The sequence below is a fragment of the Centruroides vittatus genome, unplaced genomic scaffold (assembly GCF_030686945.1).
Source record: "Centruroides vittatus isolate TY-2023 unplaced genomic scaffold, ASM3068694v2 contig_449, whole genome shotgun sequence".
In the NCBI taxonomy this organism is placed as follows: Eukaryota; Metazoa; Arthropoda; class Arachnida; order Scorpiones; family Buthidae; genus Centruroides; species Centruroides vittatus.
In genome coordinates this window covers 122848-194936 of record NW_027122246.1, presented here as the reverse complement: position 1 = coordinate 194936, position 72089 = coordinate 122848, and the positions used below count along the sequence as shown (strand labels likewise).

The following is a 72089-nucleotide window of genomic DNA, read 5'->3' as shown; positions in this document are numbered from 1 at the left end:
AAAGGGGATAGGAAAGTGGGTGAAAAGGGAAGGTTACATGGGCGCCTTGCCGATTTTATAAAAAAAAACATAAATTATGTACATGCGGCACTGGGCCGTTTGAACAAATCCTAAAAATACACAAAATATAACCCTACAAACTTATGCCTGCAGTAAATATGATACAGATATTTACAGTCATTTGCAGTCATAGATCACACAGCAATTACATACAAAGCAAGGATAAACGACTGCTTGCCGTTACACATTGCAGATACACTCTAAGAGAAACAATAATAAATTGTACATACAGTGTTGTATACAAAAGAAAACAAAGCACCGCTTAACTCTGACTAGGAGTTATTGAAAATGAACAGTACACGATACAATTATAATGTGTGCACGAAGGTTGAAGCACAAAACAGTACTTAAAACACAACGAAAGTTGAAGCAGTTCTTTCATGTGAAGCTTGGCTCCAATGCTCTTGTTTCTGTAATGAATGTAGTAAGTTCCTTAAATAGTTCACCATTAGATACTAGGCACCTTAAAGGGCATGGCCAATTATGACCATGTTTCAGAGTCTTGTAGATGAGCCTTGTTCTGTTCCTGTCGTACATATTGCACTGAAAAATGAAATGTTCCACGTTTTGAACAGAAGATCCATCGCACTCACAAATGTCATCCTCGCTGTGCCCGAACCTATGTAAATAGTATTTAAAGTTTCCGTGGCCGGTGAGTGTTTGCGTTATGGCACTATTTAACTCTAAGTGTTTCGTGCGAAGTCTCTCCAGAACATTAGGAAGAAATTCAAACGTGACTCTTCCTGTTTCACCCTTGCACCATTCGGCCTGCCAAAGAAGCGTAGCAGTGTTCTCAATCAAAGTCCTGATATTGTTGTAAGTAAGCTGAGGATAGATGATCTCCCCTGTTTTCTTGGCATGTTGTTTTGCTATTCTATCGGCCTGTTCGTTCCCTTGCACTCCGCTATGTCCCCTAATCCAAGAGAAGCTTACCTTGAAGTTCCTCACATCTTGTAAGACTTCATGTATAAGATTGGTCGTATGGCACTGTTTCTTATACCCAATAATCTTTTGTAATGCAGTTTGACTATCGGTGCAAATTCGTACGTGTCCCTTATGATTTTTAAGGTCTCGAATATATACCAGCGCCCGATATATGGCAAACAACTCTGCTTCCGGCACGGTACAATAGTTGGCCAATTTAAAACCAGCTGTGTACTTAAAGTCGGCATTGCCATGAATTGAGTGGACAAAGGAAGCTCCAACATTCTCCCCACTCTTCGACCCGTCTGTGAAAATAAAGTGCATAGGGAATGGATTATCATACATATCTGTGATAAACACATTCTTGTTCCTTGCAGGGTGAGCATAATTGGTCTTTTCTTTGAAATTTCCTTCTTGCTCGAAGGTATTGAGGAGATCCCAATCAAGGTTGGGCAGGCAACCAATGTCGGCATATTTAGTCAGTTTGTTAAGATTTTCTGTTGTGATCAAAATGTTGTCTAAAGTCCAGGTCCATGTCAGTATTTTGACTTTGAGATGTAAGGGCATGATACCCGCTAAAACCTGCAGTGCTGCATTTGAAGTGGTCCTATACGCTCTGCAGAGCCGAAGCAATAATGGTCTATGCATTGCCTGTAACTTACGTTTAATATTTATTATGTCTACTCTCTCCCCCCAGAACGGGGCACCATATAAAATGACAGGCTCAATACAGGCCTTGTTAAGCATCCTTATTGCCCTCTCGTTAAAGCCCCAATCTCTGTGGGCCAAACTAAGCAAAGCGTTAGTGGTTTTTCTAACTTTGCCTGCAACATAGTCAATATGTTTCGTCCAAGTGAGGCTTTGATCGATCATTAGTCCTAGGTACTTTATAACTTTTACATTTTTAATTCTGTTACCATTCATAGTAATATTAAAGGCTTTTTGCAGCTGTTTCCCTTTTGTGAGGACCATGTTCTCGCATTTATCGTAGTTTATTTCGAGTTTGTTTTCTTTACTCCATGCATATATCTTGTTTAGTATTGCATTGGCCTTTTCTTGGAGTCTTTTGCCGTTCTTATTTGAGATCATAAGCACCGTATCATCGGCATAACCCTGTAACTTCCATTGATTGCAGTTATTCTCATTCAACTTAAGTAAGTCATTATAAACTATGTTCCACAGGCCCGGGCCTGACTTCGAGCCCTGTGGACATCCTCTATTAATTGAACGGATAATATCTGCCCTTTTGTGATACACACCCGCAGTTCTTTCCGACAAATAGCTCTGAAGAGTTACATAAAGATTTCTAGGGCATTTAGCTTCTTTTAACTGATTGAAAATCGATGGCCACCATATGGTGTTAAATGCATTGCGGTAGTCTATTGAAATGATGAGAGCATGTTCGTTGCGACTCCAGGCCTGTTTGATGAAATGTATAAGAGAGTGGATTGCATGATAGGTAGAGCGGCCCTTGACAAATCCAAATTGACCATTATGCATCCATTTATTTTGGTATAGGTAATAATTAATTCTATCCATAAGTAACCCATCCAGAACCTTTCCGGGTACAGACAAAAGACTTATGGGCCTATAATGGTTCGGTTTAAAATGCGAGTCAGAACCCGGTTTGGGTATGAATTTAATAGACGCTTGTTTCCATATTTTCGGGAAGTGTCCCTTTTCCAGACACTTGTTGAATGTGTACACAAATGCCATTGGCACAGAGTTGAATGCATGCTTAAGCATCTCTGGGGTCACCCCATCAATCCCAGGTGCCTTCTTCTTTTTAATAGTCTTGATCGCCCTCTGAACTTCGTTAAAGGTGAATCGTCGATCCTCGTCCGTGGTAGGAGGGTTAGAGGTTTCATTCCTAATCCTTTCTTGGTTACTATTGTCCTCTTCCTCACAATCAATAGGGAAGTGTGTGTCTAACATATAGTTCATAGTTTCATTGTAGTCTTGTGTGTAAGTACCATCCGTTTTCACTATGTTGGCCGGTATTTCGTTGCCAGATTTCTGTTTGCGTACAACATAATAGGGCTCGCTCCACACATTTTGTTTACTGACTCTGGTGCAGAAATCTTGCCATGCTTTGGTGCGTGCTTTATTTATATCCGTTTTATACTTGTTAAAGCTACTTAGGTATTCTTGTCTTTTTTGCGCTTTCCTGTCTGGGTCTGTCTCTATCCGGAACCTCTTTTGTAATTTACGTGTTTTCCGTCTCTGTTCGGCGAGGTCCTCATTCCACCAATGAGCCCCTTTCCTGTTAATCTGCTTAAATTTCGTAGATAAGTGGTACGCTTCGATAATGGAAGTATTAAGGTGCTCGGCCAAAGAATCAATGTCCGTAATGTCATAAATCTCTTGAGATGCCCACAGATCGCTAAACCAATTTTTGAATACATCCCAGTCAGTGTGACCTTTAATATACTTTTCAGATCTTAATAGTGGGGTGTTGACCAGTTTCCACACAATGTAGCGATGATCGCTAGCACTAACTTCCTCGAGAGTTTCGCAACTGTTCATGTGGCTGAGAGCAAGTCTATTAGCCGCACAAATGTCCACCCAACTCTCTCCTCTGTCTGTGAAGAAAGTTGGCAGGTCGCTCGAGTTACATGAAACCATGTCATGGCTTGATAGGAAATCTATTAGAATTCTGCCTCTTATATCTTCAATCGGACTGAACCACGTAGGCGACTTAGCATTGAAGTCTCCCGCAAGAATCCAAGGAGAGTTATTAATTTTGTGACTAATGTTGTCTAGTTTTTGCAGAATGTCTTGAATATCTTCATAAGGAGAGCTGTAAGCTGAAGTAATGAATAAGTGTCTATTCATATAAGTTATCTGAACAGTCGTAATACAGTCAGTGCTGAATAATGGGCAGAAGTCCATATTTATATCTTTGTTCGGGGATAAAATCCCAGTTTTAGGCCTATCATACAAATTGTTAGGAGGGAAGACTTTCCAGCCTCCAAAGCGAACAATGCAGCCAGATATTGTGTACGGTTCTTGTAGAACTATTATATCTGCCCTTTTTTCCTCCACAGTCTTAATCAGCAAGGAAGAGGCTGCCTTGCATTTTTCTGCATTCAATTGAACAACGGTGATATTATTGTTTTGATTGAAGGGAGCATTAGTAACAGATGGATATGAATTCTGAGTATGATTTCCTGTTGTATTAGACCCCATAGTTTGTCTGTCTAATTCTTTGATTCCTTAATTTCTGTAGTGTGGGGCATTTTCTATCATAGGCGTTATGATTCGTTGGAATTCTCTTTGCCATTGGCTGACCTCTATTGAAACGCATGCAATTTATGCAGCAAGGAGTATTTTGTTTCTCGCTGCATTCTGCGAATTTATGGTCCTTAGTACAATGACTGCAATGGGTATGTTCAGTGCAGTCCTTAGCCATGTGGTTATATCCTGCGCATCGGAAACACCTAATAATAGGTACGTAATCATCTACTTTAACATTAGCCCATTCCAAGGCGATATGTTTATGCTGAATCAGTAAGTTTCTGATGGAGGGTTTTACCGACAACACTATATGGCGACAGTTATCTCTGACCTTGCCTTTCTCTATTGATGTACTAATTCGACAAGAATTTAGAAGTTCGTCTTTACTGATACCTTCCCATATGTCGTTTTGGTTGAACATTGTGTTCATAAGTTGTTCTGACTCTACAGAATATGGTACATTTAAGAGAATCATACGTGGTCGTCTACCCTCTGAGACATGGCATCTAATCTTGTCTTTGATTGTTGTTATATTTTCGATTGCCGCACGTAATTTTTCACCATCCTTGTCATCTCCCACCTGGAAGCAGGCCCCTTCATTTCGAATTCTTCTCACACCCTTTACTTTAATGCCTATATCTGACGGCCGGATTTCCGACAGAATGGTAGTAACTATGGGATGGATGTCTGTTTGTTCGTCTTGTTCACCTGATGCCGGATAAACTAAGACAGCATGACTGCCACCAACCCCTTCATTAAGAAGCTTAGTGGAAAGCGATTGTGTAATTGTCTTAGTCGTATTGCTTGCATTGTTATTAGATTTAACCACTTGAGCATAGGATTTATAAAGTCTACCAGATAGCCCATTGTTTTCCGCAACTTGCTGTATTCTGCATTTCCTCCAATTTTTTCTCTATTTCTTCTCAGTTCTCCAAGAATTCCGTGCATTTGGTACAGGTGACCATGCATTTTCGCAACATACTCTCTTATTTCTGCCCGGTGTTGTACCTTGATAGTACTACTGGTATGCGCTGGGCAAAGATCTAACACCTTCCTCAGAAAATCATCTGCCTGTTTAAGAAGATCATATTCTATGGGAATATAAGATGTGGTCTCCGAATGTGCTGTCTCCAGAGCGAAATCCTTCCTCAACTCCTCTTCAGGAATGGGTCCTAAAACAACTGACACCTTATTACACTGCTTTTCCACCATTGAAAACCCCAGAAGTGTGTTTGTGTATACCTAATGCCTCCCAAACTGAAGGGAAGTACTGGACAGTTGAACTTATGTTCCACAATTTCTGTACTGTCAGGTAAAACACCCAGCAGCACAGAAGGAAAAGATAGTACTAAAATTATCTAAAATTAACTTAACACTAATACAGAAGATTACACAGTAGTTGACAGAAGAAGCAATTACAAAGTTAGAATCGATGACGTCACTTCAGTAACGGCTTTAAATCCGTTGGAATAACCGTTAGATCCGCTGAGTTCAACGACCGTGTTATTACACTAAAACTGGTGGGCCTAGAACACCCAAATTTTCACACAGTACTCACGTGGTGCAGAAGTAACTGAATCCGGTTTCCTTTCCGGTTTAGCGTGTCACGTCTTCCGGATAACCGATCTCGGAAGAGTTACTTTTCTTCCGGTCGTAACCTTCGGACTTAAGGAGCTAGGGCCCGAAATTTGGGTCCAATTCGACTCTTCTTGTCGAGACGCATCCGATGATATAAAAAGTTTCACTGTACTCACAACATTTACTGAATAAACACTATTCAAGCAGGAGCAGAAAAAAGACACTTGTTCAAATCGCGACACGATGCCCTCTCTCCCACTTCCCCGTATGCCTTATGGACCATGCGCGACATGTTAAGGCTCTGTCGTATACACATGTGGTGTACTACATTTATATAGACTAAGAAAACGAGGAGCTTCCCAAAGCTTGATACTCTGCACATGCTGTAGGAATTTGCACGTGGGTTCTCCTTGCTTGTATCCTTGTGAAATGCCGATCTCCGCAGCGCTTCGATATAATCACACTGCATTAAGTCAAGTACACTTCTAGTTCGGCGTTAAGAGTGATTTTTATACAGTATTATTTTTAGCATTTGTATTTATTTAAGCGCAGTGGACAAAAGAAAGAAATAGATTTTATTTAATATTAACAGTAGAAACTCATGTTTTAGCAACGGAAAATCGTATAGAACCCAATACTTTCTGAAGTAAGTTGCTAAGCAAACTTCTTTCCAACCGCCTGCTATTCTTTAGCTTAAACGATGACATTTACTCATTTTTGACTACCGTAGAAAAACCGAAAAAATAATTGTTGAGCAATAATAAATTTGATTTCTACTGTTATTATTAAATAAAACATTGTAGGACACTCGTTTCAAAGCTTGTATCTTTCTAGCACTCTGTAAAATTAAAGATCGAGCGAATCTCGTGCCAGGAAATACAAGATTTTAAACTAATATCCTAAATATTAATAACTTCTGTAGAGACAATCTTTAGACAAAGACAAAAGTTTGGTTTTAAGTGGGTGCTTATATATTTGGCATGCACCATGGTTTTCTGCATTCTAACGGTGTCCTTCATTTTCCATTTCGACAAACTATAAAACTCTTCATGCATGTGTGCATTCGAACAGCTGCGATCAATCCAGCACTAAATTAAAAAATTAATTTGTAAATATTTAGCATTGAAAAACTCGCTATTTTCACTTTAATCTAGCTTTTCGATATGCTTCTAGTCGAACTCAGTCAAAAAATTAATTTAATTATAATTTATTGAAGATTTTAATATTTTAATATTAGAAAATAATTAGCATAAATTACATGGTGTCATGTTTCATCTTTGCTCCCATTCAAGTTTATTGTCCTATACACGCGCCAATGTTTGTTTTTACTTCTGCTGGGGTTTTATTTCAACCTCGACCAGTGGTACGCAACTGGGTTACGCAAAGTGAGGAGACGGGCATCATGTGATCGCGTACCTGACTTTTTACAAGTTTCCTTACCTCGAAAGAAACTTATATTTTTTCTTGATTTTAATTATTATTAATTAACTTTTTTGATGGATTCTTATATCTTTGTATTATCTAAAGTTGCAGATATAAATGCGTAAAACTTTATTTAAAAAATTGTTTTTCTTATATTTTAAAATTCAAAAATAAATTAAATATCGGAAATGCTAAACATAAGTACAGTGTGTTTTACATTATCATTGCAAACAGATACAGCTAATTATTTTATAAACGTATTTATTATTTCAATTTTTATAAATTATTTAATTTGATGCAACGTAATCAATTAATTACTGTGGCGCGTTAACATGGGCGTAGCCAGGAAAGGGCATGGGTGGGCACCCCCTCCCCAGTTAACCTAGTGCCTCTCCCCAGAAAATTACAGCTTCTACTAGGCCCCCCATAACAACACGTTAATTAATATGGAGGCGAGATTCAATTCAATTACTTTTTCATTTCAGACGTTAATTACAGTGTTATTTTAATGTAATTTTATACATAATGTATGTTTATTATAATTAATAAATCTATATAGGAATAATATCTGTGTCTAATAAAACAAAGCGATTATAAAAATAAAAAGCGTGCGTTCCATCTCGATCTTTTGTAAGCGAAATTTTATGATTTTAATTTTTAAAAAATGAGATTTTTATTTATAATTTCTGTAATTTGATCTATAAGAGCAAAAAACTAAACTTATCAAATATCAACTCTCTGTAAATAATTTCATCATTTACTTATTAAAGTCAGATTTGTTAAATTTCATGGGATTGTATTATTTTTCAACTTGAGGGTAGTAGAAAGCTTTGTATATTTTCTCCCGTGAAAGTAATAGACTCTGCCAGTTTCCCCACTGTGAAGGACAACAAACTGCTAAATGTTTAATTACATTGTTTTCATAAACTCTCTTCTCTGTCAGTTGTGGGTCGAATGACTAACAAATTGTTTTATTGTATTCAGGGGAATAGATTTGGAGACTAGTATTACCAGTAATGAATTCTGTAATTTTATTTTTAATCATTTAAAAAATATTGATAAAATTACCAAATAAATGATTGGGTCACAATTACTAGTGGTATTGCTATATAACAGACATGGGCAAATGAGACTCCGAGAGCCGCATGCGGCTCTTTTTGAATTTTATGTGGCTCTTGCTGAAAGTGTTAATTTCTGCTTTTTATTATTATTTTTACAGTTTTATTTCCACAATTTTGTGAAAATATGTTTATTAAAAAAATTCAATACTTGTTTTATATTATATAATAAAATCCAGGTACAGAACTGCAGTACAGAATAAAAAAGTACAGAACTGCTGCTCCCATGCATTTTGCAAAACCTACATTTCGGCTCCCACTTTTGCTTGCCCACCCCTGCTATATAATGAACAGGCAACCCACTGATTCTGCCAGAAGTTGTTTTTTTCTTCTTTAATTACATTTTTTTTATGAAGAAATCAAAAAATGAACCTTGAAATAAATGGCATTTGAAATTTGGCATGTTATATGGAAACACATTCTGGTAGTTATGTTACTATTCCATTTGCTTTGCTGTGTAATGGTGGGAATTCTGTATGGGGCACATGAAAACTTAATGCGGGCCTGTTCTGGCTTAATGCAGTCTTACTGGTCACTTTTCTGGAGTATAAACTCAACCTAACTATTTTCATATTTAATCTTATCAGTTCACTTAATAATCAATCTAATATCATATGCAATGTTATTGATACAAAATATGTGTTGTTTGTGTGTTTTTTTTAATAATGCCTGTTTTCGTTCATTTTAACACTATTAGCTTTTTTAGCTTTTTTTCAGTGTGAACTCTCTTTTCTCACTTTTTTTTATTGCCACGACTGCTTTAAGCCCTGAATGTTTGATGACATGAGGCAAATCTCTGTGCCACTACTGAATCAATAGTTCTGTTGTTGATTGATCAGACTGTTGACTTTCTTAACATAGGAAGTATAAGAGGTTGATCATTGGTGGCTGGCTCTGCTGAGTTGCTTGTTCGGAAATCAAGTTATTGTAAGGTAATCAGAGCAAATATGGCATTCAAAATTTTGTTTATAAACGGTGTTCATTACTTGAAGTTTGACTGTATTTGAAATGGAATCCTTTGATATTTTTAAGGAGAATCTACTGAATTGTTTGGTGGATATCAGTATCTCTTGTCATCATGGATGGTAAGTGTTTGTTAAGAGACAGTTCAAAAGGGGTTAAATCATTTTTTGATTGTTGTTATTCAAAGTTTCACTTGTTACTTAGGCATACTGAAAGCAAATTGATTCAGATCACTGTTGAAGTGGAAATACAGAAACTAATCTCCCAGATGTCTTTGCTATTTTCTTTTATTTTATTTTTCAGTTAGAGGAGCTATACTTCTCTATATCGAAAGTTTCGTGTTCTAAAGAGTTTAAAAATGTATCTGACAAATCTAAAATTACTTTGGATCTGAATGAAACAGTAAGTAAAATATCAATGTAATCAGTGATTATATCTGAAAACATCTACATCTGTCTGGAAGCTGGAAAGGCCAACTTCAGGTAGTTGATTTTAGGTAGTTGATTCAGGTAGTTGATTAGCTTCTTCCAGCAGAGTCTTAAAATGTTTATACTGTGCTCACACTGAGCATTTTGATCTTGATTGTGATAGAGCATATGGTGACCTCTCTTGACTGAAACGAGGTTTAGTTGCAATCAACACAAGAGAGTTTTTGAAACTAGATTAGTCATAAGAGAGTTATCACAATCTCATGCATGTGAGAAGAAACAAGATGACTGTGGAACAAGTGTCGGGCTTTCAATAGAGAAATAAAAAAGATATTTGGAGAGATGATGAGATCTGGCTATTATTAGATATATGGCAAGAAAAAGTATTTATTTTTAACTAAAAGTTTAGTTATTGAGATAATATTTACTATACTAATATCTAGTTATTAGTATAGTAAATATTAGTAAATATTATATATAATAAATATTATTCCAATATTGGCTGTGAACACAAAGTCAACTTAAAGACAAACTCACCAGTGGTAAAAGCAACAAGTGTTCAGTACGGTGTCCAAAACAGCGGTAAAAGCAAGAATTGTTCAGTACGGTGTCCAAAACTGAATGATGATAGTAGTGACCTAATTGTTTTATCATTGAAAGATGGTTGCCTAATCATTGTATTATTGTAAAGATGGTTGTTATAATTAAATTTTTGTTCAGTAGTTTATACCATTGCCTTTATCTTATTCAAAGCCGTAGTACACTTCATAAGTATGAGTCATACATAATTGACACAGTTGACAACATTAGCTGATGTGCCATTACCAACCATATCTACAAAAATGAGTAAGGTGCACGGACAAAGGTAGGAAATCTTCAAATTTAAGATTGGAGTTTAAAGCCCCTTGATGTGGGTGTCGCAGAGATGGTTCAGTAACTCTTCTTTACCATCCCTGGGATCTGAACGCCTTTCCACGTGCTTGCCATGCATGGTGGCCCGTATGCCGGAAAGGGGGGATCCTGGTAGTTGAGGAGCAACATAATGTCTCCAACACACTGCTTTGGCTCCTGCTTCGGATAAACGGTAGGCTCAAATCAGGCTAGTTGTTGAGTCATTCTTGACCTCAGCCTGGAGTCAACTGATCGATGCAGACCAGGTGGACACGTCAGACAAGATGTGCTCTTCTTGACTGCATTGTGAGGATATAACTACTGGGAAACCCTGGTGTGACGGTCCATGGCAGTCTCCCAGGTGACAGCATTTCCTTGTTGGGTGCCATGGTGGGTGGGTGTGCGGTCACTAAGAGCTGAATAATTTATTTTTAAATATGGATCCATTAAAATCAAAAAGACATGTACTGGTGAATCACCACCAAAGAAGGTCGGTTCCTCCAACCACCCATCTTACCTCATTGTTCGTGCTATGGGAGAAACACCTCTGTCTAAACTTTCTCCTTTTCTGATTCAAAAATTATTTGCATCTTAAAAAAATTTAGGTCAATAGATTTACTCGTAGAAACAGTCTCCCCTCAGCAATCAGGAAAGCTTTCGGAAACGAAGTCTCTAGGAGACATAAGTCACCATCACACCGCACAAAAGTTTGAACTCATCATGTAGTGTGATATCTGAGATTGATCTGATGTTTGAAGATGAATGAGATAATTAGATCAGCCTTTCAAACCAAGATGTCACTGCTGTTCGACGAATTTCAGTCATTTGAAATGTCAAACCTTATTCTCATTTTTGGAAAGTCGACATTGCCACATTTTGTTACAGCAGGATATCTGTGCTGTCCAGTTCACCTGTACATTCCAAATCTGCTGCATCGCTTTAAATGCCAGTAGTTTGGACATTCACAAACATTTTTTCGAGGGAAAAGTGTATGCTCACAGTGTGGAACTGAAAGTTACGAGTACTGAATGTACAAGTACTCCATGCTGTGTAAACTGCAAAGTTACTGTGTCACTTCCAGAAATGCTTTTCATGGCAAAGATAAAAAGAGAGTCAGTGTGTTAAAACCATTAACAAGTTACCATACCCAGAAGCTTGTTGCCTGGTCACTTTAAGTGCACCATTGAAACAAAAGACATTTGTAGCAGTATTGAAGTCCATAAAGACATGTGGGGTTCAAACAGATAGTTCTGTCTCCCCAAGTGAATCTCTTATTTGCCATGCAAAATGTTTATTGATCCAATTTACATGAACAGAAGAAAAGGAGACTACGAAGACCAAAACCCCTGTAACTAAAACAGGGGTAGTAATTAGAAATGTGGGTTAAAAAAAAGCCAGTAAGAACCCACTAAACAAACAAAGAGTGAAATCAGCTCTCTCTAAATTAAAAAAATCGGAGACTGAGTCTATGAGTGAGTTCTCTGACATCACTGGTGAAGAGAATAATAGAGGTGAAAGAGCCAACCTCATCTCCAAAAGGAAAATCATTTGTGAAATTAAAGAGGGATACCCTTGCAAAAAATGCTGCCTCAAATACATAATAGATTATAAAATAATTCAATGGAACTGTCGTGGTTTCAACAACAACAACTCTGACATTAAACACTTTACATCATTTAACCCATCTCTCTGCCATGTCACTCCAGAAAACCCATCTAAAACCTGGAGAAAGAATTTCCTTTAATGGATTCAATCTCTACCTTAAGGATGATGATAGTCACAACCAGTGGCGGTGTGGATATACTGGTTTCAAACTGCATATCGTCTTTACTGGTACAAATAACTGCTGATTTGCAAGCTGTTGCAATCAGAATTTCTATTGGAGTAACTGTCACAGTTTGTTCTATATCCTTGCCACCAGATGTCAGAGTCAATGAGGATGAATTAGATATTCTGGTTGAACAGCTGCCGACTCCATTTTTTCTCAGTGATTTTAATGGTAACAGTCCAATGTGGGGCAGTCCCGACATCAATCGCTGAGGCAGAGCCATTGAGAGACTCATAGGCAATCACCAACTTTATTTATTTAATACTGGAGAAGTGACATACTTCCACGTCCCAGCAAAAACATTCATTGCCATTGATTTATTATTAGCAACCTCAAACCTGTTTTCAGCATTTACATGGGAGGTTGGATGTAATCCACTCTCTAGTGACCACTTCCCAATATTTTTAAAATACCGAGACAGAGAAAGCTTTGAAACAAGCCCGTTCACCATGCTGGAAACTGGAGACAGCTGATTCGCTTGCATTTTCCTGTATGGTCAACATTCCTGATAGCAATGGTGCAATTGAAGCTGTCGCTTCCAGTATTATTCAAGCAGCTGAAAAAACAATGGGGAAAACACTAACCAGATACCGAAGCATTTGAAACCATGGTGGAACCAGAATTGTGAGGCAGCATTTAAAAAACAAAAAAAAAAGCGTGGGGGATTTTCAGAAGATACCCCACTGCTAACAATTTGATTGCTTTTCAAAAAGCAAATGTGAGAAGAATAAGAAGGCAAAACCATAGGGATTCTTGGAGGAAGTATGTTTCTAGCATAACAGCTCTTTTACCAGCTCAAAAGCAGTTCGGGATAAAATCCATAAAATTAATGGGAAATATGCTTTTCACTCTCTGACCATGCTGAAAAATAATGGCACAATAATCAGTGATATACAAGGTATTGCTGATTTGTTGAATGAAACATTTTCCTATTCATCCAGCAATATTATATATATACAAGGAATTTTCATCCTTATAAAGCCCAAAGAGAAAAACTGAATTTAAACTTTTATTCTTCGTCTAACAAAGAATATGATGTGCCATTCACCAGAACCAAATTACATACAGTGATTTCTCTCTAAAGAATACTGCTGTAGGCCCAGATAAAATTTGCTATAGCTTGATTGAAAATCTGTCAGCCAGTTCTTTCAGTAATCTTCTGAATCTGTTTAACAGAATATGGGAAGAGAATAGCTTTCCTGATTCTTGCAGGCTATCAATTATTATTTTCATTCCCAAACTAGGTAAAAAACGCAAACATCCCTTTAATTACAGACCAATCTCTTTGACGAGTTGTCTCTATAAACTTTTGTAAGGATGGTAAATGGAAAACTGATGTTTCTTTTAGAGGAAAATGATTATTTAACTATTTATTTACATATCATTTCTGTGTGTGGTGTTTTTTGTTTGTATTGTTTTTGTTATTGTGAGTTGTTGTTGTTATTTCATATTATATGCATTGAGTTCAACAAGTGAACCATTTGACATGGCGCAGCATGGCCAGTCTGGCCCTTGCGCCAAAAAACATCAACCAACCAACCAACCAATGATTAGTTTTCACCACATCAGAGTTGATTTTGTAGGAACACAAGCACCATGGACAATTTACTAAACTTTGAAACATCTATACGCAAAGCGTTTGTTAGAAGACAGCACTTAGTGTCTGTGTTTTTCAATATAGAGAAGGCCTATGATCACTGCTGGCGATATGGGATACTTTGTGATCTGCATGAATTCGGATTGCGAGGTAATCTGACAATTTTTATAAAGAACTTCCTACAGAATTGAAGGTTTCAAGTTAGGATGGGCAACACTTTATCTTGGCCTTTCACAAAAGAAGGTGTTCCTCAAGATTGTATTTTGAGTGTGACCCTGTCCCTAATTAAAATAATGCTAAGTGTCTTCCTCCCAGTGTGAAACACTCTCTGTATGTGGATGACTTTCAGATCTCCTGCCAGTCTAGTAATATGAGTTTTATCAAGAGACAACTACAAACCTCCTTAAATCGTATAGACCATTGGTTCAAAATCCATGGTTTTAGTTTCAACGTAGAGAAGACCTTGTGCATTCACTTTTGCCAAAGGCATGGTTTGCACCTGGATCCTGAAATTCACCTAAATGGGGTTAAAATCCCAATGGTGAATGAGGCTAAATTTTTGGGTGTTTTGTTGAACCAAAAACTCACATTCTTGCCACACTTGTTCAATTTGAAGAGTAGATGTTTAAAATCTCTGAACCTTTTAAAGGTACTATGTTGCTCATCCTGGGGAGCAGACAAATGTTCTGTGCTCAGGATTTATAGGGCCCTAGTCAGCTCCAAGCTGGATTATGGATGTATTGTGTATGGCTCTGCGCGAGAATTTACTCTTTGGATGCTGGATCCAATTCACCATCAAGCATTGTGTTTGTGCAATGGTGTCTTCCACACTTCCCCTGTACAAAGTCTGTACGTGGATGCCTATGAGTTTCCATTATCTCTCAGGAGAGAACAGTTGTCTCGTTTTTATTATATCAAACAAATCTCTGGCTAAACCTTCCGTTGATTGTACAGTATCATACTCAGCTGAAAAGATTATTTGCAGCACGGCCAAGTAGTGTCCCTACATTCAACATAACAATGGAGAATGTAAGCAGCCCCGATTGACATGGACACTGGCAATGTTTCACAGGTTGAGGTCGATAACATATCACCTTGGTCAACCTTGGTGCTGTGATAAATGTTGACCTTAGCTTAAAGTAGTTTCCTAAGGAATCCACTCCAGATTACGTCTATAGACAGCACTTTGCTGAAATTCAACATCGTGACAAGAATTTAATTCCTATATACACTGATGGATTGAAAATTGGCTCAGCCTTTATCTGCTAGGATGAAATTATGGCGGTACAAATCGCACCAAATTCTTCCATTTTTACTGCAGAGCTGCAGGCTATTTATTTATCCATAAAGTATGTAATCAGAAAAGATCATTGTTGCTGCGTGGTTTACACTGACTCAGTTAGTGCACTTTAGGCTTTGATCTCACATGAACCTAGTTCTCACTCCATAGTGGTTAAAATTTGTAAGCTGATTTGCCATCTTTTTGCGAGGAATTTCTCTATGAAATTTTGTTGGGTCCCAGGCCATGTAGGTATAAGAGGAAATGAAGAAGCTGATGCAACTGCAAAGTCAGCAAGTCCTGCTCAGCATACAATGTTTATTGAAGGAGGTGACTTGAAGCTGGTTGTTAAAAAACGACTAGAGGAGAGATGGCAAAATGTGTGGAACGCACAAGTCCACAATAAACTACACAAGATCAAACCTATGATAGAAAATTGAACACAGAAGAAACCCTATGACAGGAGATCTGAGGTCATTTTTACTTGTTTGAGAATTGGACATACTTGACTGACTTATCAATACCTTTTGAAGGGTGATGACCAGCCTGTATGTCGGTATTGTAAGTACCCTCTTAGTGTAAAACACATACTGTGCAATTGCTCTGTCTTTGAGAGGTTGTGTAAACAGTATTTTCGAAATGCAAGTCTGTCAGAGATTTTGGGCCAGAGGTCAAGTCTGGACAATCTACTGGACTTTATGAAAGTCATTAATATGTATAAGAGATTTGATCATTTATTCATTATATTATATAGTTTTTATTTACTTTTGTTTTTTCACCTAAATTGTTGTATACATTTGTTGTTGTTGTTTGTTTATTTATCTATTTATTATATTTCATTTTTTATTTATGTATAGTATGTAATTTTTATTATATGTTTTTGATTTGTCTTGTTTAAATTTATTTACCACTTGACCTGGCGCAGATTGGCCTACATGGTTCTTGCGCCAAAAAACAAGAATCAACCAACCAATCTCTACTGCAAGGATGATGACAGCCACAACTGTGCCAGTGGAGGTGTGGCTGTACTGGTGTCAAACCGCATTCCGTCCTTACCGGTACAAATAACAACAGAGCCTGCAAGCTGTGGCAGTCAGAATTTCTATTGGTGTTACTGTCACAGTTTGTTCCATATACTTGGCACCAGATGTCAGAGTTAATGACGATGAACTGGATTCCTTGGTTGAACAGCTGCCAACTTCGTTTCTTTTACTGGGTGATTTCAATGGCCACAATTCAATGTGCGGCAGTCTCGACATCAATCATCGTGGCAGGGCAATTGAGAGATTTATAGGCAATCACCAACTGTATGTATTTAATACCGGAGAAGTGACATACTTTCACGTCCCAGCAAAAACATTCATTGCCATTGATTTATCATTAGCTAGTCGAAACTTGTTTTCAGCATTTACATGGGAGGTTGGATCTAATCCACTCTCTAGTGACCACTTCCCAATATCTCTAAAATACCGAGGCAGAGAAAGCTGTGAAACAGCCTGTCCACCACGCTGGAAACTTGAAACGGCAGATTGGCTTGAATTCTCCTCTTTGGCTAAAATCACTGAGGAAATGGTCAATACTGCTGATATCAATGAGGCAGTTGAAGCCATCACATTGAGTATTATTCAGGCAGCTGAAAATACAATGGGGAAAACATGAACCAGATATGCAAAAGCATCTGAAAACATGGTGGGATGAGAATTGCGAGGCAGCATTTAAAAAACAAAAGAAAGCATGGGGGATTTTCAGAAGATACCCTACTGCTAACAATTTGGTTGCTTTTAAAAAAGCAAAGGCAAATGCCAGAAGAATCAGAAGGCAAAGCCAAAGGGATTCTTGGAGGAAGTATGTATCTAGCATAACATCTTCCACCAGCTCAAAAGCAGTCTGGGATAAAATCTATAAAATTAATGGGAAATATGCTTCTCACTCTATGTCCATGCTGGAAAATAATGGCACAATAATCAGTGACATAAAAGGTATTGCTGATTTGTTGGGTGAGACATTTTCGTCTTCATCCAGCAATATTATGTATACAACAAATTTCCAGGCTTATAAAGTCCAAAGTGAAAAACAATATCTAAACTTCCACTCTCCATCTAATGAGGAATATAATATGCCATTCAGCAGAATAGAACTATGTACAGCAATCTCTCGCTCGGGGAATACTGCTGTAGGGCCGGATAAAATCCATTACAGCATGATTAAAAATCTGTCAGACAATTCCCTTAGTAACCTTCTGAATCTGTTCAACAGAATATGGACAGAACATACTTTTCCTGACTCTTGGAGGCTATCTATTATAATTCCCATTCCCAAGCCAGGTAAAGACTGCAAGAATCCCTCTAATTATAGACCAATTTCTCTGACTAGTTGTCTCTGCAAACTTTTCGAGAGAATGGTAAACAGACGCCTGATGTTCTTCCTAGAGGAAAAGAACTACTTTTCACCACATCAGAGTGGATTTCGTAGGAACAGAAGTACCACAAACAATTTAGTAAACCTTGAAACATCTATACGCGAAGCGTTTGTAAGACGACAGTACTTAGTGTCTGTGTTTTTCGATATAGAGAAGGCCTATGATTGCTGCTGGCGATATGGAATACTCCGTGATCTGCATGAATTTGGACTGTGGGGTAATCTGCCAATTTTTATAAAAAACTTCTTGCAGAATCGAAGATTCCAAGTCAGGATGGGCAACACTTTGTTTAGGCCTTTCACACAAGAAGAGGGTGTTCCTCAAGGTTCTATTCTGAGTGTGACTCTGTTCCTAATCAAAATTAATAGCATAGCTAAGTGTCTTCCTTCCAGTGTGAAACACTCTTTGTATGTGGATGACTTTCAGATCTCCTGTCAGTCTACTAATATGAGTTTTATTGAAAGACAACTGCAAACCTACCTAAATCGGATAGACAATTGGTCCAAGACCAATGGTTTCAGTTTTAACGTAGAGAAGACTTCGTGCATTCACTTTTGCCGAAGGTGTGGTTTGCACCTGGACCCTGAAATTCACCTAAATGGGGTTAAAATTCCAATGGTCAACGAAGCAAAATTTTTGGGTGTTGTGTTTGACCATAAATTGATGTTCTTACCACACTTGCGCAATTTGAAGAGTAGATGTTTAAAATCTCTGAACCTTTTAAAGGTATTATGCTGCTCATCCTGGGGAGCAGACAAATGTTCAATGCTCAGGAATATATAGAGCCCTCGTTCGCTCTAAGCTGGATTATGGATGCATTGTATATGGCTTTGCGCAAGAATCTACTCTTCAGATGCTGGATTCAATTCACCATCAAGCATTGCATTTGTGTACTGGTGCTTTTCGAACTTCCCCTGTACAAAGTTTGTATGTGGATGCTCATGAGCCTCCACTATCTCTTAGGAGAGAACAGTTGTCTCTTTTCTATTACATTAAACAGAGATTTCAGAATAAAATTTCAGTTGATTATTCAGATACACAGCTGAAAAGACTATTTGCAGCTCGCCCAAGTTGTGTCCCTACATTCGACATTAGAATGGAGAATGTAAGCAGCACGATTGACCTGGATACAAGCAATGTTTCGCAGGCCGAGGTCGATAATATATTACCTTGGTCAATTTTTGTGATAAACGTTGATTTAAGCTTTAAGCAGTTTCCAAAAGAAACCACCTCAGACTATGTCTATAGACAGCACTTCGCAGAAATTCAACATTGTTACAGGAATTTAATTCCTATATACACTGATGGATCTAAATTGGATGACTATGTTGGCTTAGCCTTTGTTTGCCAGGATCAAATTGTGGCAGAACAAATAGCACCGAATTCTTTTATTTTTACTGCGGAGTTGCAGGCTATTTATGTAGCCTTAAAGTATATAAATAGGAAAGGTCATTGTTGCTGCTTGATTTACACTGACTCAGTTAGTGCACTTCAGGCTTTGATCTCATGTGAACCTTGTTCTCACTCTGTAGTGATTAAAACCTATAAACTACTGTGCCATCTTCTTTTGAGGAATTTCTCTATAAAATTATGTTGGGTTTCAGGCAGTGTAGGTATAAGAGGAAATGAAGAAGCTGACACAGCTGCTAAGTCAGCAAGTCCTTCTCAGCATACAATGCATATTGAAGGAGATGACTTGAAGCTAGTCGTTAAAAAACGATTAGAGGAGAGATGGCAAAATGTGTGGAACGGACAAGTCCACAATAAACTACATGAGATCAAACCTATGATAGAAAATGGGACACAGAAGAAACCCTATGACAGGAGATTCGAGGTCATTCTTACTCTTTTGAGAATTGGACTTACTCGACTGACTCATCAATACCTTTTGAAGGGATGATCAGCCTGTGTGTCAGTATTGCAATTGTACTGTAAGCGTTAAGCACATACTGAGCAATTGCACTGCCTCTGAAAGGATTGGTAGGCAGCATTTTGGAAATGCAAGTTTTAAAGAGATTTTGGGCCAGAGGACAAATGTTGATAAATTATTGAACTTTTTAGAAAGTCACAAATATTTATAAACAGATTTAGTTGTTTATTTATTTATATTTACACCTTGTTGCTATATACATTTTAATTGTTATATATTTTTGTTATCGGTTTTGTTTTTTTTTTTTGTTGCTTTATTTTATTCTATTTATTATTGTTATTTATTTATGTATTTATTTATACTATGTGTTGTGGCGCAGCTTGGCCTGTGTGGCCCTTGTGCCAAAAAACTATTACTTACCAACCAACCAACCACCTGAACGCCCATATACGTGTTTGCTGTGCGTGGTGTCCCGTATGCTGGAAAGGGGGATTCTGGTAGTTGAGGGACAACATAACGTCTCCAACACACTGCTTTGGCTCTGCTTCAGACAAACGGGCGGCTCAAATCAGGCTTTATTTGAGTGAATCGGCTGGTTGTTGAGTCTTTCTTGACTTCAGACTGGAGTCAACTGATTGATACAGACAGGGCGGACACATCAACATTGCAGGCTCTCCTAAAAGGGTTTTGACAGATAGACTGAAACCACATTTTTTCTAAGCGAAGACACTGCCACTAGAACTTATCCTACAAGCACAGCGACATCATCAGACTGCCAACTAGGGATTGCAATATCGGATGAAAAGTTCAATACCGGTATTCGGTATTTTCTTAGATCTTAATACCGGAATATTGGTTTTAATACCGGTAGTAGGAATTTTAAAAAAAAGAGAAAAACACAGGTGTTTTTTGTTCTATTTGTTAGTTTTATTAGACAGAGTAAATATCACAAAAAATCATTTGTAACTTATAAATTATAACAGTATATAAAGAATCACAAAAAGTAAAAGAACAATGAACATCTTATTTATTTAAATATCACTATTCAGTCTGTAGTATTATTACAAATTTTTGAAATGTGATCTTTAAAAACATACTGCATCAATTGTACTGTCATTTAGCCTGGAACATAATTTTGTGCAAAAATTACCAGCTGTCGAAAACACTCTTTCAGCATCTACTCTAGTTGGTGGTACTGTTAGTAATGGGCGATATACTTTTTTCAAGTATTTACCTCTAAATCAGGGGTGTCCAAACCGCGGCCCGCGGGCCGCATGCGGCCCAACGCAAGTTGCAATGCGGCCCAATGAACGTGTAAACAAAACTGACAAGTTTATTTTATTTATTTATTTATTTCAACGGCATCAACCACAAAAAAGAAGTTTCACAAAGCCGTAAAACTTTATATATATACTGTTGAGATGGCTATTTTTGGGCTACTTTTTAGAAAATTTTGCTACTTTTTTTTTGCTTTTTAGCTAACTCCGGCCCATAAATCCATGATTTCGTCCAATGTGGCCCAGAGAATCTGAAAGGTTGGACACCCCTGCTCTAAATCCCTCATCTTCAAATAAATCGATTTCTCATCGGATGGTTTTGGATATAACTGATTTCTGTATTGTATTTTGGTTTGTTGAAATTTTTTTAGTTATCGCTAATTTTAATTTTTGTTCAAGAGACAGTTTTTTTTCACTATCGACATTAGTGTCATCATTATCTTCGATAACTCTACCAAATTCTTCTGAATGTGGATAGGTTTGTGGGTAAAAATTTTAAGAAAATTTACTATAAACTTGATCAAATTTGAATTGGTTTGTCACTTTTTTTTTAATTTTCATTTTTGAAATAATTATAATTATGTAAATACCGTAAGACATTTTTTATTTCGGTATGCCTTTCTTCTGTGCGATTTTTCAATGTAATATATAATTTTTCAGATAGCGATGTGTGCTGTTCTCTCAGTGACTGCAACATTAGCTGTTAATAAATTAGAATCTCTCTGACATAATGCCTCCACAGCCAGTTTTATTGGAAGTAGAGCTGATACAGTTCTGGATATTAAGTCGAATTCACTATTGGAAAAATTAATTCGCAGGTTTTAGTTGATTATTGCTTTTTGGATTGGGTTTTTCAGTTTCAAAAATCGTTCCATTTTTAGGAGTAAACTGTTCCAACATGTTTCAGAATCTAATATTAACATATTCATCATCTATCATCATCAATCATCATCATCATCATCATCAACCATTATCAATCCACTGCAGGATGAAGGTCTCCCCAAGCCTCTTCCACAGTATTTTGTTTTGGGCATTTCGCTTCCATGTTGTGCCAAGATGCCTCTTGATCTCATCAACCCACCGAATGTGAGGACGTTTTCTTGGTCGTTTTCGATCTCTTGGTATCCAATCAAGAACTTCAGATGTCCAGCGATGGTCAGTTCTTCTTGCAATATGTCCAGCCCACTGCCACTTGAGGGATTTTACTCTTGCGATGATATCGGTAACTCCTGTCATTTTCCTGATCCATGTTATACGTTTCCGATCTCTCCTTGATATGCCAAGCATACACCTTTCCATGCTTCTTTGGGTAGTCTGTAGTCTTTGGATTTCTGATTTCTTAAGAGTCCAAGTTTCTGCTCCATAAGTGAGAACTGGCAAGACACACTGATCAAAAACCTTGCGTTTCAGGCACAGGGGCATCTGTTGATTTTTCAAGACTATGCTATTCCTACCAAAAGCACTCCAGCCAAGTTTTACACGTCTGTTTATTTCCTCCTTGATGTTGCCATCCATTGATATTCTTTGTCCCAGGTAAATGTAAGCATCTACCTTTTCCAATTCCATGTTATTTATTTTTAGTAGTGTTTCTTCACGTACAAAACTGTTGTACATAATTTTCGTCTTGTTCAAGTTCATCTTTAAACCAACTTCTTTACCTTTGTTTGCAAGTTCTTGCATCATGTCCTGGAGCTCTGAAGGGCTATCTGTAATGATGGCTATGTCGTCGGCAAATCGAAGATGTGTCAGGTGGTCTCCATTTATCAGTACACCCTTGTTCTCCCAGTTCATTGATTGGAAAACACTTTCTAACACATTTGTAAAAAGTTTTGGGGAGATAGTATCACCCTGTCTCACTCCCTTTTCAATTTTAATATCGTTAGTATCTTGGAACAAGCGAACTTTTGCGGTTGCCCCTTCGTAAATGTTCTCAAGAATTTTGATATACATAGTTTCGATACCATATGCCTTTAGAGAGTTGGTGATTGCTGAAGTAGTTATAGAATCAAAAGCCTTTTCATAGTCAACAAATGCAATGCATAGTGGGATTTCGTATTCGTTTGACCTTTCAATGAGCTCCCTCACAACCTGAATGTGATCAAGTGTGCTGTATCCACTCCTGAATCCAGCTTGTTCTCTTGGTTGGGCAAGGTCCAGTTGTTTTTGTAGGCGATTAGTCAGTACCTTAGTGAAAATTTTATAAGTCACCGGGAGAAGGCTGATAGGCCTGTAGTTCCTCAGGTCTTCTATGTCACCCTTTTTATGAAGTAAGATTATTATTGATCTTTTCCAGTCTTCGGGGATTTTGCCACATTTAAGACAATCTGTAAAGTGTTTCGCAAGTATGGTTTCAGTAGCTTCGCCAGCTTCCCTCAGGATGTCTATAGTAATTCCATCCTCTCCTGGTGCCTTTCCTTTCTTCATATTTCTGATTGCATAAGCAACTTCTTCTTTAAGAATTTCAGGTACCTCATTTGTTACCTCATATGTTGTCTTTACTGTTGGTGCAGTATCTCTGGCATACAATTTTTTGTAGAATTCTTCAACTCTTGCTAATATTTCTTCTCGATCCCTGGTGACGGTGCCATCTTCCTTCTTCAGTGCAAAGATGTGTTTCCTTCCATTTGTTAATTGCTGTTTTGCATTTTTCAGACTTTTGTTGTTTTCAAGGGCTGTTTTCACAAGGCCACAATTGTATTTTCTGATGTCTTCAGTAAAACATTTTCGGATTGTTTTGCAGAGTTCCGCGTATTCGATGTTTGACGTTATATTTTCTTTACTTCTCTTCATCATCCGCCTTTTGCCCATCAATTGTCTTGTTTTTTCTGTTATTTTCTTCTCAGTCTTTCTAATTACATAACCTCCAATTCTAGCAACTGTTTCCATAATTATCTTGGTAATCTGTCTGTTGGTTTCTGATATGTCCGTTTCCTCTTTAGTTAAATTTTCCAGGACTGAGAATTGGTTTTTCAGTTCCATCTCGAATGTTTCATGTTGCTCTTTAAGATTCTTCAAGTCAACAGACTTGGTTGTTCTCATAAGCTTTCTTTGTTCCAATCTAGTGTTAAGATGAAGCCTACCTCTTACCAGCCGGTGGTCACTGCCTGTATTAAATCTATTCAGAACATTGCAGTTCTCAACGTTGTGTTGTTTGTTCGATAGGATGTAGTCACTCTCATATTTTCCTCCGTTTGGGTGGCGCCAGGTCCACTTTCTGCTTGACTTCTTTTTAAAAAATGAATTCATTATGTAGAACTTTTCCGCTTCAGCAAAATCCACAAGCATATCTCCACGTTCATTTCTTTTCCCATGTCCAAATTTACCAACGGAGGTTTCGTTCTTTTCCTTTGCTCCAATTCTTGCATTGAAGTCACCCATGATGATCTTTACATAATGTTTCCCTTTTCCATTCATCTGTTTTATTTCATCATAAAAATCCTCTATTTCTTCATCAGGGTGACTTGCTGTGGGAGCATAGACTTGGATGATCTGTAGTTTATACCTTTTTGAAAGTCTAAGAACTAATCTTGCCACTCTATCTGAAGAACTATCTACTTCTAAGATGTTATCTTTCCACCTTTTGTTTATTATAAAGCCAACTCCACTATTCTTTCCATTTTCTGTGCCTCTGTAGTAGAAGATATGTCCACTTTGCAGTTGAATTTGACCTTCACCTTTCCTTCTTACTTCACTCAGTCCTATCACATCCCACTTGATCTTGAGGAGTTCTTCTTCCAGTTCTTGTAGCCTTGGTTCGGAAGAGAGCGATCTGCAATTATAGCAAGCCAGGTTCATCATCAAATGGCAGCCAGGTCCAACCCGGTGATTCTTAGCACCCTCTGCTTTCATACAGCACTGGTCGCTGCCTTGACCAGGTGTAATCCTGCCTCCGGGGAATGAGGGCCATGGTTTCGGTTGAGTTTTCATCTTGGGGGTTAATGGCCATAACTCACCACGCTGGCCAGGCGGGTTGGTGAGTGAGTGCAGGTAGGCCTCCCTGTTGGTCTTTCCATCTGTGGCAACAACTACAAGATTTGGTACCACAGATGAAAGCTGCCAGTCCGCACCACGTGGAGGTGGGGTAGGACATTGGATAGCTAACCCGGTTGGTTCCACGCATCGTCACAAAATGTTCAGCGTGTGGGTCTCCTTCCAGTTAGTGCTAGCTATCCTTTGCGGACTGATATTAACATATGTTCTGTTTTATTTTCAGTTAGTATATATTTTTGTAATAAGGCATTTTTGTAGGGGAGCGTTTAAATATCTTAACAATTTTTCGAACTTTATTAATTATAGGTAACAATTCTTGATGAGTTAATATTTCATTTTCATTAGCAATATCATCTTCAACAATTACATTGTCATTATCACCCCACTCTCTTCAAAGTCGGAATCAGAAATATTTGGGTTTTTCTGTAATTTATTTTTTTGGTATAATACATCTATTACTTTTAATTGAATTCCATGAGCATAGCACAATTGCTGAATTGCACCAATCAACTTTCCAACTTTTTTCATAACCGTTACTTCATCAGTCGTTATGGATACAATATCTTCTTTCAGGGATAATTCATGAGTCCCTGATTTAGATTTAAGCACTTCCACACATTTTTCGGCTGGCATACTTTCCCGAGACATGTGTAAGTCCTATATTCGAAATTTTTTTTTCAGAATGAATATTTATATTTAAATAGCATCTATTTCTTACACTTGTCCATTCATCAAATGTAAGACTAAATTTTTCACCATTTACTTTCAATTGCATTAACTCGTGTTTCAAAGAATTGCGAACACCATTACTGTAGTTTATAACAGTTCTTCTTATAGTATTAATCGATGTTGGTAGATTTTTAAAACCTCTGGCGGATAGTGATTTTCTTAATTCAGTAGAAATGCAAAACACTCGAAATGGCAAACCATCTAATGCTGTCATTTTACTTATAATTTCATCCAAATAATTTTTCTTTTTCAAAATAATCTAAAATCCCTGATGGCTTGGGCTTAGAAACTCTGCTTAAATTTGTATCTTCATCGCAATTAGATTCTTCTTTCTTTAACAAATTTGCATCATGTTTCGTTTTTAAATGTGTATGGAGTCCGCTTGTACAGTACTTCCTTCATTCACTTTAATAATTCTTGAACATTTTTTACATCGTGCCACCATATTCTTTTCATCGTATAAATAATGAAACCAAACCGAAGTATTATCAACAGATTTTTTTTATGTTCTTTAAAGTTATTCTTATTCATTATTATGGGTTGATTAATTATGAATATATAATAAATCTGAAAAATATTTTAAACCCCAAAGTATGATATGCAAATACAATGTGAATAACAAACTCACCAATTTTTAAAAAAAAAATGCCAAAATTTTTCAAAATAGTAGGCACTTTCTTCACAAGACTTGAGCTGAAGAGGACCGTCTAGACGGTAGAGTGGTTTCATTAGGGGAGGAGGAATAAGAGACGGAAGCGGTTGAGGATCGGTTGGATGGTCGTCTGGAGGTGGTGAGTGGTTGTTGAGTGGTTAATGGTTATTGATGATCTGGGTTCAGATATTGTAGTCTGTGCTGACTGATTTGATATGGAGTGAGAGTTAGGAACCCACTTGTTCGTTGTATGTTTGGGTGAGTCGGATCTCTTCTTGAAAATTGGAGTCTTCTGAAGGGGGACAGGAGTATCCCAGAGGTAATACTAAGGTAACTGGTATATTTTGATTTCGTCGTTGCATATGTGCAAACGCTATGGCTTTTCGTATGGATGAAACACTAACTTCTGATGGAGTAATCTGATTAGAGCAAGGGGGAGAGTTTTCAGTATTCCACCATTCACTATCGGAGTCGGTCATCTGTTGAAATTAATGCATTATATTAGAAATGGAGATTATGAATTTGAAGTTGTTTCCTTGGCGGAAGAATCGAAATAAGGATTCGGATAATTTTAGGGAAGGGATTGTGTTGGGTCTAGTCGGTTGGTTTGATGGAATTATACAGGTCCATTTTAAAGAAATTTCTCCTTTGCGAAGTCTAAGCTGATACGATTGAATTGAGTGAAGTTGTGGACATGTATGGTATAAATTGGTTGGAAAGGATTTTGTTTTCGGACAGTTATGAGAAGTCATTGGTTATAACATTCAGTAATAATTGCCCAAGTCCCAGGAGTAGGGACTTGGAAATCGATTCCTACGAAGAGGAATATGGATTTATTTAGTATCGGAACTTGAGGATGACCTTGTGTTAAATGGGTTTTGCAGGCGGAATGTTCTTTGGTCCAGACACAGTGATATTCAAAAAGAAGACAAGTGATGGGTTGGAAAGGACAATGTTGTTCATGTTCTTGTTTGGTGTCGTTTCATAACAATTCTGGGCATCGAGCACCTAATTTGATATCTAAAATGGTAATGACCGTCGGGCGTTGAGAAGGCGGATTTTTCTTTGTCTCGCAACCCCAACTGCCAGAAACCTGACAGGGTATCCATGGTGGAAAAGTATTTGGCTTGCCCAATTAGGCTAAGTGCTTCTTGCACGAGTGGTAAGGGATAAGGATCAGTCTTTATCTTATTTAATTAACGATAGTCTACAACGAGACGCCATGTTTGATCATGTTTCCTCACCAAGAGAGTGGGAGCCGATCAGGGTGACTTTGAATGTTCTATTATACCATGGTCTAAAGTCTGTCAATGATTTTATTCATTTGTTTTTACTGTGCATAAGGTATTCGATAAGGTGGCTGATATATGGGTGTAGCGTCACTGATGCGTATTTTGTATTCCACGATTTGGCAGTATCCCAAGTCAGTCATTGACGGCAAATACGTGTTTATACTTATATAATAAGTCTAATATAGGTTTATTTTTGTCCTTCCCTATGTTAGACCAATCGAATAAATTACCAAAATCTTGTTTGTTTAGAATTGTTGTTGAGTGTTTGGTGTTAGTGATTGGGTTGATGTTCAGAGGTTCTGTTTCTTCTACTGCCTTATGAACAAGTTCCAATGCAGTCACCTTTAGATAATTTTCTAGGTTGAGTAGATTAGTTTGCTATTTGAACTGGGACTTTGCCGTCCCTTGTCAATTTGACTACAGAATTGACTCCCACAATATCTTTTCGATTATTTATTTTTGTTTCTATAGCTCCTATCTCACCCTTCCATTTTATTCCGGAGATCTTTGCTGTAACAAAAATCTTTGATCTGGGAGGAACATTGCAATCTGTCACCAACAATACCTGTTGGATTAGTCCCTCTTGGATGGGGCTCATTAAAACGGGAGGTGTTGTTCTCTCATTTTGTGTGGGTAGTGTATAAACAACTTGGATTGGTTTACCTCTGCGATTTTGTTTTTTGCTTTTCTGGCTTGGCATTATCCTTTCTGCCTTCCGGAAATCTCTTTTTTCTCCTCCTCGAAATACTATTTTCTCCCGTGCCAAATCTATAATGAGGCCTTGAGCTTTGATTATATCTCGTCCCAACAGGCCATCGAACGGATAAGGTATTTGGTCTTTTACTACGTAACATGAGTACGAAAATTGTAAGAGTCCTATTAAGAAGCAGAACTCCATAGCTCCATATGTTCTGATTCTGTGCCCTGTGATGCTTTGAAATAGTACCTTTCTTTCCCTCTGCTCGAATCTGAGTTTAGTTGCTCGTTGAGCAAAGGATCGAGATAAAAAGGTTACCGTGGAACTTGTGTCTATGGCCAATCGAGTTGGATAATCATCGATTGAACAACATAAGCTACTTTCAAAGTTTCGAGCCACTATTTTTACTCTTACTTGAGGTTTAAATTCTCTGTGCCTACCGTTGCTGTTTGTATTTTGTGAATTCGTTCGGGAGGAGATTGAGGAACTTATACCATCATTCCTAAATTTCCCGCTATTTCTTCGCCAGCTCATTTTATTGATTCTTCCCTGTGGTACAGGTTGAGGTTGAGATTGGATCTGTCGTGATTGAAATCGGGTTGTTTGTTCACTTGAGCGATTGTTGCCTTCTGCCTCGTGTTTCTCTGCCATAAAAGTTGGGTCAAAAATAACCGCATTCCTCTGCTGGGGGTGGGTAGTATTGTCTCCTTCTATTCGCCGATTGCATTTCTCATTTCTGACAATTTGTCTCCTTGTATTTTAGTTCATTCAATTGTTTTTGTAAACGTGCTATCGTTGCAGTTAGATTGCTATCTGTGTTTTCGAGGTTATTAATCATTCTAACTATTATCCCGATTTCCGACAACTTTGATTCTGTCATCTGCTATTTCTTTTTCTCGGTGTCGCCTTTCATTCTTCCAATATTTAACAAAACACTTATTCGTTTAAATAAAGTCAATGAATATGAAAATTAGCTAGAGCTGAAAAACTGTCAGCTTACAGCAAGTTTATGTGCTACGTTTTGTTTGTTTGTTTTAAAAAAAGACAGAAATTACATCTGAATAATGACCTTTAATAATTCAAGTTAAACAACACTGAGACTCCGGAAATTTCAGGGACTTTCTATACTTACCTCCGAATTTCTTCTGTCAAATAGATTACTCCTATTACTAGTTCTGCAGAGTTTCGAAAGCCTTGATATGGCCTTGTATAGAAAACTAGAAGTAATAAAATGAGAACAAAATGACGCGATTCATTTGAAGAGTCACTCAACTCAATAGACTACTATTTAGAAATTTATTAAAACGTAAAACGGAGAAAACACAAATTTGAAAAACAACAAAAAAAGAAAACGTATCATTTCAAATCATCCACGAATTTTAATCACTATAAAGTGAAAACTAGGTTCAGACGAGATCAAAGTCTGAAGTGCATTAACTGAGTCAATGTAAATCACGCAGCAACGATGATTTTTCTGATCACATACTTTAAGGCTAGGTAGCTAGCTTGCAGCTCTGCAGTGATGATGAACGAATTCGGTGCTATTTGTTTTTCCAGGATGAAATCGTAGCAGACAAAGGCTAAGCCAACGTAGTTATCCGATTTAGAGCCATCAGTGTAAATGGTAATTAAATTCCTGTGACTGTTCAATTTCTGCAAAGTGCTGTCTACACGTAATCTGGAGTGCATTCTTCAGGAAAGTGCTTTAAGCTAAGATCTACTTTTATCACAGGAGTGATAAATGGTGATGTATGATGGTATGCCAGAGAGGAGTGTCAGAATCGAGTCCACTGCCCTTCGTTTTGTATGACTAGCTGCATGCGCTCTGGCATGCTAGCGACTAGACTCGCACACAGCCCATCTCCCCGGAGTTTCTCCCACTTTTCATGAACAATTTTCCATAATTCGTCCGGGGAAGACGCTTTTATGGGTTCATCTGTAATTTTAGCCCATACATGTTCTATGGGATTCAAATCTGCACCCCTCCCTGGCCACTTCATCACCGAGATCTGTTCTTCTTCACTGAGCCATTGTTGTGTGACCTTTGCCATGTGGATCGGTGATCTGTCATGAACAAAGGGCACAACAACATCATTCCCAAACATTGCTTGTAAGGATGGCATTAGCCCATTTTGTAAAATATCGATATATTTATTTGCATTTAAATGGCCATCAATACGAATAAGTTCGCCAGGTCCTGCGGCATTCATCCATCCCCACACGCCTGCAAACAAAAAAAAATATGTATTAAATATTGATGATAATTAAGGAAAAATCAAGCTCAAACGCAAAAGTATGCACAAGATAATCACCAACAGGTTAATAAAAATATAACATACGATTTATCCAGGAACAAATGATCAATTAAAAATGACCATTATATTAGTTTAATATAACTAATCAAATATTTTTAGCTTTATACGACATTGAATGGGGAGTTTCTTACTTAGCATACTGTTACGCTCTACATTACCAAACTAAAAATATATATTCAGGCAAATATTCTTAAATATAGCCTTAAACTTTGTAAATTATTATTTTATTTTTATTATTTATTATTAAACTTTTGTAAATAATTTACTGCTTAAAACAATATCTTAAAATCTGAAAAGCATGTGTTTACTTATAAACAGCTTGTCCCAGATACTTTATAAAAGATAGTTACTTGCACACTTATTACTTAATAAATAATTAAAAGCAAAATTATTTTCGATATTTCTCTATGTTAAGCAAAATATAGGCTTTTGGTATTATAGAAATGAATTAATGACAATTCATTACAAATATAATAATCGTATTTTCTCTTTCGATTTTTCATTCACATTTGGGTAATTCTCATATTTTGTAATTTATAGGGAGGTAATTTATAGCAATATTAATATCGCTATAAATATATATATAGAATTTGTGAGTATGTGTATGATTGTGGGTTTGAGTGAATTCATTTTATGTCTGTATGTCATTAAATCAAGTGTGAATCAAGGATACTGCATTTCTGTTGTCATTTCTCTATAATTCCAAATTTATAGGGCTGAGAATCTCATCGAGCAATTCCAATATCCACAGTTTAATATTCCAAGAAACTAATTTTACTTCATAGAATTTCTGTCACCTTCGGATGTTGGAATTGCTAGACTTCACTCTAAACCCTTCATTCGGATTATAGAAAAAGAGAAAACAATTTTAAATCAAGATTTACACATAAAAATATTTTTTCCAGTTGTATTTTGTAATTTCGTTTCGGCTTTTCCTCTTCCTTTTCATAGGCTAATCTTACGATAGTTAAAAAGCTGAGAGGAAATACTATAGTACGCAGTTTTTAATACTATTTTGAATATGCTAATATTTTTTAATGTTTATCTATTTAGTATGTTAAATACAGGTTTTATGTTCTAGTTACAGTGACAATTAGGCTATAAATAGAGAAAATGAAATGTAAAAACTCACCTATGGAAAATCGCCCGCTCTTGTCTACCGGGTGAACATATATGTTATTATGTCGTTGGCCCTTCGGTCTACGGACCCAAATTTTTCCATTACTCCTACTTTGGAAAATTTTTTCGTCCGAAAAACAAACGCTTTCCCACTCGGAGTTCGTCCAATTTTCATGTTGGCGGGCGAACTCCAAGCGGTCTGCGATGTTTTGGGCTGACAAACGTTGTTTTTCGGCCGCTCGTCTGCCAAACAGACCGAATTGTCTGAGTCTGGAAATAAAATACATATATTAATATTACTCGTTTCTTACATTTCTGTATAAACAAGAACATTGTTGATAAAATTTTCTGTATACAAGATCATTAAACTCACACAAAATGATACATTGAAAACATACGGTGTAATTCTACATACCTTCTTTTTACCGTGTCCACTGATACGGGCAAGTCTTGCTCAATTAAATGCTGACGGGCCGTTTTAAATGGATTTTCATTTGCGTTGTTTTTTAATGTCTCGTCCTCCTCTTCTGTAGTGAGGCGGGGACGACCCGATGATTTTTTTGCCGAAACGCTGCCGGTTTCCCGGTTGCGTTTAGAAATATTGATAACCGTACGCGAGGTAACCTTAAACATTTCGGCTATCTCGCGCACGGTTTTGCCCTCCTCCCTGTGCCGAATGATTAATTTCCGGATCTCTTCCGAAGTTGGTCCAGGCATATCGCAATTCAATAATCGTCTGGCTTTCTTTTGTTTCTCTTTTTCTCCGTTGAATGTCGCCTTTTATTTTGCTTATAACTATAAAAATCTTCGATTTCTGACAACTATTTTGATTTTATCGTCTGTTCTTTGTTTCTCTTTTTCTCCGTTCAATGTCGCCTTTCATTCGTCCAACATTGGCCGCCACTTCCGTTCATTATACAAAGTTCTCTTCTCTTGTATTATTCTGTTATCAAACTTATCACATTAACACGAATGACAGGTCGCTTCACTGCCAGGCTATCGAAACTTCACGTTATTATATGAACATATTTCAGTTGATGTTCCTTTTATTACATTATTTCTAATTTCGAATTTTTTTTCTTTTACGGAGTTTATCATTGAACATTATTACAGTTATTACTACTACTACTACTTTTTAAAATATATTTGCATTGTTGGCTCATTGTTTGTTTTACTATTTTTGTATTTTCCGATTAGCTCTGATAAACTAAACTATATTCATCAATCGTTTATATAAGATGTAAACTTGTAGCTGCTTTAAGGTCTGGGATTAAAGTCATTGCCTTATTTTTGAAATTGATAATAATTCTACAGAAAATTATATTGTTTAGATATTAAGGGAATAAATCACAAACTGCTTTTTAAAAATTTCTATCGACTTTAATTTTTCAACTGTTAAGAATTCGCAGTCAGACGAAATCCCATATGTTTTCATATCTCCATTTAAGTTGTGTTATTAAAATATCCATCACTTATTTCATTTCTACTGCAGATAAATACTTATCATTATAAATTAAACAAACAAAACGTAACATAAACTTTCAGTAAGCTGACAGTATATATAATGCATTCCTTAGTTACTTTCTGAATAATGTCAAGAACTGCCGTAAATTCATTTAAGTGATCATGCAATTTTTGTGAAATAATAAAGTATTGGCTAAGAATGAAATAGAGGTCTACGAAAGTTTAATGCATTTTGACAATTTTTAATTCTTCGTAAGTCAAGTGAATCCTTTACCCTTGCCTGAGACGCGTTTGGTCTTTCGGACCCCGTGTTTTTAATATAAAATTATAAATTTTACCTATCGCGTAAAGGAACTACAATTTTACCGTTAAATTATGAGCTTTGCTTTTTTTTAATAGTATAAATTACTTGTGTATTAGCAAAATTACGGTTTTTAATGTTTATTTTTATGTAATTTAATCCAAAAAACGCAAAAAATAATCATGTCAAGTTTGAACTGGCTGTAAATTATTTCAAGTTTCACAAATTGTCATCGAGTTTATTTGTAAATGGAGAACGATGACTCTTTCAGAAAGATTTGTTAATAGACTTCGCGTTACTTCCTATTACTGGAGTCAATAAACGTTAATTGTTTTATGACTCTATTAACAAATTTTTCTCTGGGTTGTAAATCGACTAATTGACAGTTTTTACACATAAGAAGGTTATCTTCAAGACTTAACAGATAGTTTTGTTAGATCTTTATACATTAATTTTATTTTTTAATTTTTTATGTGATATAGTGGCGTATTAGGCTTAACTCGATCACCTAATATCAAAAATTAACATAGCCCGAAATATTATAGTAAACATCAAAATTATTTGCTGGTAGTTTAGACAAAAATGTTTTATATGTATGAAATGAAACAGCCAAAAAAATAATAAGCGGAACATCAAAAAATCGACAATTTACGACATGTTCTCGATTCTGTAAATTGTTCTCTCAACAATATAAAAACTTCACGTAATAATACGTAAAAAATGCATCCATGTCAATTCTTGAATGTTATAAAAATGTAATAAGCAACAATTTTACACTTTTCACAATTCGTATTTTCATAATTTATTTTTTTTATTTTTTGTGGCGTTGATCTGCAACAAAAAGCGTCGTGACGCATCTTAGCGATTTTATTTATAATTACTTAGAATTTAGATCATGCTGTCTTTTAGGTTTGTTTTGTTGTGCAGCAATGGGAAATAAATAGATAATAAATGCAGATTATAATAAAAATTATCTTTAGATGATTAATTTAGATTATTAAATTATAAAAGAACGATTGTCGCGTAGCTGTCATTATTTTATTATATGTAATTTCATAATGTTTAGGGTCTAATTAGTTAACTTCTAGTTGTTTGATTCTGATTGAACGAGTAAGCATCTTCACAAAATTGTCTGGTGGAAAATTGATTGCGATAAGAACTACCCCTTTACGTAAATCAAGATAAAAATGTAAACAAACGTTACATAATCGTTGTTTTCGTCGTTTTTCAGCTCTAATTTAGCAAATTTTCATATTTATTGGCGTTATTTAAACGAATAAATGTTTCGTTAAATGTTAAGAGAACGAGAGGCGACACTTAACGGAGAAAAAGAGAAACAAAGAGCAGACGACAGAATCAAAGTTATCGTTGGAACTCGGGATAATAGAATGTTGTTGGTATTAGCAATGGGATGAATGAAACGAATCTCTTCAATGAAAGGAATACACGGTTACTACTGTGATTTTGACACCCAATTCTAGTCCTTCTCCAGTCCTTCTCCAGTTACAAAGAAAGCCGATGTTAATCGTTGAAACTTGAGATAATTGTAACTGTAATAAAGCACTTATCGGTTTGTTTACGTTAAAAATGAGTGTATTCATACCCTTCTGTAAAGGTAATAAACATTTACTATTGTTGTGACCTTGACTTCCAACTCCGCATTTCTCCAATTACAAAGGAAGCCGATGCCAGGCAGTGAAACCTGAGATAATTTAAACTGAAATGAAACTAGATATGTTTATGTTTTGCGTTTTTCGGATCAAATTGCACTAATGTAAGCATAAGAAACGTTCGAAGGAAGAAAAATTACATAAATAAACGATATAATCGTATTTTCTGATGGCAATAATGCCAAATTTTTATTAATATAATCGCGTTTTTTTTACGAGCTGTAATTACGATTTTTAAGCGTAGTGCTCAACATAATCCCTCTTGAATCATTCCTATCACCCCCCAATAAATCATACAACGGCGCAGTCCATTTTAAACCAATGAGAGCACAAGTAGAAATGATTGACAGGTCAAAATACGTCACTTACGTTACGTGACGTGACGTCACGCAGGTGAAAACCATTTTGCACTCGACTTGTACCTAGACCAGTGTAAATAAAATGAAGCTAATTAAAACGTTAACATAACATTGTACTATTGGCTAACCCTTGGGATATGGTTGCTGACTGAGAGAGATCTTACAATAAATGAGCATATTACTTGACGAGACCCCTTTCTCCTTATTTGGAATTGCTGCATTTAGCCTGTCTGATCAGAATATTTTTAGCAGCTAGGAACCCTGGATCTGAGACCACAGCATGGCTTGACTTTGGCTGAAGATGACAAAAAGCAGCCTTGAGTGAAGGTGCTTTTCCTGTTTTATAGGAAAAGTGACGACCAATTGGGTTTACTCCCAATGTAGTCATATTTTGAGTAACTTTCCATTAAACAAGAACTCAACATTTTTTGAATCAGAGGAAGTTGAGGCAAGCTGTGAAGTTAGATAAACAGCTGTTTTTTTTTGTCCAGATTTACTAATTTTCTATTAAACTTTTTCTTAATTTTAAAGTAAAATTTATATTTTATTGTTTCCTACATCCAGGTTTTCACACTCTCACATCATGCTTTTTTAAAGATTAAAAAAAAAAATAAATTTTAATAAACGTTTTTAGCATGATTAATAACAGGTTAAGGCTTGATCTGGAATATCACAGGTCCCCTCGATGTGGGTTCCTGTCCGTGGTGAGGGGACCTCCCAGAGATGGTTTAGTATCTCTTCTTTACCATCCCTGGGATCTGAACGCCCACCCACGTGTTTGCCGTGCGTGGTGGCCCGTATGCCGGAAAGGGGGATCCTGGTAGTTGAGGGGCAACATACCGTCCCCAACACACTGCTTTGGCCCCTGCTTCGGATAAACGGGAGGCTCAAATCAGGCTCCGTTTGAGTCAATCGGCTGGTCATTGAGTCATTGTTGACCTCGGCTTGGAGTCAACCGATCGATGCAGACCGGGCAGACACGTCAGACAAGGTGTGCTTTTCTCGACTGCATTGTGAGGGTATAGCTTCTGGGAAACCCTGGTGCAACGGTCTATGGGAGTCTCCCATGTGACGGCATCCCCTTGTTGGGCCCCATGGTGGGTGGGGTCACTAGAAGCTGAATGTTTTACTTTTATTTTTGAGGAATCCATAATTATAAGACCCGAAAGAGCGGAAAAATTTAAAAATTTTCAGTACCCCAGTGTACTTAATAGTACACGCAACTGGTGACAAACCCTTATCTAAAGCTTCTCCTTTTCTCATTCAAAAATTGTTCCAGTCGACTATTGGAGATTTGAAAAAAATTCAGAAATTAAGATCAGGTGATTTACTGGTGGAAACATCCTCCCCACAACAATCTGCAAAACTTCTAGAAACAAAGACCCTGGGAGAAATGGAAGTCACTGTCACACCACACGAAAGCCTAAACTCATCACGTGGTGTGATATCTGAAATTGATCTGATGTCTGAAGACGAATCAGATATTCAGATTGGTCTTTCAGATCAAGGTGTCGTTGCTGTCCGGCGCATTTCAATTCGTCGAGACGGCAAGTTGATACCAACAAAACACTTGATTCTTACTTTCAGCAAACCAACATTGCCATCCTTTATAACAGCAGGATATCTACGTTGCTCAGTCTGTCCATATATCCCAAATCCGCTGCGTTGTTTCAAATGCCAGCGATTTGGACACTCACAAACATCCTGCCGAGGAAAAAGCGCATGTGCACAGTGTGGGACTGAGGGTCACGACAGTACAGAATGTAAAAGTACCCCATGCTGTGTGAACTGTAAAGATGCCCATCCTGCTTACTCCCGGAAATGCCCTGCATCGCAGAGAGAAAAAGAAATACAGCGTGTAAAAACAGTCAACAACTTACCCTACCCAGAGGCACGTCGCATGGTCACTTCAAGTGCACCACCGAAACAAAAAACATTTGCTGCTGCTCTGAAATCCACAAAGACATGTGAAGTTTAGACAGACATTTCTGTTTCCCCAAAGGAATCTCTCACTTGCCATGCAAAATGTTTACATATCCCTTCAAAAGAAACAGTAGAAAATGACAATACAAAACAAAAAACACCCCTACCTAAAACAGGGGTGATAACAAGAAACCTGGGTTCAAAAAAGGCTAGTAAGAACCCATTAAACAAACAGAGAGTGAAAGCAGCTCTCTCTAAATCTAAAAAATCAGAGGCTCAGTCTGTGAGCGAGTTCTCTGATATCTCTGATGAAGAAAATAATGTGGAGGTAACAAAACCAATGTCACCTCCAAAAGAGAGACCGCCTGTTAAATTAAAGAGGGATACCCTCGCAAAGAATGCAGCCTCAACCACATAATGGATTATAAAATAATCCAATGGAACTGTCGTGGTTTCCGCAACAACTTTTTTGACGTTAAACACTTGACATCACCTACCACATCTCTCTGCGTGGCACTCCAGGAAACACATCTAAAACCTGGAAAAAGAATTTCTTTAAAAGGATTCGATCTTTACCGTAAAGATGACGACAGCCACACCCGCGCCAGTGGAGGTGTGGCTGTACTGGTTTCAAACCGCATCCCGTCTTTTCCGGTACAAATAACAACAGAGCTGCAAGCTGTGGCAGTCAGAATATCTATGGGCGTCACTGTCACAGTTTGTTCCATATACTTGCCACCAGATGTCAGAGTCAATGAGGATGAATTGGATGCCTTGGTTGAACAGCTGCCAACTCCTTTCCTTTTACTTGGTGATTTCAATGGTCACAATCCAATGTGGGGCAGTCACGATATCAACCGTCGAGGCAGAGCCATTGAAAGATTCATAGGTAATCACCAACTATATCTATTTAATACTGGAGAAGTGACATACTTCCACGCTCCAACAAGAACATTTACTGCCATTGATCTATCATTAGCAACCCCAAATCTGTTTTCAGTGTTTATATGGGAGGTTGGATCTAATCCACTTTCCAGTGACCACTTCCCAATATTTCTAAAATACCAAGGCAGAGAAAGCTGTGAAACAGCCCGTCCACCACGCTGGAAATTTGAAACGGCAGATTGGCCTACATTTTCCTCTTTGGCTAACATCACTGAAGAAATGGTCAATACTGCCGATATCAATGATGCAGTAGAAGTTGTCACATCGAGTATTATTCAGGCAGCCGAAAAAACAATGGGGAAAACGTCAACCAGATATCCAAAACATCCGAAACCATGGTGGGATCAGAATTGTGAGGTAGCATTTAAAAAACAAAAGAAAGCATGGGGGATCTTCAGAAGATACCCCACTGCTGAGAATTTGATAGCTTTTAAAAAAGCAAAGGCAAATGCCAGAAAAATAAGGAGGCAAAGCCAAAGGGATTCATGGAGGAAGTATGTATCTAGCATAACATCTTCCACCAGCTCAAAAGCGGTCTGGGATAAAATCCATAAAATTAATGGAAAATATGCTTCTCACTCTCTGTCCATGCTGGAAAATAATGGCACAATAATCAGTGACATAAAAGGTATTGCTGATTGTTTGGGTGAAACATTTTCGTCCTCATCCAGCAATAGTATGTATACAAAGGATTTTCAGGCTTATAAAGTCCAAAGTGAAAAAACAATATCTAAACTTCCACTCTCCATCTAATGAGGAATATAATGTGCCATTCAGCAGAATAGAACTATGTACAGCAATCTCTCGCTCGGGGAATACTGCTGTAGGTCCGGATAAAATCCATTACAGCATGATTAAAAATCTGTCAGACAATTCCCTTAGTAACCTTCTGAATCTGTTCAACAGAATATGGACAGAACATACTTTTCCTGACTCTTGGAGGCTATCTATTATAATTCCCATTCCCAAGCCAGGTAAAGACTGCAAGAATCCCTCTAATTATAGACCAATTTCTCTGACTAGTTGTCTCTGCAAACTTTTCGAGAGAATGGTAAACAGACGCCTGATGTTCCTCCTAGAGGAAAAGAACTACTTTTCACCACATCAGAGTGGATTTCGTAGGAACAGAAGTACCACAAACAATTTAGTAAACCTTGAAACATCTATACGCGAAGCGTTTGTAAGACGACAGCACTTAGTGTCTGTGTTTTTCGATATAGAGAAGGCCTATGATTGCTGCTGGCGATATGGAATACTCCGTGATCTGCATGAATTTGGACTGTGGGGTAATCTGCCAATTTTTATAAAAAACTTCTTGCAGAATCGAAGATTCCAAGTCAGGATGGGCAACACTTTGTTTAGGCCTTTCACACAAGAAGAGGGTGTTCCTCAAGGTTCTATTCTGAGTGTGACTCTGTTCCTAATCAAAATTAATAGCATAGCTAAGTGTCTTCCTTCCAGTGTGAAACACTCTTTGTATGTGGATGACTTTCAGATCTCCTGTCAGTCTACTAATATGAGTTTTATTGAAAGACAACTGCAAACCTACCTAAATCGGATAGACAATTGGTCCAAGACCAATGGTTTCAGTTTTAACGTAGAGAAGACTTCGTGCATTCACTTTTGCCGAAGGTGTGGTTTGCACCTGGAACCTGAAATTCACCTAAATGGGGTTAAAATTCCAATGGTTAACGAAGAAAAATTTTTGGGTGTCGTGTTTGGCCATAAATTGACGTTCTTACCACACTTGCGCAATTTGAAGAGTAGATGTTTAAAATCTCTGAACTTTTTAAAAGTATTATGCTGCTCATTTTGGGGAGCAGACAAATGTTCAATGCTCAGAATATATACAGCCCTTGTTCGCTCTAAGCTTGATTATGGATGTATTGTGTATGGCTCTGAGCGAGAATCTACTCTTTGGATGCTGGATCCAATTCACCATCAAGCATTGCGTTTGTGCACTGGTGCGTTTCGAACTTCTCCTGTTGAAAGTTTGTACGTGGATGCTTATGAGCCTCTCACTATCTCTCAGGAGAGAGCAGTTGTCTTTGTTCTATTACATTATAGAGAAATCTCTGGCTAAACCTTCAGTCTATTGTAGAGTATCAGATACTTAGCTGGAAAGATTATTCACAGCTCGCCCAAGTTGTGTCTTTACATTTGACATTAGAATGGAGAATGTAAGCAGCACGATTGATTTGGACACAAGCAACATTTCACAGGCGGAGGTCGATAATATATCACCTTGGTCAATTCCTGTGATAAATGTTGACATTAGCTTAAAGCAGTTTCCTGAGGAATCCACCCCGGACTACATCTATAGGCAGCACTTTGCAGAAATTCAACACCACGACAGGAATTTAATTCTTATTTATATTGATTGATTGAAATCGGTTGATTACGTTGGCTCGGCCTTTGTCTGCCAGGATGAGATCGTGGCATAACAAATTGCATCGAATTCTTCTATCTTTACTGCAGAGTTGCAGGCTATTTACCTAGCCTTAAAATATGTAATTTGGAAAGGTCATCGTCACTGTGTTATTTACACTGATTTAGTTTGTGCACTTCAGGCTTTGATTTAATGTTAACCTAGTTCTCACTTCATAGCGATTAAAATTCGTAAACTGTTTTGCCATTTTATTGCGAGTAATATTTTTGTAAAATTTTGTTGGGTTTCAGGCCACGTAGGTATAAGAGGGAATGAAGAAGCTGACGCAGCTGCAAAGTCAGCAAGTCCTTCTCAGCATACAATGTTTATTGAAGGAGGTGACTTGAAGCTAGTTGTTAAAAAACGACCAGAGGAGAGATGGCAAAATGTGTGGAACGCACAAGTCCATAATAAACTTTACGAGATCAAACCTATTATAGAAAATTGGACACACAACAAACAGTATGATAGGAGATCTGAAGTCATTCTTACTCGTCTGAGGATTGGTCATACTCGGCTGACTTATCAATACCCATTGAAGGGTGACGACCAGCCAGTATGCCAGTATTGCATTTGTACTTTAAGTGTGAAACACATACTTTGCAACTGTGTTGCTTTTGACCAGAGTCGCAAACAGCATTTCGGAAATGCAAATTTGAGAGAGATTTTGGGCCAGAGGTTAAATGTTGATTAGATACTGAACTTTTTGAAAGTTATAAATATTATTAGGGAGATATAAATTAACTAATTTATTTATTATATAGTTATATTTGTTTTGTTTTGTTTATTTGCACTTGTTTGTTTTTGTGTTTTATTAATATTTTTTGACATATATATATATATATAGCTTTGTTTATTTTTACTATTTGGCATGGCGCAGCATAGCCTATATGGCTTTCGTGCCAAAAAATACAAACCAACTAACCAACCATATTTAATGCGAAATATGCACCTCATAGTAATGAGCAAATTATTGTTTAAATAAAATTGTTTTACACAAAAGGCTTGCTGCTGCTCTGTGAAGCAATCCATTGCAACTAAATTTCTCAGAAATGAACTAGCGGTAAGACTGCTTTCGGCGTTTCCTACTGCTTATGTTTGCGTGGGAAGTTTCATTTTAAAGTTTATAAATTTTTGGCCCACTTTGTAGAATAACAACAGTGGAGTGATTTAAAAAAAATTGAGGAAGAGAAATTAAAAGCCATGAAACAGTTAAAAGATGTTTTGTTGAAATTGGCAGAGAAATAAGAAAAAATATGAAATGTTTTAATATTTTATTAAACTCATTTTTGAGTCATTAAAATAGAAAAAATTTAAGATTTATCAAAATATATCTATTCAAAAAATCAAAGCATTATCAGTAATGAACAAAATGTTAAATACATGATTAATACTTTCCTGAAAACTGGTTGAAATATTTAATCTAAATTTTGTTGAAAATATACATTATAAATGCAGATGAACAGAGCATCATTGTGATTAAAAATTCACAATCTAATATTAGACAATAATAATAATAATAACAAACTTGATTTTAATGTATTAAAGGGAAAAAACAAAAGTACATATTTTTAACCATTACGATTGGTGTATATTTCATTAGCAATTTTATTTCTTTTGCATTGTGGAGTGTCAAGTTTTGAGCATGCAAAAACAGGCAACAGTAAGTACAAAAACATTTAATCATACACTAAAATTAGAATGTCAGGTGTTGGGGATATACATAATATTCGACTGGTGGTGTTCAGTCCAAGTGCTTACTTTTGTAGAAATAATGACTTAGAAATTTCAAATCTGGTACAACATTGTCCTCTGTGTATCTAATCAGCTCTGGTCTATCTCTTCTCTTTCCTCTCGGTTCATCTTTTTCTGCCAGTTCCTTTGTTTACCCCACTCACAAGAGAAGGATATCTCATGCACCTTTACAGGCCCTATATATATATATATATATATATATCACATCACCCATAGTGCCCCCTTGTGTTACATCCAAAGAAACAAATTAGAAAAATGAAAATATTTACACTTATAGCACATTAATAATATGTTTACATGTGAATAATTTTAATACAAAAGAATCATTCAGAAAATAGATACATCATTATGGATAGTGTTATCATTTATAGTACAAGCATATGGAGGCATATCATTGTATAAAATGCACAAATTATGCAATACACAGCCTGTAATAATCACTTCTGGAATCAAATCTCTTTGAAACATACGTAGATATTTTAGCCTTTTAAATCTGCCTAATCATTGTCCAAATTCTTGTTGAACTAAAAATTTTATTGTAATAGTTTTTAATATTGTTTAACTGTCCATTATTATGATAAGGAGTTGATAATTTTCTGAAATCATCTGAGGATTAAGTTTCATCTTCAGTTGTCATTTTATCAATCTATATTGTCATTTTAACACATTTCAATTACATTCATATGTTTACAGTAAGCATGAATCTGCTTTGATTATTCAAGTCAAGAAAGACAATGAATTTATAAATGATATCTTGAAAATCTGAGAAAAACGTACTTTTTGTATATATTACCATTCATTTTTAAATGTTTAATAAAAATATTTACGTAAGTCACTGACTTTGGCATCTGTGATTTTTTTTTAGGTTTTTAAAATCTTTTAGTATCTAGAATTGGACTACTTAGATTCACAATACCAGCAGTAATGCACAAAATTTAATCTATCAATCCCAACATGGTCCAAATTAATTTTGTTGACAAAATTTGAAAGTTTTTCAGTCTTTGAATGGCTCGCTGCATATGTACCCATGCCGATACAATTTGATTTGTCTTTAGTGCTTGTTTGTATTAACTGAGTTTTTTTGCAAAAATGGTAGTCTTATGAGGTGGATGTTTCTTTCTGCAAAACCTTCATCAATGTGGAAATTTTTATCCACCATTATTGCATCAACAAATGGCTCTAGTTTATTTAACACACCAGATTGTTTTGTGATAGCTTTGTCAGATGCTCTTCCACCAAAAGCTTTGCTCACAAATGTAATCACACAATATTAGGCGAAACTTCATGTGATGTGGAGATGGTAAAAACCCTGGATTGTTCGTCTTCCTCTGATGTTTTGTTGACTGAGCTCAGCTCCAACAACGTTTCAGCTGCTGTTAATTTTTTTTCAGCCTCATGATCAGTGCTGTTCCCAGGGTCTCCTGATAGCAGGTAAAAAAATTCACTTAAGTAATGAGCAACTTCTCCTATGTAAACCATATTCTATGTTAACAGATGTTTGGCAACATTAGCTGAAGCTGCTCAAGCTGCAGCATGAGAACTTCTTTTATTCACATATGTTGAGCGTAGTGTTTTCTCTAAAGATCGTTTGGGTATGCACTGAGATGGCACTGCATCTTTTTTTAATTGGCACCTAATGGCAACCAATCCTAATTTTAAATCATAATAAACAATTATTAATTAAAGAAATTAAAATAAACATACATGATGTGGAAATGTAAAATACCTGGTGGTGGTGGGAAAAAAATCTTTGTCATTGAAGTGCTTACTGCACACTAACATTCTGTCATGAACCTTTTTACTAATGCGCAATTTAATTGCCCATGGTTTTCTTAGCTTTGAACACTTTGGGAATACATGTAAGCTTAGAAGTTCAGGTAATGATTGGAAGTCCAGCCTACCATGCAACACACAGCATTCCTTTCCAATATAACCTTCAGTGCTAGCATGCTCTCTTCGGTATGAGCACCACGGTTATCTGTTTTGGCAGCCATCTTGGCTGAAAAACAGCACCTTCTGTTGGATTTGGCACTTAACAAATTTTTGGTTTTTCTATTTCTTTGGACAGCTATTCATTTTCCTTATATTTTTTTAAAAATGTGCGAATGTTTTTAGGGTGTGTCAGCATCATAGATCTTTCTTTCAAATGTTTTTCCATTAGACTTTACATTTTATAAAAAAACTTGCTCTGTCTTTGTTATCAGGATTATTAAATTTAAGTATAATATTAGAATTTCTCTTAGCAATGTCAAGATGATCGTAAAACAGAACTAGATTGCCATCTTGTTGTAATTTGGGAAGTGGTGTCGGATGAATGCATCTGATCTACAGTGTCTACACCACCATCAGTAGCATTGTAGTCCAAATCTATCACAGCCGTGTTAGTTTTCTGATTAACTTTAAGTGTGTCATGCATAATTGAAAGAAAAATTACAGCTTTGTTTTTCTTTGAAACTATTGAGCAATACAATAATAATACTGAAAACCAAATTGACATTAATTAATTTGTCTGGGTTTGTTTGGAAGGAATTCTGCAGGCTTTTAATGTTTCTTTTTCTTTATTGTTTCTTAAAAGGTAAGTTCTTTATTCAATAAATCTATGGCAAAATGATACTACAGACAATTACTACAGTAGCTTTCTTTTTGTATTTTCTATTCACACAACTGATCACCAACTCCCTCCAGCTCTGCAAGCCAATAATCATAGCCTGACTTCATAGCTGAGACTCTCAAAAATGTATATACCAAATCGTTTCCCAACAATGACCTTTCCCTGGACACACCCTACCACTACAACCCTGCAGCTCAGTATAACGCAGGACAACACTCCATTCTCCACAGAGGACATTACGAGTGAAAATCAAAAAAATTAATCCCCACAAATCTCTTGGTTTTGACCAGGTTATGGGGCTTGTGGCCATTAATGCATATAGGGCAGTCCCCATGAGTTTTCTTATCATCTTCAACAAATTCTTGGATCAGGTTATTTTTCAAAACATGGAAGATCGCTATGAGTAAAGTTTTCAACAATGGAAATAAAAGAACGACCATTTATTTTAACAAATATAGGCCCATCTCCCTCCTGCCTGTCATAGCCAAGGTGCTAGATGCCTTCATGACAGACAGGATCATCCACCTCTACAAAAGCCGTGGTCTTAATGTAATTTTGAAATTTCAACCACTTTGAAAGCAGTGAATAATTACCAGAATGGCTTCATGAGGGGGAAGAGCATGATTCAGGCACTCATTGCTTACATTAAAAATGCAAAGGCTTACATACAATCGGCACACTTTTATGGTGTCTTTGGATTTCAAAGTTGCATTCAACCATGCCTGGTGGTCTGCCATTCGGAGTCAACTCTTTGACTCTTGCTGTTCTGGAAACATCCACAGTCTAGTCTGCAGTTATCTGTCACACAGGATCATCTGCAACAAGCACAATAGTAAGATCATGCATGTGCAGTAGGTAAATAAGGGCTGCCTCAGGGCTCCAAGGCAAACCTGTACCTTTGGAATGTCCTGCACAACAGCATGTTCGGACTAACAGGAAAAATTGATAGCACTCTTGACCCCTTCATCCAGGCATATGCAGATGATACAATCATCTTGCTCTCACATGCTAATTAGGAACACCTTCAACTACATATGAACAAAACACTAGAAATCATATCTACTTAGAGAAGTCGTAACAAGTTAGTGATCAACGCTAACAAATCCAGCACTATTTCCTTTTCCAGGGCTAACTCCCTGGCCAAGAAGTCTTCCATTGTTATTGATGGATGCAAGATAAAAGCCATGGATTGCATCAAGTATCTTGGCATAGCCACTAGTTCAAGCACATTTGTGACATATGACAAGGACTTAAATGCAGTTTATTCATTAAGGACCATCTCTAGGAACACTTGAGGTCTGAACTCAAGGGCCACTAGGATTATTTATACTAGTGTTATTGTTCCAATTCTAACCTATGGGTGTGAGATTTGGGGTGGTGTGACAAGAAAGGGGCACAACAAGAGATAGATTTGCTCTGCTCAGTGGGTTGCAGCCCATCCACCCAATTGTAGAGTCATCACTTTCTCGTCTGCAATTTTTAAAAATTGCAAAACTTATAAATTTCCACTGGCATCTGTCTGCTGACTGTTCTTCCTTAATGTCGAGAACAGATGTAGTCAGATAAAATCGATACGAGATATGGAAAGCTTAGAGGAAGGAAGCACAACTAACTGTATACAAATTTCCAGTATGAACTGGTAGTTGTGTTACTTTAATTCAAAATTTTCTCTCGAACAGAGTTAGACAGATGTTTGACATCACTCTATTCTTAACAGGAAAAGCGTGATGTACTGTACAGGAGCAAGACACAACTAAAATCAAGAGCATTATTGCGAAGAATTGCAGTTTGGCATTGTAATGATGTCCCCTCGATGTGGGTTTCTGTCTGTGGTGAGGGGACCTCCCAGAGATGGTTTTGTAACTCTTCTTTACCGTCCCTGGAATCTGAACACCCATCCACGTGTTTGCCGTGTGTTGTGGCCCATATGCCTGAAAGGGGGATCCTGGTAGTTGAGGAGCAACATAATGTCTCCAACACCCTGCTTTGGCCCCTGCTTCAGATAAACAGTAGGTTCAAATCAGGCTGGTTGTTGAGTCATTCTTGACCTCGGCCTGGAGTCAACTGATCGATGCAGACCGGGTGGACACGTCAGACAAGATGTGCTCTTCTTGACTGCATTGAGAGGGTATAGCTCTTGGGAAACCCCGGGGCCGTATTCTGGTTATCGTCTCTCGTCTTTCACAAGCTGGTCGCTGATTGGCTAATCATTTGTTCACGTCTTGAGAGATCATCGTGTCTCTCTAAATGCGATTCTGGACAACTTTTTATCTCTTAGCTTCTCTCGTTTATCAGAGACGAGCGGATAGTTGTCTTTCGATCGGTCTTTCATCTTTTGCCTCAATTTCGTTATATCCAATATGGACGACTTGATGTTACTCGTGCTGTACAATCGTATTAGAGAACGTTCTCTATCTTGGCAAAAAATATTTTGAGAGAGAAAACGCTTCTGATTTTTTTCCAGTACCTACACAGATTTCATTTTTTTTTTTTAATTATCTTACATCAATTACTGAACTATCGAAAATGATATTAATCTTACTTAGATAGTTAAGGAGAAATTAGATGGTAATATTTCGAAAAAGATCTAAGTATGCACGCTTTTTTAACGTAGGTTATTAAAATTTTTATTTGTTAAGAGACAAATTGACATTACAATCTGTAAAAACATTATAAAACAAATAACATAACTGTGTCGAAATTATGTGCTTTATTTGAACATGTACTCTGCATTTTCGAAAATTTTACAATTTCATTGGCTAAAATTTTATACCGTGTTGCGCGCGCAGATAACCCGAACATGTATAATCAACCGAATAGAATCGTGACGTCAACGACAACAATAAGATTGTTACGAACGACCAGAATTGTCACTTTTTATGAGAGACTAATTTCGTTTCTCGCTTTGACGTCATTCGTCGGTGAAAGAAGAGACGAGAGATAAGTGACCAGAATACGGCCCCTGGTGTGACGGTCTATGGAAATTTTCCATGTGATGGCATCCCCTAGTTGGGCCTCATGGTGGGTGGGGTCACTAGGAGCTGAATAATTATTACTAAATATGGATCTATTAAAATCGAAACAAACATGTACTGATGCATTGACACCAAAGGTTAGTTTCTTTAGTTAACCATCTTACCTCATCGTTCATGCTATGGGAGAAACACCTTTATCAAAACATTTGTTTTTTTTTTATTCAGAAATTGTTGGAAATCTGAAAAAAACACAAAAACTGAGGTCAGGAGATCTGCTTGTAGAAACAACCTCATCTCAACAGTCAGCAAAACTTTTGGCAATAAACACTTTCGGAGACATGGAAGTCGCTGTCACCTCACACAGAAGTCTAAACTCATCACATGGTGTGATATCAGAGATCGATCTAATGTCTGAAGATGAAGCAGATATTTAGATCTGCCATTCGGATGAAGGTATAACTGCTGTGCAACACATTTCCATTTGTTGCGATGGCAAGTTAATTACTACTAAACATCTAACTTTTGTATTGTATAAGGATATGCCGAAATACATCTTGTTATGGAGATAAGGGAATGTAACGAGGACCTTACAATGTACGGAGTAAATCGGACAAACCAATCTTCCTCAATTAATTTTATTAATCGTACGGAATAAACAACTGATTGTTTGATTCCTACAGACGACGATATTCTTACCAATTATAACAATGGCAACGGTTCTGTGATCGAACTAGTAATTACAAAAAAAAATTATAAATTAATACGCGATTAAACTAGGAATATTATACAATTTTTTACACAGAGGTATATACAGTACCCATATTTCAAGTCATACATTGTTACGAAATACGGTTTCTTTTGTCAGCCCCACGTGGTTATTACTCGGCCCATCACGTATATATAAATTAAGATTTTACGTAAATAACGCTCTTACTAGTCAATCGGGTGATCTTAGAGTCTTCTTTAACACTTGTATATTCTGAAGAGTAGAACCACAGCTGGATGGAATTGAATTGTCCTTAAAGATTCCTCTTCCTTTCTATTTTTCTATCTCTTCTTTCTGTCCAATCTCGCTAGATTCTCCTCACATAAAAAGTGGCTGACATGTGGAAGCGTTTTTTATATCCCCCACCATCCAGGGCTTCGTCTACGATGTTTGCTTTTTTCCGGCCAATCCAAAACCGCGATACAGCCATGACATCAAGGGCGGTACAGGTCACATGACAAAGATGGCTGCGTGTTGCAACTAAAACCCGATACTTATCTCGTAGCAACGGAATGAGATTACATTAACATTTCAAAATATCAAATTATAACAACAGTCGCGGAGCACTACACTTTAAACATAAATTTTAATCATAATATGTGATTTATGTACATTTATACATAATATTTATTAACAGAAACAATTTAAGGAACTAATTTTTAAAATAAAGTTTATAATTTACCAAGATCTGTATTTGGACCTTGTAAAAGAGTAGAAAACTTTTCTTAACAAACTAACATTGCCATTTTTTTTCAAATATGAATGAAACAAAAGTAAAGAAAAAAACTTATTTTTGTTTTTTTTCCAAATGTGAACAAATCACAAATAAATAAAGGAAAAACGTTTTTTCTGAATATGAACGAATGACAAATAAATTATAAAAAAACTACGTTTTAAATGTAAATAGAAACATGAAAACTTTTGAATATGTTTTTTTAGAATTTAACATAAATGCAACAATCCGGAGTCAATGAAATGGGCAGTTTTAAAGTTACTTTTTTTTTAATCACAGCCATTGTATTATTCCATTATATGTACTTTTTCCAAACCATTATCCTTCAAAGCTCTGATTACATGTGCATTGGAAAATTGATAAATTCATCAAAATTCTCATTTAGTTCGGTAGAAATAATGTTTAATAATGTAACTCAAAATGTTGAGTAGATTACTCTATAGCATGTGCTTGATGAATATTGAATAATTTTGCACCATCAATTTTTACAGAAAAATTTTTATAATGTGCCTGTGACATATAATAATAAATACAATTAGTTCTTAGAATAATGCTGCAATTATTAAAGAAAAAATCTCAAATTTAAATTTAATTTTTATATGAATAAAAAAAAATATTTGATTCAAACATTTATAAAATAAATAAGAAAAATAATCACCTGAATAATTACAAAAAATTTATCTTAAAATCGAATTTTCACAAATGATATAAAAATAAGAAGAGGACTGCAACTTTTCAATTTGCTCTGTTAAAATATTAAAAGAAGCAATACTAAGTGAATTTTTAATTACAAGACTTATTAATGAAATCATAAAAGTTCCAAATTTGTCCATATCTTAAGTTTACTCACTTTTTTAACCCCTGTATCTGGTAAATTTACTCTCCAGAAAACAAACGTTTTTGGCCTCACTCGAGGTCTGCTTCAGGTTAAAAGAACAAAATAAACTGGCTTCCCAATTATTTGAATTATCCTTCGAGGAACATTTAGCTTTAATATAAATTTGAACATAATTTTAGAATATATGCGTGCGGCACATAGCGTTGTCGTTTTCTTATTTTTTGCATACCTAACGCCAGGCGTATGAAAGTGCATTGCCGTCTTTAGAGTTTATACATTTCCCTGCACGGCCAGCCCTGTATATTTCCAGGGCTTTGAGGGTCCTGATGTTTTCCATCTGAAAGGCTCTATTTATTAATTTGGCATTGGATAGGTCCACTTAAATCTCTGGATCGGTGGAGTAGGTGGATAAGGCAGTGGTGTAACGAGCATGGTTTATATTGTATCTGTGCTCCTTGAGTTTTGTTGGATGGAACATTTAGTGGAGCCAATTGTGGGATTGCGAAGATTTTTAGGGTTGAAGATCGCAGGTGTGGGTGTTTGATTACCACAAAAGAATGGAGGCGAGCAAAAAAGAAAGATCACAATTAAAACTACCTTTATGTACAAAAAAATTATATACACAATCTCCATATCTACACAGAGTTGGCACATCCGTAGCACGTGGCGGCTCACATAAAGATGTGTGATGAGAACACCAAGCATTCAACAAATTCCAAAAAAGAAAAAAATATATAAACTATTCGCTTCATGATGTTGTAAACGTTGAACTGATTTGCTTATCAGAATATTATAACTTATTTCACAATTTTTCATTCAGATGGGAACGGATTCTAAAATTTGGATTTTAGAATCACACACACAAAGACAAAGAAAGGCCGGTTCACTTTAATACACACAGTACTCGTGACACCTTCTTCCCTCGGACACCTGGAACCAGAATGGGACGTTGCCAGCCCCTCACACTTTATATATTGTGCCCACCGCCAACATAGTGCTGCCATAACAACCACGCCCAAAAATAGCAAATATATACATATATACAATAAAAAAAAAGTAATATTTTACAATTTTAAGTACATAGCGCGTACAGAAATAGATACAATAAAACAAAAATGACAACAATCAGAACATAGACAAGAGAATAAACAATAAAATAAGGTAATTTGACAATATACAAGAACGACACATATGCCCCCTCTAAAATTGGAAATTTTTTTTTAATATCCGCGGTTTAGGGTGACGTAATCAACTTTCCATCACCTGAGATTATAGGGAGCATCCTGTTGAACAATTATGTTGTCTTGCCCCCCTTCAGCAAGTACATTAGTAGTTGGTTCCGGAGTCTGATGGACCTCGGGAGAGGGTCTGTGATAGTTCCCCATGCACGTGTATGATTGCCGATAGTCAGTTTTCTCCTTGTCATTATTATCAGTTCCCTTGGCCTCAGCCACTTGGTCTCTCCTTCTAACTCTTCTGTCGGAGTTTTTCTTTTGCCCGTAAAAAGGTTTAAGTTGGTCTATGTGTATGGTTTGGTTATCCTTTAACTTTCAGCTTCTCACCCTGACCACCACATCACTAAGAATTTCCTCTACCTGGAAAGGACCTGTATACCATGCAGAGAATTTTTTGTGTGTAACTTTTGACAGTTTCTTGATTAATACCAGGTCCCCAACTCTGGATTTCCTCAATTGCCTGTTTTTATTCCAATACTTTCCTTTTTTAGCTAATTGCTCTCTGCTGAACACGTTTGCCGCCTCACGACAGACCTGGAGCTTGCGGATTAATTTTTCATGGTAATCCAGTGCCTTTGTAGCGACTGGGTCTCTGTCTAGTGTACGGGTTTCACCAAGGATGATGGGATCAAAATTATACAGCAGGAATGATGGCGTTTCACCAGCAAGCCATGAATGGTGGTGTGATAAGCCAGTAAAGCGGCTGGGATGTAATTATCCCAATCAACATTATCGCCGTTAGAAATCCTTGCGATTATTTCAATTATAGTTTTGTTAGCCCTTTCGCATGTTTCATTAGAGGTAGGTCGATATGCAGTCGTTCTTTGATCAATGTTCAGTATTTTAGTTACATCATTTATCAGTTTCGAGGTCAAATTTGTACCCAGACCGGAGATAAGAGTCTGCCTGCCACGGTAACGGCACACAAAATTTTTGAACAGACAGTCTGCTATGGTCTTTGACTTTACTTCAGGGACAGGGATGGCCTCGACGAATCATTTAAACGTATCGATAAAAACGATAATGTACCAGTTTCTCTTCCATGATTCGGGCATGGGGCCTATTACATCCACTGCGATCACTTGCATCGGCTTGTTCGGGTGAGTTACTTTTTGAATAGGTGCCCTATGAGCAGTGCGATTGAATCTTTGGCAAGTAGCACATCTGGTTACAAAATTGTTAACTTTCTTACTCATATCGGGAAAGAAATATTTATTTCTAATTTTCTTCAGCATTTTTTCCACACCACCGTGCCCACTTATCTCATGGTAATGTTCAGTTAGAGGGATCTGGGCAGAATCACCTACACAAAGGCACTTAACAAGCTCGCATCTATGATTCATCCCATTTTTTTATCAGGAGACCATTACTCACTTTAAAATTACGGAGACAAGTGGGGGTGCCGCCAGCTTTTTGCTGTACCAACGTGTCATGGGTCTTGATTATCACTTTGTTGGGATTCAATCACCCAATCATTAACGCTCTTAGTGTTATCATCATCAGGTGGAGATACGGAATTGATATTTACTTTGACTTCAGGTGAGATCTTCTGATCCTCATGGGAGTGAGACAATATGTCAGCCACTTTATTTTCTCTGCCTTTCACATGCACCATCTGGATGTCATAACTGGCTATCTTGATAGCCCATCTCATGAGTCAGCAGTTATTGTTATTCATATCTCTGAGGAAAACTAATATGGTGGTCAGAGTATACAATTATCGGCCTACTCAGGACCAAAAAACGGAAGTGGCGGAGGGCCGTCAATAGCGTGAGGCATTCCTTCTCTACTATTGAATAGTTAATAAGCCATGTAACTTTTTGCTAAAGAAGCCGATAGTAGCGAGATGACCACCATGCTTCTGATGTAAGGCGGGCCCCTCAGCCTGATCAGACGCATCTGTATAGAGGTGGAATTTGGATGTGAAGTCAGGATGTCTCATTGTTGGAGGAGTGGTTACAGCTCTCTTTCGGTTGGTAAAGCTGTCTTCACATTTTTTCGACCACTTAAAACGATGCCCTTTTTTGGTTAATTCTGTGAGTGGCAAGGATATGCTGGCAAAGTTTTCTATAAAAGGCTGGTAAAAACTGAGGGCTCCAAGAAATGAATGCACTTTTCTCACTGTTCTAGGCGGCGGTATTTCAAGGAAGGCCTTTATGTTATCAGGATCCGGCGAAATCCCCTCATCGCTTATTATGTGCCCTAAATACTGAACGGAAATTACTGCAAATCTGCATTTTGAGGGCCTTAGTACTAATTCAGCCCTTTTTAGGATGAGGAGTACATCTCTTAACAACTTGCTGTGTTTGTTCATATTCTTGGAAAAAAGTATTACGTCATCCTGGAACACCAAACAGGAGATTCCTACATACTTGGAGAGTATCGAGTTCATAATGCTCTGGAAGTAGCGCCCAGAGTTTTTTCCACCCTGGGGCATGTGACAAAGTTGGTATTTTCCCCAGGGGGTGGAGAAGGCAAACACCTCACAAAGGTGGGGCGCAACAGGAATCTGGAAGTAACCAGAATTTAAATCCAAAACGGAAAATATCTTTCCACTCTTCAATTGAACCAGGATGTAGTCAATTTGCATTAGAGGGAAGTCTTGACCCTTGGTGACTTCATTAACCTTCCTTAGGTCTAGCGTGAAACGGATCTCCCTGTTATTTTTTGGTACAATATGAGCTGGTGAGAATCAGAGTGGTGTAAGTCAACTTTTAGTCAATTTAAGTTTTTTAAATGTTTGTTAGAATCTCTTTAAAAAAATAAAGTTACATGTTTAAACAAAAAAAATTACCTTTTTGTTATCACAAATTATTACTCTTTTTAGTAGTGTAGGCCTTATATACCTGCTGATTACTGAAAAAAAATTAAAAGGATCTAAATGACTTACACCACTATCAATCTAAACACAAATAAGGATTCAATAAAATATATGACTTACATTGTTACTGATTTCACTTTATTAATAAAAAAAATTAACATTTACACTTTGTATCAAGGTCAATAATATCTTAAATATAGCTTTCATTGGAAAATGAGACATTTTTTGATTTACTTGAGTGTTTTTAGTCCACAGTTTCATCTTCTTCATCGCTTAAAGGCTCAAGATACAGTAGAGGCCCAATATCCTCCTCTTCTTCATTGACAGCAGTAACAATGTTTTGAAAAAACCCATGGTAAACTGGGGGAATGAATGGAAGGAGGTCAATCATATCCTTTTTCTTCTTTTCGCTTACTGGTCTTGTTCTTGAGTAGAGTTTTCCCATTGGAATATTTTTCAATTGTACTGGCCTACCCTTTCGTCCTGTTGGGGTGATATCTATGGTGTCAAACTGTACCATGTCTTGAATGGTCTCTTTATACTGGATGCTATAGGATTTAGCCTTTTCATACCTAATCCACTGCATTTGCAGCCAATTTACTGCTGTTTTGCTTTCATTTTTTTTCCTATTTGATATGTTTTGTTCCAATGCGGATGTTGAAAAAAATTCATCATTGCCCATCTCACAAACAATAAATTTCTTTTTTCTCCAGCAGCTGGTCATGATTTGTTTCCAATCATATGGTAGGTAAATAGCCTTTCCCTTTGCAGCTAGTTCTACCGAACCAAAATCTGAATCATTCGGTAAGAAAGAATGACCAGACACTAAAAACTTCTGGTCGATTACTTCGATGTCTGTTTCATTGCTTTGTAAAAATCTCATTAGTGCCAAAGCCATTTTTATGTTTCGGTTTTGACCGGTACAGGTATCACTGTAAATTATGACATGTTTCTTGTCTCGAGCATGTAGTTTTAGATGCTTTATGACACAAGATGAAACTTCTTGAGAGCCTCTGGAGGCGATAGTTTCGTCCCAAAAATAAAATACTCCAGCTTCCGTCTCAAGATTATGAACTCCAAAGTTATAGCAATACATGTTTCGTTTATAATAAGCATCTGAAACAGATAAGACTGGAAATGGCAGTGCTTTTTGTAAATCAACACTACATACATAAATGTCCGGGTTTGTTTTAACGTTCTCCGCATCAGTTTTCATGCATTCCCTTGCGAGTTCAGCTTTCCGTAAATGGAGTTCATGATCAATGTTCAGTTGAGACAATTCATTCCTACTCAATTCAGGATTGCTTATTTTTATTTTGAATGTGTCACATTTTTTGCAAGTGTCTTTTTTTGGTTTGTAAAAGTGAAGATTGAATTTGGTGTTGAAAACATATCTATAGAAATGCTCCTTAACCGGCGATTTCTGATCTTCCTGACACTTTTCCACATACAATAAATACATTTTTCTAATATTTAAACTGTCACAAAGGTACCTTCGATGTTCATTGTTCTTCCTGGTATAGTGACTCTGGTAGGAAGGAAATGACACGATATGTTTGCAGACATAATCTATATCTTCCTCTGGGATTTTCCTTGAAGGACAGCCTTTTATCCCTCTGAGATCTTCTCCAGGTAACTTACCTTCAAAAAGTTTTTTCAAAGCTCTTGTAACACGACCGTCTGACACACAAAATGTACTGAGAAAATACTTTTTGCATACTGCAACTGATATTCCTTGACTCTTTTTTAAAAAATATTTGTTTGCCCCATCTCTTAAAATACCACCCTCTTTACGTGGCCTTCTTTGCTTGATCTCAGTTCTTTGAATTAGCCCGCATATATAAGTATTTTGTTGCTTAAAATCTCCTAGTTTCCAGAAAGACTGAAACATAGATTGTCGCTCTTCGGTTGTTACTTTCTCATGGCAAGCCATTTTACAACTACATGGGATATCTGAAAATGTTTTCTTTGGTGTTATTTGACCATTAACATTCACATACCTCTCACCAGAATTTCTCGGTTTCTTAGCAATGCTTTTCTTATGGCATTCAGGCTTCCTGAGCCTTTTTCTAGTTTTAACTTTAGCTTGTGGACCGATGAAACCATTATTTTCATCTGACTGATTATCTGATTCTGATGTACTAGAAATTAATCTATTTCTTCTTCCTATAAGGTTAAGTCTTTGTTCTAAAGGCGTAAGCCTATTTAAATTGTAGTCAGGATCCATATCCACATCATCGTTTGATTCAGTTGAGTCTGATTCACTAAGTAAATGTAACCTATTATAAGTTTTTTGCATAGACCTACTCATCTTTAAGTTATTTCAATGTCTGTTCAATTAAAAATAATAGTATTTTTATAAAATTCAGTTAATAAACACAGGCCTAACCTCAAAATGTCAACAGAAACACTTTTCTCACATTTCAGTTATAAAATAAGATTGCATCAGTTTTTAAACAACTTACTGTGGCAGAATATCACACATGTTTGTTTGCATAAAACAACAGTATGTATTAATTTCAAATATAACACAAAACCATTCACTATTCACTTAGCAACACAAGCTTGTATGTAAAGAACTTCATCAGATGACTTACACCACTCTCATTCTCAACACATTACCAGTTTAGTGTGAGATGACAATGAAGTGCTGCTCCCAAGTGGCCAATGGGTGAACTATTGACTTACTTCACTCTCAAACTTAACAGAATGGGGCATAACAATATTAAATATTGACTTAACTCATTTTTTTATATTTTTTGACTTACACCACTCTGATTCTCACCAGCTCATATGTATGGGAGAGTTCTATTCAGATTTTGATGGCTCAATTATACAGGCTGTCAAATATTGCTCAATTATTTCCTTTAATTTTGGCAAGTACACATGCGGAATACAGTATTGACGGGAGTAGATAGGGTGATCTGTGCACAGATCTAAATTATGAACGAATTTGGTCGCTCTGCCAACTCTTCTATGTTTTCGCTGAATACATCGGAAAAATCCCTAATGATGTCTTGTATCTCCAATGCTTGATCGTGGGGAGATGCAATAAGTCTAATTGTCTGGTTTGGTTTGACGATTTGGGGCATGTGTTGTTGCGCAGCTTGGCCTGTGTTGCCTTTGTGCCAAAAAACTATTACCAACCAACCAACCAGCACCATTCTCCATAAGGTGTGCTATTTTAGTCAAAATTTCTGGGCAAGCACACAAGAAGTTTATTCCGAGGATACGTTGGTTGCCTACCAAAATTTCGGAGTCGATGCTGATGAATTGAGTTGGAACGACCTTACTACTGAATTTCACTTTAAACAAAAACCCTCTGTTGCCTTTCATGATTCCTTGGATACCCCTTTCACTCTTACGTTGACCACATTGCATTGATGGCCCATGTCCCCCAGAGACTCAATAATTTATTGGTTGATGAGGGACTTCTCAGCCCCGGTATCAATTAACAAGCTTACTGCACTGCCATTAATTTTACCAGAGATAAACGGGAGCTGGTGCTCATTAATTCTTGGTTTGCTAGCCAGTTCAATAGTCAACCTGGCTTTCACAGTGGCTCCCTTCGAGTTTAACTTTAACGGGCAATTAGCACACAAATGATTTTTACTTTTGCAGATAAAACATTTCCTCATTCGATTGGTTTTCACTCTTTGACCACTTACATCCTGTTCTTTAGGTCTTAGAGACAATCTCATGATTGCATTAGATAACTTCGACACAGTCTCTTCCAGACTGGCCAGTCTGTTTGACAACTCCGCCGCATCGGTCAAGACCCTTTCAGGTGGTTTTGTTTTACTAGCGGGGGGCATGACGACCTAACCTACTTGAAGTTCCTTAAAGCCGCATATTTGCTCTATTTTATAGAGCTTCTCCACCAACTCAACTGCATCGTTAAACGACTGAGGCTCCTGTTCCAATAACCTTCATCCTCAGACCGGGGATGAGCCCTTGGATGAATTGACTACAAAGCATTTCACTTCTTAAAGTAGCCATATGGGGATTCGTACAAATCATTTTCTCGAACGCAATACATAAACGAACTCTGTACTCACTGACAGTTTCCTCGCATCTCTGCCTTATACTGATAAAGTTTTTTAGAGTGTCCCCCTCACTTTGCTTAGGTCTGTGGAAGCTGCTTATGAGAGAAGATTCTATTTGATTATAGTCGTTGCCGTATGCTGCACGTAGATCCATCAATAGGTTGAAAGGTTTGCCCTTCAACCTCGATTGCACTACTACTAATCAAGTCCCATTGCTTTATTCTGCAATAGATGAGACTTCCTCCAATATGTCAAAGAATTGCTTGATTGAAATATTATCAGTCTGTGATTTAGAAAACATCGGGATCATTCTTAAATACCCGGTGATGACTGGGGTTGCATTAACCATGTCCTGTTTACCTTGCCGGGTTGCTGTGCTTGTCACAAATCTGTCGCAATTGTTCAAGTCCTACTGTGCTCGCTGTCTCCATTATCACACGTGGTAATCTTGTCGCGGACGCCAATATGTGGGATTGCGAAGATCCTTGGGGTTGAAGATCGCAGGTGTGGGTGATTGATTACCACAAAAAGATGGAGGCGAGCAAAATAGAAAGATCACAATTAAAATTACCTTTATGTACAAAAAAATTATATACACAATCTCAATATCTACACAGAGTTGGCACATTTGTAGCACGTGGCGGCTCACATAAAGACGTGTGATGAGAACACCAAGCGTTGAACAAATTTAAAAAAAAAAATATATATAAATTATTTGCTTTGTGATGTTGTAAACGTTCAACTGATTCGCTTATCAGAATATTATAACTTACTTCACAATTCTTCACTCAGATGGAAACGGATTCTAAAATTAGGATTGTAGAATCACGCACACAAAGACAAAGAAAGGTTGGTTCACTTTAATACACACAGTACTCGTGACACCTTCTTTCCTCGGACACCTGGAACCAGAATGGGACGTTGCCAGCCCCTCACACTTTATATATCGTGCCCATTGCCAACATAGTGCTGCCATAACAATAACGCCCAAAAATAGCAAATATATACATATCTATATATATAATCGAGACGAGTTGATATATAATAATAATCAGCGCAGAGCCCAAACGGTTCGGAGTTTAAAGTTGAAATTTGGTACGCAGTTAGGGTACGTCAGGAGAACGCACACTAAGAAGGGATTTTTCGAAATTCCTCCTCACGGGGGAGAGGGACAGAATTAAGTAACAATGGAAGTATGAAGCAACAATGGAAGTATGAAGTAATAATGGAAGTGTCAACAATGGAAGTGTTAACAATAGAAGTGTTACGTAACAATGGAAATGTTAAGAGCCCAAACGGTTAAGAGTAGAAAGTTGAAATTTGGTACATAGTTATGGTATGTCACAAAAACGTACACTAAGAAGGGATTTTTCGAAATTTTTCCCACGGGGAGAGGGACAGGATTAAGGCTTAACACTTCCATCAACAATGGAAGTGTTAAGTATCAATAGAAGTGTTAAGTAACAATGGAAAACAAGAGAAGGCGACGTGCAAGATTTACGGGCGCTGGAGGAAAAAAAAAAAGTAATATGTTAGAACATATTTGATTTTCAAATTTAAACAGATTAATTCGGGTTTTCTCAACTTTTTTTTTTAGAACATTCGATGAAAATCGAACGATATAATCAGAACACGTCGTGAAAATCGAACAATATTACAATATTCGATTTTCAAATTTGACTTTTTATTAAAAATATTTAGTTAGTTAATGAAATTACTCTTTTTCTTCTGTGACTATAACGTAATAATGTTAATCTTCGCTATCATTACTTTTGCCCGAGCAACGCCGGGCCTATCTGCTAGTAATGGTATAAAATATTTATTAACAGTAATTGATGTATTTAGTAAATATTGTTACGTTGTGCCAGTTGTACTATTTTAATATACCGAGGTATATTATTTTTGTGAGATTGGTATAAAGTGAGGACTTCACAAAGATATTTACAGGAATTTAACACATTTATTTATATATATACACACACCGAGTATCAATTAAATTATATCTTATATCACAAAGGTTAATCATACAATTATTTAATTACAAGATATTGGTCCTTTCGACAATTGGAAGAAAAATTAACGCTCAAAAAAAAAATTGAGTATGTATTCTCACGATAGTTATACGACGTGAACCTCCGTCTTACTGGTGTAGAACGGGTAACTTTTCTCGCTATCGATCCTTCCTGTGTTTTCTTAATATCGTATACCTTCAAATGTCCGAAGCGCCAGTTGAAGGGACGAAATCAAAAAAAAAAATGTCCTTTTTCCTTTCGTACATTCCCTTTTATACCTCCTTCCATCCGGGGAATTTCTCTAACCCGTGACACAGGGTGAACCAATCGGCAGAGCGTATCTGCATGACGCGATACATAGTGAAAACCCGACACGGTTAACGGAATACAAAAAAAAAAATCACAAAGCAATACATAGATCAAACAAAATAGTAGCGTAGCACTACATATCTCCCCCCAAAAGACTTATATCCCAAAATGCAGTTTACGAAAGTCAATTTTCTTCCCCCTCAAGTTATACGGTTTTCTTTTACTCTCTACTTCTCTAAGATCTTCCCCTTTTTCCTCACTTACGTTCTCTGCTTGTTTACCGCTCAGATTACATTTTCCCATACGGAAGTCTACTAATTCCTCTTCTTCCCCTACCTCGACAGGTGATTCCCTTAACCGATTCCTCCTTCTTTTCTTAGGTTTTATATCACTATAACACGGCTTAAGACGGTCAACGTGTACTGTATCAACATCCTTCATATTGCAACCTTCCACGCGGTAGGTCGTAGGGTTCACAATTTTAGTGATACGGAAGGGCCCCACGTAATTTGGTGAAAATTTCTTTCTTTTAACTCCCATTTTCTTAACCCATACCTTCTGACCTTCGCTAAATTTTAACAATTTCCTACTCTTACTCCTAGTTTCTCTACTCTTCCGGTTACTATCAGCTGCCTGATTATGGGCTAGTTTCCTTAACGAATGTAATTTTGTGACAATAAAGGATCTACGTTCATTAATCGGTACTTGAGTGGTTATGCAATCTAATGCAGGGGTGCGCGGATCGATGCCGAATAAGAGGAATGACGGTGACTCCTTAATGGACAGATGATAGGTATTATTGTAGGCAAAACAAGCCGGGGGGATTAAGTCATCCCACTCAGCGCCTTCCTCGCCCGCCGACTTAGCGATCATGTTTATCAAAGATTTATTTGCTCGCTCGCACATGCCGTTTGAGCAAGGTCTATAAGAAGTTGTGATGTTGCGTCTGATTCCTAACCATTTGCAACAATCACTAAACAATGAAGATAAAAAATTTGTCCCCCGATCGGACACTATTATTTCGGGCACACCATATCTACAAATTATCTGATTAAATAGTATGTTGCTAACAGACCAGGCTGTCTGGTCCTTTAAGGGATGGGCCTCCATGAATCGTGTATAGATATCGACGATGACCAATATGAACCGATTTCCCTTTTTTGAAGTGTGGATGGGTCCAATTATATCTAGGGCTATTTTCTGGAATGGGTTTTCTGCCGTCTCATTGGCTTGGAACGGGGCTTTACCGCTATGGATATTATATTTCTGGCATTTTTCACACGATTTGATAACGTCCTCGACCTTAGGCTTGAGTTTCTTAACAAAATAGTTTCTTTCTATATTTTTAATGGTTTTAATCACACCCCAATGCCCAAGGAGTTGGTTCTCGTGAATAGCTTTAATTAATGCTTTATCAATATCCTCCCCCACACACAATTTCTCCACATACCGATCCCGCCCTTTAAAGAATTCTCTCCTATAAAGACAGCCGTTTATGACCCTATAATTAGCTATCCTATCACTTAAATTGGTGTCACCATCGTTTCTTAAGAGATCCCTTTTTATGGGTCCAAAAGTGTCATCACGATCTTGAGATTGACCTATTTCCTCCTTACTTGGAATTCTATTCTGAGGGGTATCTACGTCGAGGTGATTAATATCAACATTTCTAGACAGGAAATCTGCTACGGTATTATCCACACCCTTAATATGTTTGACTTCGATATTGTAATCCATTAGTTCCATCACCCAACGTGTCAAGCGGCGACTCCCGTTATTAATATTATTTAAAAATATCAACGGCTTGTGGTCTGATATTATTATCGTTCTTTGCCCTAAGACAAGGTATTTAAAATGTCTCAAGGCAAGGACAATTGCAAGGCACTCCTTTTCTATGGTGGAATAGTTTAATTCCGCCCCTTGAAATCTTTTACTGTAGTAACCAATTGGGGCTAACTCACCATTATGTTCTTGCTCAAGGACGCCAGCTGCCGCCTTATCGGACGCATCTGTATGCAGATAAAAAGGTTTGCAAAAATCAGGGTGAGCTAAGACAGGTGGGGATGCAATGGCATCCTTTAACCTTTCAAATGAGTCTTGGCAACTGGGGTTCCAAATGAACTTCTTACCCTTCTTTGTCAGATCGATTAAGGGGGCCGCAATATCAGAGAAGGACCGGATGAAATTCCGGAAGAACCCTATTGCACCTAAAAAACTTCTTACTTCCTTGACGTTACTAGGTCGTTTTATCTGTCTTATAGAGTCCACGTTTCTGGGGTCAGGCCTTATACCCTTGCTATTTAATATGTGTCCCAAATAATTAACCTCCTCAGCCAAGATCTGACATTTTTTGGAGTTCACCTTAAGACCTTCATTTATTAAGGTTTCTATTACTTGTTCGAGAAGTTCCAGGTGCTCATCCAACGTTTTGGAGAATAACACTATGTCATCCTGGAAAACGAAACAGCTACTTCCAACAAATCTAGCGAGAACCTTAGTCATAACGAATTGGAAGTATCGGCCACTATTCTTCCCGCCTTGTGGCATTCTACAAAGCTGATACTTCCCCCATGGCGTAGTAAACGAGAAAATATGCCTGACTTTAGGATCTAACGGGATTTGGAAGTACCCCGCCTTTAAATCCAATACAGAGAAAAATTGGTTGCCTTCTAACTGAGAGAAAATATCGTCAATCCGGGCCATTGGAAATAATTGCGGTTCGGTAATTTCGTTTATTTTGCGGAGATCGAGGGTGACCCGGATTTCCCCAGAGTCCTTGGGGACAACATGGATGGGGGAGTTCCAACTAGAGGTACTTTCTTCACATATGCCTGCTTCTAATAATTCACCGACCTTCTTCTTGAGGGCCGGTAAATAGTTATACGGAATCCGATATTGCTTGATGTTGATGGGACGATCGGACTCTAACTTAACGGAATGCACATAATTGATTGATCCAGCAATATCGGTAAGTTCATTCGCGACGGCATTCGGGTACTTGTTTAACACTTCCATCACCCTATCTCTTATCTGCTTATCAATATGTTCAAGCTCCCACATACACTTGCTTGGATCAGCCTCATTATTTATGTTTATACAGAAGTCCTTATTTCCCTCTCCATGTTCTGGCTTGATCACTGGACCTAACTCAACCAATACTTCCGGATATTTACTAATAATGTCCATCCCAAAAATAAAATCATAACAAACACCTCCTGGAAATTTGACACTAGGGATCCTTATTTCTATTTCACTCTCATTACTAAATCTACACCTAGCAAGTAAGGCTTCCTCACTATTGATAATAGTCCCAGACATCCCTTTAATACAAGTATCATTATTGATAATCCAATTCTCATTCTTTAACCTCACCCAGTCCATAAGCTCATCCTTTACAACAGTTCTCTCAGCACCCGTGTCCACAAGCCCGTTAACCTTCCGACCTAATAAGTTACCAACAATGATCGGTAACCCGCGTTCAGTCAGGTATATGCACCTGGTCAGTTCTATACTAGCAAGTCGGTCATTTGCCTGACCATCCAAATGACCGTTGATTAGTTTAAATTATGTCGCCTACATTGTCTAGACAAATGCCCTTTCTTGCCACACGAGTAACATCTACGAGGTTCGTACTCTTTCCTGGGGCCTTTGCCCTCCTTAATACACTCCATCATCGACGACAAGGATTCCCCTAACTGCTTAATCTGTACTTCCAGATCCGCTACCCTATTACTCAGTTTACGTTTATCATCATCTGGTTCTCTCTCCTGCTCTATACTAGTACATACTTCATTAATGCTACCTCGTTTCCCACAAGCGGCCTTAATATCCTCCTCGCTTTCAGCTTTTATTATAGCTTCATCTAGGGTTTTCGGTCTTCCTTGCATCACAGGTTTACGTATTTCAGGTATCAACCCTTTCATGAAGCATTCCTTCACTGTATTGTCTCTTAGCATAGCTAAGTTGGGGTTCCTTGTTACTGCGCGAGAGAACAAGGATTTTATACGAATACTATATTCACAAACGCGCTCTCCCCTTTTCTGAGAGATCTTAAGTACTAAGTCAAAGGGGTCTTTTTCCCTCTCCTTATGACCGAAACATTTTTCTAAGGCTTCCTTAATTTCCTTATAGGTCTCTGCCCCCTGTTCCCTCAGGTTGAAAAATATGGACAATGGCTCACCTTTCAGTCTTGCTTGAATGACTGTGATTCTTACTTTTTCGTCCCAATTAGCCAACGCAGCCACATTCTCCACAGTTTGAAAAAACCGATATATGTCCAGTACGTCACCTGGTGAGTTAGAGAAGCAAGGGATCATCCCCATAAATCCTGTTACTATTGGCACATTACACATCTCTGTTATACTCGATGACTGCACCTCACTAGAGACTTGGTCCTTCATCTTACAACCAGACTTAAGTTTCGCAATGTACAATAACTTAATCTAACTTAGTCCTCTTACAACACACAATTCCCTTTTTACACCAATCCTGTCGCGGACGCCAATGTACTATTTTAATATACCGAGGTATATTATTTTTGTGAGATTGGTATAAAATGAGGACTTCACAAAGATATTTACAGGAATTTAACACATTTATTTATATATATATATATATATACACACCGAGTATCAATTAAATTATATCTTATATCACAAAGGTTAATCATACGATTATTTAATTACAAGATATCGGTCCTTCCGACAATTGGAAGAAAAATTAACGCTCAAAAAAAAATTGAGTATGTATTCTCACGATAGTTATACGACGTGAACCTCCGTCTTCCTGGTGTAGAACGGGTAACTTTTCTCGCTATCGATCCTTCCTTTGTCTTCTTAATATCGTATACCTCCAAATGTCCGAAGCGCCAGTTGAAGGGACGAAATCAAAAAAATGTCCTTTTTCCTTTCGTACATTCCCTTTTATACCTCCTTCCATCCGGGGAATTTCTCTAACCCGTGACACAGGGTGAACCAATCGGCAGAGCGTATCTGCATGACGCGATACATAGTGAAAACCCGACACGGTTAACGGAATACAAAAAAAAAATCACAAAGCAATACATAGATCAAACAAAATAGTAGCGTAGCACTACACAGTAAAGGATAAAAAACCTAAGTCTGTTGCTGAAGCGTTTCAAATTATTTTTAAACGAAATATTCCCAAAAATATACAAACTGATAAACGAACCAAATTTTATAATAGATTAGTAAAAAATTTGTTTAAAAAATATATAATTAATCACTATTCGACTCATTCGGATACTAAGTAGTGAGTAGTGGTGGAAGTGGTGAAGCAATGGTGGGTACTCTGGATTTATCTGGTTACAGGTTTTCAGACGAAGAAACACTTGACGGAGTTTGGGAAAGATTATTATCCTGCAGCTCAAAATTTACATTTTTAGGTAAATGAAGTTACCTTCGATTTCAGAAATATATAAGCACCAATTGCGGGAACTGGATTTCGAAAACTGAGTAGCCCTCTAGCGACGAAAAAGACGAAAATGTCGACACGTAGAAAAATAGCTTCGATAATTAGATTTTTTGGGATAATTAGCAGTTATTTTGGAAGTAAGAAATTATCGTACGAAATTATTATTTATTTTTGAAATTGCCATTTTTATTTTTTTTTCAGGGAAACGGTTTTGCCTTCTCGCGCCATCAGAGGGAGCCAAAATAGCGCGCAACATGGCGGCCGTGTGGAGGTGGGTCAAGATCCCCTCGATAGTTTTGTCGACGGTCTGTCTGGCGGTGTTGTTGATGCTCCTCCGATCCAATGGTGAGTTGACCCATTCCTCTTTCTGAAAAATTCTTTTTCGTCCATCATTCGTCCTGCAATTTTTCCCACCTCTGTTCGTTTGTCCCCGGAACTTCTCTGGCATTCTTGGGTTTCACGTTCTCAATCACACATGGCCTTCGAGTCCATCTGGCCGAATTAGGGCTGTTTCACACTTTGACCGACTGGACCGATTGGTCTGACTCCAAGTCGTGTTGCCATGGCAACAGCAGTTGGCCGACCGACAAGTCGTTCCAGTTGGACAGATTTGAAAAGTTAAATATTTGTAGTCGGGTCGGAGCACTCGGTGAGCTACAGCCAATGAGAGCTTTGAAGCTATAACCAATCAGAGTTTAGATTTATCTGAAGTTAGAAAATGGCGGAAGGTACAGTTTTCTCGGAAGCTTTAATAAACGTAGTCAGAAAATATCCGTGGCTTTATGATATTCGGCAAGCCGATTATAAAGGCAACATTAAAAAAAAATAATTTTTGGACGGAGATTTTCAAGAAACTAAACGTTGAAGGCGTGATTGACTGTAAAATATTCCAATAGATATTGTTGCCAAAGATATGGCCTGACGATAAATTGTAACATATTCAGAACTACAATTTCTGGATACAAATGAAATATGTTTTAAAACAATTCGAAATTCACGATCTTTTTTTATAACGGCCATGTTTTCTGTTTAAATTGAAAAACTATGATTGGCTAGTATACAGTAAATAAAAAAAAGTAATATTTTACAATTATAAGTACATCGCGCATACAGAAATAGATAAAATAACACAAAAATGACAACAATCGGAACATAGACAAGAGAATAAACAATAAAATAAGGTAATTCGACAATATACAAGAACGACACACAATGTATACTAATTCCTGCCTAAATACAAAGGTTCAAAAAGTGAGTACTTATTTAATACCGGTATTCAGACTTGAAGATTTGTTATCTTAAGTTTATTTAATAAGTATTTTTGCTGCAAATAAAAGTATTTCATAGCAGAAAAACACACATTAATTTGTTAAAATTGCTTCTCACCTATTACACAATTTATCTGGATTTTCTGAAAACAAAGTTTGCTAACTATTACAAAATTTAATTAATTTTTTAAGAGTCAGCTGTGTTTAAAATGTGATGATATGCATTTCTTTTTAAAATATATTTTATGAAACTGTCTTTTACGCAAAACTATAAACTTTTTTACATGCTTGTATGTACAGACACACAGATGTGTACATATATACAGAACATACAAGTCGTACAACAGAGAGAACCGTGGTCTGAATTTCGAGCTAATCAAGAATGAAAGTTGGGAAAGATCACAAATTTAAACATGGAATTTGTGTAAAATTGTAGACGAATCAAGACTTTATGGTGATTTTTTAAAATTCATAAAACTCGGTATTTGTAAAGCACTGCTTTAAATTTTGCTAAATGCAGATTAATTATACTTTTGTCGAGAGTGTGTTAAATTTTTTAATATTATTATTAACTCAATAAAAAGTAAAACGTAAAAGACAGGCAAATATCTAGGGACAAACAAACACAAAGTAAATACAGTAATACTACGTTCGTGACTTGCTTTGATTATGATTTACTTACAATCTGGATTGTAACTGTTGCCAGATGAACGTCGAGCTGTTCGCATAGGCAATTTGCTTGAAAAGAACCCAGCTATTACACGTGATGATAAAACTGATGTAATTACGCCAGAATTCGCAAACACCAACAAACAAAACGGTAGGTTTGGTTGTAAATAAATACTGTTTCTTGCCATATATCCAATTAATAGACATGTTTCATCATGTCTTTAGATGTCTTTTTTATTTCTCGGTTGATAGCCTGACACGTGTTTTAGAACCATCTTGTATTTTTCTGTGAGTGTGGGATTGTGAGAACTCTCTTATGACCGAATCTACTTTCAAGAAATTTCTTGAGTCGATTGAAATTGAACCTTGTTTCAGTTGAGATTGAAACAGTCGAGAGAAATTACAATCTAGATTGAAATAATCAGTGCAAATGGAATATAACAAACTAAGATGACTAAGGTGCGGCCTTACCATAAAAGCAGTTATTAAAAAAACTATGTTATAACCATAAGCGAGAGAGTAAAGCCCGTTAAATGTGAAGGCTAAAATATTCTATATTCGCATTAACTGTTTTTATTAGTTGTCGGGACGCTAGGAGTAACAGCACTGTGTTCTATTGTCACAGGTACATACTTCATACACAATGAAAGTGCAGTGAAAGCAAGATAAAGAAATTTTTGTAGATCTAACTGTTATTCAGAGGTTGATATGAACAAACGAACGACAGAATGAATTGTAATTTACAATGAAGCTGTTGGTGTGTTGATAAACGTGGCTTCATTCTAGTGATGTTATGACGTAGACCAGGGGTTCTCAAAGTGGGTGATATTGCCCCCTGTGGGCAGTGAGTAAGTCTAGGGGGCGCTGGAGGCAGGGCACTGAATGGTGACCAAAGGCAAAACTTGGGGTCACTGATGGGTGAGGGGGCGTTGGGTATAACTTTATGGAACAAAGGGGGCGGTGGATCGAAAAAGTTTGAGAACCTCTGATGTAGACAAATACTAAAGTGATTATAGAGACAAATCAAATTTATGGTCGTGTTTTTGGATTGTTAATAACTTTAGCAAGTAACACAAAGCAATATATGTTCTCAAAGTACTTCATCGGTTGCCTCGGAAAAGAAAAATGTAAATAAATCAAATGATGATGATATAAGTCTTCAAATTACTTCATTGGATTGTAAGACCAATTAATACAAAATGATTGAATTGGTATCAAACATTTGTTTTTAATTTGTTATTTTATTTTTACGCTTATAACTGGGCTATTTTAGCATCATTTCTGTAAAAAAAAAATTTTTTTCGGTGTTTGTGATATGACATCATGACATTATATTTTGACTAAATTATTTACTAGTGTAGTTAAAGTGAATTGAATTTTAATCTATGCACTTTTATCATAAACTTAATTTTTGTTTTTGATAATTAACATAAGCATGCCAAATCTTACACTGATTAACATTTATTAAATAAGAGTCGTGTTATAATTAAAATTTACGAAATTTTTTACGTACCTTTTTGACCATTGAGCATTTTATTTTCGACTTTTGAAACACGAAAATATGGGTGCGTTTACTTTTGAGTTAGCAGTGCTAATTCTGAACATCGGAAGTGACGTCTTTAGCATGTGTATTCGTGCTTGCTTGTCCAGTTCGAAAGTATACGCATACACTAACAAGAAATATGGCGGTTTCCAGCATCGATAATATTGTCAAAGCTGCTATTTTAAACGTTACATTACAGTTAGAATTACTTGATTCCAAATCGGACAACGATAATCTTATGAATATGAATGTGGAAAAAATGAAAGAAGACAAAAGAAATGCAAGATCCATAAAAAAAGATAGAAACCTTTGTTGAAGAGATGGTCCTTTTTTATAACCCAACTGATTTTAAACAACATTTTAGACCTACAAAAAAATGTTTTGAAGGTCTCCTTACAAAAACAAGTCTAATTTTAGACACAAAGGGAATTACTGACCCTGGAAGACGACTTGTGTCTCCTCAAAAGCAGCTTTTATGCTGCTTATGGACATTGGCAAATCAAGAATCATTTAGGTTGGTTTATAATATATGACATCAGATATAGTATATAAGAGATTATCACATTATATATATATCATATATATAATGATTGATTTACCCAGTGAACAGATGCAACGGTGTTCCATGACGCAGCGCAGCGCGCGCTGACCAAGGTCACTTGATCGACCTCAAGGCCACTTGAGGTCGATCAAGTGGCCTCAAATGTACTCACGAGTAACAATACTGATGATAAAAAATAAGATGCGCTTTACGCAGGTAGGTTTAGTCTACTGATTTTAAGACCTAACCGTCTTAAAAATGAGTCGATTGAACCAGTGGCGTAGTGTGGGTGTCAGCTGCCCGGAGCAGAGGAAAATTTCACCCTCTTAAATAAAATATGGGGAATCCCTACAACTCAGTACAGACGGTGTTGTCAGTCGCTACGATGAGCAAGATGTCATTATCATACATTAATTTAAAGAAAGGGGATCCCCCAGTTTCGTCACAGAATAAGTAATGAAAAATTCCGTGCTCATTTCAATCGGTTCGAATTGTAGGTGTGACAAAAAATATGAAATGAAATGGTTCAAAATTTTTCAATTCTTACAGTTATTTATTGTGAAAAAAATGCTGCCCGGAGTGGGTAGTTCCTGCTGCTCTCACTGCACTACGCCACTGGATTGAACTCCATAAACAAAATATTCGTTTGTAGCGCTTTTGCGTTGCAAAGCGTCATTGCCGTGCTTTGCGACACGGCACGCTACAGACAAATATTTTGTTCACATTTTGCATCTGTTCACATTCTCTTCCAAACTGATTTTTCTATATTGTTATACAATACAGTAATTTCTAAATGAATAGCATTTAAATTTATTAATTACCTGATATAAGACGACGTAAGTCATAAGACATATAAGTACAATGGTATAACTTAGTTTAAAATAAAAAAAGAATTGATATTAAATACAATGTATGTTTGTTCCTTTTTTCTAGAGGCATTGGCGATCGGTCTAATGTGTCTCGACGTACAGCATGGAACATTTTAAATAAGATTATTGATTCTCTTTTAATATTAAATGAAAATGAAAAAATAATCTTTTGGCCATCGAAGCGTGATGCTGAAAAATCAATGGAATTGTTTTATATCCAGTCTGGTTTTCCAGGAATTATAGGCTATATTGATGGAAAGCATATGGCTATTAAAGCACCATCTGAAGAAGAAGCAGCTTATTTCAATAGAAATAAATATTACTCTATCATTCTACAAGCAGTTTGTAATGAAAAAATGGCATTTTTGGACTGCTATGTAGGTGAAGCAGAGTCAGTACACGATGCCTGCGTCTTCCGACGATCAGCATTGCATGAAAGAGTAGACATCAGAGATGGATTTTTCAGCTGTGGCCATATTTTGGGTGATAGTGCGTACCCATTATCTGAACATTTGCTTACACCATATCAAGATAACGGGAATCTCAACAGTGTGCGAAAGCTGTATAATAATAAATTAGCAAAGTGTAGAAACATAATTGAGCGTGCTTTTGCACATCTTGTTGGACGATTAGAATTTTTAGACGTGTCGAATAGATTTGATTGTAAAAACAATTATTGGTGCATGCATTCTTCGCAATATTTGTATACAAACTTGCGACATAATAGAAGTAGATGATGATTTTGATGACCAAGAAAGTGAAGAAACTGCAATGCATCCACCTGTACGAAAAGCTACAACAAAGCATGATGACATTGCAAATGGAATATTTGTAAGATCTTAAAAACTAAAGAAGAATTCAAGTGGAATTCAAAATTACATTTAAAAAAT

The 72089-nt window shown here is 36.9% G+C and overlaps 1 protein-coding gene and 1 long non-coding RNA gene across 2 annotated transcripts; both read left to right on the top strand.

The window, feature by feature from the left end:
* Positions 1-11780: 11780 nt before the first annotated feature.
* LOC136977149 (uncharacterized) lies at positions 11781-36395 on the top strand. The gene is made up of 2 exons (XR_010881046.1): positions 11781-11828; positions 36156-36395. It is a non-coding gene; the product is annotated as an uncharacterized lncRNA (long non-coding RNA).
* Positions 36396-36872: 477 nt separating this feature from the next.
* LOC136977157 (uncharacterized) lies at positions 36873-37457 on the top strand. Its single transcript, XM_067272594.1, has one exon. It carries the CDS (start codon positions 36873-36875, stop codon positions 37455-37457), a length of 585 nt encoding a protein of 194 aa, XP_067128695.1.
* The last annotated feature ends 34632 nt before the right edge of the window (positions 37458-72089 follow it).

Bases quoted from the DNA above. Each gene is read 5' to 3' on its own strand.
- LOC136977157 (XM_067272594.1), top strand. From the start codon at position 36,873: ATGGAAGTCACTGTCACACCACACGAAAGCCTAAACTCATCACGTGGT.